This window comes from Heterocephalus glaber, unplaced genomic scaffold (genome assembly GCF_053883595.1).
Source record: "Heterocephalus glaber isolate CG9 unplaced genomic scaffold, H.glaber_assembly_v1.0 deba00001745, whole genome shotgun sequence".
NCBI lineage: Eukaryota > Metazoa > Chordata > Mammalia > Rodentia > Bathyergidae > Heterocephalus > Heterocephalus glaber.
Window position 1 is genome coordinate 3,046,264 of NW_028258451.1, and position 72,089 is coordinate 3,118,352.

The 72,089-nt window shown below is 39.1% G+C and overlaps 1 protein-coding gene, 1 long non-coding RNA gene and 1 pseudogene across 5 annotated transcripts; all 3 read right to left on the reverse strand.

Moving 5' to 3' along the window:
* Positions 1 to 1,315: 1,315 nt before the first annotated feature.
* LOC101713577 (vomeronasal type-1 receptor 4-like) lies at positions 1,316 to 4,659 on the reverse strand (annotated as a pseudogene).
* Positions 4,660 to 26,917: 22,258 nt separating this feature from the next.
* Positions 26,918 to 34,805, reverse strand: LOC101697085 (uncharacterized). 4 transcript variants are annotated; one of them, XM_087200823.1, is made up of 3 exons: positions 34,022 to 34,805; positions 31,120 to 31,243; positions 26,918 to 30,039 (listed from the first exon to the last, which is right to left on the reverse strand). In XM_087200823.1, the coding sequence occupies exons 1-3, from the start codon at positions 34,052 to 34,054 to the stop codon at positions 28,346 to 28,348; spliced, it is 1,851 nt and encodes a 616-aa protein (XP_087056949.1). In that variant the 5' UTR covers positions 34,055 to 34,805; the 3' UTR covers positions 26,918 to 28,345. The 4 variants fall into 4 exon arrangements, with proteins under 4 accessions (XP_087056949.1, XP_087056951.1, XP_087056950.1 ...); XM_087200825.1 differs by having other exon boundaries at positions 34,192 to 34,804; XM_087200824.1 differs by lacking the exon at positions 31,120 to 31,243 and having other exon boundaries at positions 34,192 to 34,804.
* Positions 34,806 to 46,036: 11,231 nt separating this feature from the next.
* Positions 46,037 to 52,059, reverse strand: LOC110346093 (uncharacterized). The gene is made up of 3 exons (XR_002389895.2): positions 47,117 to 52,059; positions 46,539 to 46,748; positions 46,037 to 46,361 (listed from the first exon to the last, which is right to left on the reverse strand). It is a non-coding gene; the product is annotated as an uncharacterized LOC110346093 (long non-coding RNA).
* Positions 52,060 to 72,089: the final 20,030 nt, after the last annotated feature.

Consider the following 72,089-nt stretch of genomic DNA (forward strand, 5'->3'; position numbering starts at 1 on the left):
GAGTATTACTCAGCCATAAAGCACAAGAAACTAGAGACATCTATAGCTAATTGGATGAATATTGAGGCCATACTCTTAAGTGAAATAAATAGGACACACGTGTGTAAATACAGAATAGTTTCTCTAGTATGAGAAACTGAAAGTGTAAATAAGGATTAAAATGATTAAAACAAATAGTTGATACTTTGAAATAGGAAAAGGTCCAAAGGTTTACGGGGGGTGGGAGGGGAAGGGGAAAGAAAAGAAGGGAAAAGGAAAACTATGAGAAAGAAAAAAAAATGGAAACAGTGTATGTAAATAGGGAAGGGTGGAGGGGTGAAGGTCACACAGGTAATGGGGAAAAGAATAAACCAAGATACATCATTTACACGTACGAGCACCCAATGATAAATGTAAACATATTGTATACCTAAAAGGTACCAATAAAAGAATTTAAGGAAAAAAATAAATAAGTACTAATAAATAATGTAAGTACTAATAAGTAATAAGTACTAATCAGTGCAGTAAAAACAGTGTATTGTAAGTTGATTTAAAATAATTTTCACTGAGTGATTATAGAAGTGTTTATTTGATGTGGTATTGATTTAGTTGCATTTCAGTTTCTATCTTAAGATATTCACATTCCAGTAACTAATGAACTGCCTAAGAAGGTACACTTGCCTAAAATATTTTTCTGGGAGGCAATCTCAGCATCTAAAGTGTATGTGGAAGCCTCCCCATACCACATATAGAGACAAGACTTTGCTGATGAGAATTTCCTCCTGTAAATAAATAACACTGCAGGATACAGTTAGGGGCATTGTGGTTGGCATTAGGTAAAATTATTACAGTCTTAACAACTTTCTCACTAGTGAATCGACAAACCCTATCCTTTTCTTTTGGTACTTATACCTCCTCTTCTTCTTTTTTCTACTCCAAAGGTTTTGCCAGAGTGTATTTCTAGGTGCTCTCTTGAGAAAGCTGACACACCTTAGCTGACTCTGATTTTTGCAAAATCCATGTGGAGGAAACACATTCCTAGAAAACAGACTTTCCATCTGTTTGTATTCAAGTCTGTGCTATTCTCAATGATTTCCCAAATCGCAAGTTGGAAAAGATAACTTTACTGAAACAGTCATTCTTCTGTGTGCATATACCCCAGGGATCCCTGTCACAAATTGAACACTTTTTTGATTGAGAAAAGAGATGCAAAAATATGGTTGGAAGAAATCTAACGAACTTGATCTGAAGTGGATTTGAAGATTAATGAAAATGTTTACATTAAAAAACTTCTAAAAATAGTCACATGACAATATAAGAAAAAGATTTGTCTTAATGTAGAGCAAAGTAAAGATAAATATAAACCTAATGTTTCACATGGGGTCAGTTCTTAAAATTTCTGACAATATTGCTCCAATCTGATTTTAAGGGCAATTTTAAATAATAGACTTCATTTCCTGATTACCTGGAAAGTATTAGGAAACACTTAGAGGTTTTCCATAATTTCCAGAGTTTTAAACATTTGTTTCATGTATATGGAAGTTGATAAATTCTTTTTTGTACATGCATATGTCCACACCAATATGACTATTTGAACAAATTAAAGTGACTTAATAATTTTACTTTTAAAGAGAAATCACATTCTTTTGTTGATTTTACCACCATATGAACATGTTTATCACATTAGTGTAGTTTATATGAATAGGATTTACTTTCTAATGAAATTGAAAAAAGTTACATTAGTTTTATCAGCTCCTTAAGTTATTACATCCACAATTTATTATATTTGCTCAGTCCCACTTCCCTGCACCAACCCTTCAGCTAGTGCATGCTCTCTCCCTCTCTCCCTCTCCCCCTCTCCGCCTCTCCCCCTCTCCTTGGAATACTCTCAACACATTTCAAATCATTGTATAATCTTCATTTCCAACATGAAAACGTATCATCAGGGGATCTGTTCCTGAGCTTCAGATGAGATCAGATACACGGGAAGTATTTTGTGGTGATCTAAACTTGATCTAGTGACACTTAACAATATTTCAAGTGCTATAATAATTTGTGGAGGAGTGTGGTTAAAATCAGTGTGCTAGCTAAAATTGCTCATTATTGCATAGGAAATGTTCAAGGAAAGATGCCAATCAAGTACCGTAATGGTAATTTTATATGATTTAGGAGTCAAACAGACTTATGTTATTTTTGTATTGCTCATATTAATAGACTTGACAACGTTCCCTACCTTCATTTACCTCATTCCACTGAAGTACTGGGAATATTGTCAAGCCTTCTAAATAGCAAAATTATGACTGCCGTTCAGGAAGGTGTAAGATTAAGATGATGTTCAGTATGTGATGCACTATAATGTCAGTGCTTTTATTTTTTATCTTTTTCTTGTATGCCTATAAATTTTATTTTTTATTGTTTATTGGTACAATTTAGATATACATAATGATCACATTCATCATATGGAATTTGTACCTGTACACGATATATATTATTTTTTCCCATTCCACTCCTCTCCCTCCTACCCCTCTTCCCCCTCTTATTAACAAGAGCTGTTTCCCTTTTATCTTTTCTCATTTTTTTCTTTTCCCTTCCTTCTTTTCCCTCTCCCCCCTCCCTTGTGCTCTTTCCCATTTGAACATTTTCTTCCTATGTCGCAGCATCTGTTATACATTAGGGTCCTTATTTACACTGCCCATGTCTCCTTACCCTGTTTGGCTCTGCATTGCTCTCCCAGTTGCTGTGTCACCCTCAGACAGAGCCAGCCGAGGTTGCTCCCAGTCCTGTGTATAGTTGGCCCCTCCTAGGTCTTGCACAGGTTGCTCTGTTCCACACTGCTGGGTCCTCTCCCACAATGCCCTCCTTGTCCCACCACCACCACACAAGGCTGCTTCTGCTGCTGATTGCAAGTCAGAGGGTGGGCTGACTTCCTGGCCCAAGGTTGTTTGCACTGCTGGTCACAGGTAAGAGGATTATCAGTTTCCCTCTCCTTTCCCTCACCAACCAAGACTGCTTGCATTGTTGGTCACAGCCTTGTCTGTGGTCCGAGTCCTTCTCTCACACCAGCTGTAGGGCAGGAGGGTTCATGTTTTTCCACTTGATGGCCTCAATGCCCCCACCAGTCCCTGCCCTTGTTGCTTGAGGTTCTAGTTAGCCACTGTATCACACAACAGAGGGAAAAAAAACCAAAAACCAAAAACTAGTGGAAGCTGGGAGCAGCTTCCTGGTCACTTGCCTGTGTATGTGCTAGCAAAATCTGTTGCCAGGCTGTAGTGTTCTCTGTTTGCAAGAAAGCAAAAGAGGTGAGAGGCCTTATATCCTAGATCTATCCTATGTAGCTTGAATTTATCAGGCATTTGCAGTCTCTCCATTGTGGGGGGCTCTCAGTGCTTTTAGAATGAGGATAAGACATCATTGGTAAGTGTTTCACCCTCCATGGTGCCTCTGTCTCATTTACGATACCACTAAGTTACCTAACAGTATGTGGTACAGCAAGGTGTTGCCTTACATAATGGTGTAGAAACATACGAATACATTAAAAAAAGAACCACGAGAACTTGTGACAAATTTAGAGAAAACTACCTTTTCCTCTAGCAGAGAAAATAGTGCTTGGAGATAGAGTTGTTATAAACAGTGGGAATAAAGGGGCAAAGAGTGGGAAAACATGTTTCTACAAAGGCAAAGATGTTGACTATTGATAGCCTTGGACTGCCAAAGTATGGTGAATAAAGTATCAGAATGGAAGAAAGGGCACAGAAGGTGACAAAGGTGCTCAGCAAGATCAGGATGGTTTGGGTGGCTCTGGCCTTAGGGGAGACTCAAGGGGAGTGATGCGCACTGTGGATGTACTGAACCTGCCTCCTGTGCCTGTAGAGGGTGCTCACCATGGAGCCACTGGCCCAAGCCATGAGACCCAAACACACAAAATCACTGAAGCAAAGCAAGAACATATACAGTGGAGTCGCAATGGTGCCAGAAACAGCCTGAGGAGTACCCATAATCCAGTGTCACAGTGACATTTCTACTGTTCCTCAGACCGGTCACTGTCACAGGAATCATGGCGTTTAGAAGCAGTTTCACAAACCAGCTGATTGAACAGGAAGGACTGATGTACTTCATGGCTCCATGTTGCAGCTTCATCCACCTGGTGTTGCTGGGCTGACTGTGAGTGCTTGGAAGGAGCTCAGGAGGCAGGTGGTATACACGGAGATTCCTCAGGCCACTCGATAGAGATAGACAATGAGTTTACATCCAGTTTCATCCAGGAAATACTACAATCCAAATTCTGCCATTGTCCAAGGGATTCCTCTTGAGATAACAGTCAAGGAGTTGGCAAAAATCAGATATTTTATTATCTGGTCTTTGGGTGCCAACGTCTTTCCAGTCAATATAGAAAGTAAATAATGAAACAAGTGTGGAATTGCCCAGGATTCCTACGCCAATCTGAGACATGAAGACTGTCTCCATTGCCAAGTTCTCAGGAATCATTTTGTCACAAAATGTTATTAATTTCTAAGGGTAAATAACCCCAAGAGAGAAAATTACCATATCATTTCTGTGAAGGTAGTTTAAATCAACTATTTCATCATCTTTATAATATTTTGCAAAAAATCACTATCTTCTAAAAGTTTGTTTATATGAATAGATATCATGTGTTGATCTCATTGTATCTTATATACCTTTGTGATGTTGAGACATTTAAATTTCAAATTTTAAATTTTGTGTCCATTATGCTAAATGGTCCTGCCATATTTAAAGCAAGTTGATTGTGGTATGTATTTAATAGTTTTTTTTTAAATCAAGCGACATTTCTTATCTCTCCTAAGAATAAAGATGGAGATATGACATGTGTAATATGAAAAAAGTGATTCTAGAATTTGTTAAATGATCATTTGATGAAAACCATCTTGCTAGGGTATATGGATTGTTTCAAATAAAGATGTTGAAGAAGGGCTCTTATCTCCATTAACGTCAGAAACAAGACTACAGTCATCATCAAAACTGCAACTGAAATCTGGATATGGTGGCCTACACTTGTAATACCAGCACCTGTTAGGCTGAGGTAGGATGATTATAATTTTTAGCCTACCCTGGGCAACTTAATGGCTTAGCAAGACTTTATATCAATAAAAATATTGCAGTTGGGAAAAATGTTATCGTGTCTTCTCCTGAGCACTTTAGGAGCCAGGAATTTCCAGTAAAGAAGTTCCCATGTCCAAGAAGCATGCCAAGCACAGCCAGTCCTGAAAAATGGCACAGAAGTTTCAACCAGGAAACCGAAATCTCGTAATGGGGCAGAACCTACTTCCCAGTGACCATACATTTTGCTAAGAAACATAAGAAAAGTCTGAAAACAGTTCAGGCCAGCAAAGCCAAGGCCATGGATACACATGCTATCAAGGTTGTCTTGAAGTTTAAGAAGGATAAGCCTGTCTTGCCCACCCCAAGCTCAGGAAATGTATTGATACCCACAGTCCCAGGGTTTCAGGCAATTGTGGACCAATAACAAGTCTCAGTCTCAAACCCAGGCTCACGCCCACACTGCTTGTCCAATTTCTTGTCAATTTTGGCTCTGTTCCCAGGCCCCCATGAAGGCTAACAGTCAAGGCCACTATTTGCTAATGTGAGGACGAAAGGCCTCCTGTGACCCCTGAAGAGCAGTCTGGATGGGCTAGTGTTCTCCTGTGTGTTTCTACAAGTAACCTTGAGCCAAAGAACAAGTCATCAGGTAGTCAATACAGTAGTAAATTTAAATATATTAAAATATTTGTAAATAAGAACTGTCATTTTTAAATATAGTTATGCAATTTGGTAATTAAATCAAGTGAATCGAAATGAGAATGTAAAAATTAACATGTTTTGCAGATATGAACAATAGGTGTAAAATGAATTATATGGAATTTAAAAATAGACAAAAGCCTGGAATATATTTTGTCCAGAAGAGAAGAAAATTGGACAAGAAGTGTATAAAGAAATAGTCAACATCACCAGTCATTAGGGAAATGCAAATTTAAAAAGCAATGAGGCATCAGCTAGGCTTGGTACCTGAAAAAAGAAATGAACAAAAATAATTACAGAAAAAAACCAGAAAAATATGTGTTCGAGACAATCCAAAAAACCTGGCCCCTGTACACATTAAGTGAAAGTAAAAAAAAAAATTGTGTAGTCACAAAAAGAACACAGAATGGAAGTTCCCAAACAAAATACTGTGTCATCCAGCAATTCTACTTCTTGTTATGAATTAAAACACATTGAAAGCAGACTCTTGAGAAGATACCTAATTACCAATTTTCAGAGCAGCTTCATTCTCAGTACTCAACAACGCAAGCAACCAAATGTCCATTAATGAACAAATTCTCTATGAACTATCTAGAATGGTCAAACTCATAAATACAGAAGCTAGGATGTTGGTTGTGAAGGGCTGGAGGAAGAAGAAAATGGGGAGTCATTTAATGAGTATAAAGATACTAGAGTGGGGGAAAAGATGGAGTGGAGCGTTATTTAACAAGTTTGAGATTTTCTGTTTAGCAATGAAAATGTTCTGGAGATTAATTATATAATACTGTGAACAGTTTTACACCACTGAACTGTACTCATAAAATGGTTAAGTATTTCTTCTGTATATTTTGTCACAATTTCAAAATATAACTTCCATTTTGATTAATAAATGAGGGGTGCATGCTCTGTTGTACAATGATAAAGTTGCAATGCTTATAGACAATTAAAATGACTCAGGCCTGGACACAAATATTAATGATGTAGAATTGAAGATCACAATGAAGAGCTTGTTTCTATCTGTAAAAAAACAGAAATGTGTTAGATCAGAGCCCAACATGAAAAGTTTCCTTGGTTAGAGACTCATTTCGTGACAGCAGTGTCTAAAGCAAGATTGTCATGCGAGAGCTGTTGAAAACATGGGACTGTGATGACATGAGGAGTGGAAGAACTCTCCACATCACAGCTGGTATATTCATGCTCTTGGACACTGCAGGTTGACATCAATGCTTTTTTTCATGAAAAACGGAGCAATAAAACGAGGCCAGATTACTGATTTTCCTTAAACTAATTGAACCATCCAGAAAGAATACACGACACAAGTCTTAGTTTTATTCATTCATTCATTTCTAAAATCAGTGTAGGTTTTGACTGAATCTTCAAGTTGTTATTTTCTAAATTGGTAACTACCTTATATATCTATCATTGGTGAAGTGAAAGTATCGGTAATAAAAATAATCCATTCCATTCCTTCCTGTAATCCAACCACTCAGACACAAGATAGAATTTAAAAGTCTGCTCAAAACTATATAAATTTATGAATGAGAAGAATGTAGAAAGTAAAGGCCTTCAGAATACTTAATGTAAGATAAAAGCTACAAAACTTTAAAAAGGAAATAATTTGAATTTTGAAACTGATGAAAATGTTCACAGCTCATTGTATCCAAAATGATTCAGTCCTCCTTTAAATTTTTTATTTCAACAAATTTAATAGGGAGAAAATATTTTCCCTCTTTTCTAGGATTTTTTTCCAGTACAGACACAATATCAAGTGTTTGAGCATGTCCTATACAGCCACTAGAGAAAGCATCTGCCTAAATGGAGAGTCTTCCACACACTGAGATATTGACTATCAGCTGCTGGAGTGCAGTATAGTGTCTATGTCCCCACAACATAAACAGACAAGAGAATGTCTACTGCACAGATGGAACATCCCATAAAAGACAGAAAGGAAGTCTATCACTGCATTATAAAGACTAGGATTCACTACTATATCCAAGCTTTCAATACTCTGGCCTTATGAATGAAGTCAACTACATACTGTGCATAAGAAAGAGACGGGGGGGGGACAGTGGAGAGAGAAGGTATGCCCTCAAGATGTTTTCATGAACTCAACAGAGGAACATTTCCTAATCATCTTGCCATGAATAAATCAACGCAAAGGTTGCAAGTGTGAGAAGCCACTCTGCATGGTTCCTCCTTCTCCTGTGTTTCTACCTATGAAAGATTCAGAGACACACACATTTAATAAATCTATGACTTGGTGTGATCATAGACTAGAAAGAGAGTGAATAAATACATGGTGTAAAGCAAAACATAGTGATGCAACACGGGAGACAGAGGAAGTACAAAAGGAAAATGGAGCAAGAGAGAGCAGGAACCACGTTATGTCACCAATAAGAACTATCAGGACACAGCACAGTTCTGGAAAATGAGACTGCCCGTGTACAGATAGTTTGTTTGAACACTGAAGGCATAAGTGACTCTTTTTTTTCTGATTAAAAATCACTTTAAGTAAATCATTTTGTTAATTTATAAAGACTGACAAGCAACTTATCCAAAAGAATGGGGAGAAGGAACCCATAAAAGGAGAAGACAAAATCTAGGTTTAATACATTTGAAATTGTGAGACAGAAGCCAAAATGGTATGTCTTCAATTACATTGAAGTAAATCTGACATAACCCTTGATGAGAAATTAAACAGTACATTTTCCAACACAATGAAAAGAAGATGGATTCTGAAGACTAATGACAACGTGGCTTTAATAAAGTTCTCTTTACTAAGACAAACAACTGTGTCTCAGCTTTGAAGTCAAGAGAGTTGGGAGGAGCAGTGACTGGAAGCAAGAGTGGATTCACAGAGAGGAAAATACCTTCCGACACAGCCAGCTCTGCTGCCATGCTCCACGTGGAGAGCTTGTCCCTCAATTCCAAGCCTTGTTCCTGTCTGAGCTTGGCTCTCGTCACCCTCAGGAAAACCTGTGTGGGTTCCACTGGGGACAGCAATATATATGCCTTTGGTGTCTGAATCTAGCCTGGACCCTCCCTCCCTTTCCTTCTAGAATCCTGATTTGATGTCCTAAAACTCGATAGATTCAGAGTACACTAGGGGTAGTTATTAGCCAATCAGCTTCCTCCTTTTGGATCTCAATTCATAATTTCTTTCAGGGTTTTGACTAGAGATATGCTAAGAATAACAAGAAGTGCCCCTGATAATCCTCATTCTAAAGGAAGAGAATGCTTAAGGCACCTAAAAGCTCCTGAACTAACAACTGAAAGACATATTCATTACGAACTTTTTTTTCACATCAATTCTCATGCGGAATTAAAAGGGTTAGAAGAGCCACTTGCATTCACTGTGTGTGCTCTGTGTTCCTAAACATGCACATTTACTTTTTAATTATGTGGAAGATTTTAAGTGAGAAAGAATTCCTTTTTAATTGAATGGTTTTTACACTTACTAGATTAAAACATTTTGAGAAGTAGGTATGTAATATCCATTTTTCTGCATATGATTTTAAGACTAGCAACTTTTAATTGAAAGAACAGGGAGAAAAATACAGGAAGAAAGAAAAGTAGGAAAGGAAGAAGGAAGGGAGGGAGGAAAATGGAAAGAAGGAAATTCAGTTTTAATAAGGGGTTATATGAAAGGTAATCTCTGGCAACTTGTGGAAGGAATCAAGTTTGCACCAGTGGAGAGGGGTGGATACAGTCCATTTTGCTCCTAAGAGGAAATATCCCCCATTTCATGTGACAGTCTTTTTGGGGTCTCACTTCCAAAGCCATCAACAGAGTCCCTTTCCCATGCCTGATCCATGTTTCTAGGCTCTGATTACTGTATCTTCATATGAAGAGGAAATAAAACTCACCGGTGTGCTCCATAACATCAATGCGATTCTTTGGTGAGAGAGTCTGTCTAGTGACTGGAAACACTGTACCCTGACTTAGAGGTTTGTTATCATACCTGGTCCCTCTCCCACCAAACTAGTAATTTTCAAATCAACTCTAGATTCATGAGACCATTTACAGGGGGAATTGAGAGCAACTTTTAGACAACTTTGCCCCAATAATCTGTCAGGAAAACAAAACAAAAGAAATTACATGAGCATTTCTGAAGACACAATCAGGGGTAACTGGGGAAGAACTCTTTAAGTCTTTGGCATGCACAGAATATCACAAGTTGGCAGATAGATGTCACAGAGGTCCAGTGTTAAGAGAGCAGAAAATATTTGTACGGCATTTTATGTGGATTTGGGCAAATCCAAGTACTTGTCCCTAACACCAATGATACTAGGGGATTTTATAAATCTGAAGACACCAGAATTAGGAAGCATGAAAGAGGCAGATGCCATGGGTCCTCTGTGACTTCCTTCTTTCAAGCCACATGTTCTGAAAGATCCATTTGTGTTGCTATAGTTCAGTCATGTTCATGTGCCGGAGAACTCTGTGGTATGCACACAAATCAACTTATATGGACAGTTGCTGGATGGCCTCCTCTTTACAGCTATTATGAAGGATGCTTCTCTTAGCTTTCTTGCAAATTTTCTCTGGTATAAACACATGCAAAATGATTACAATTTAGGTCCACAGCAATGTCTATATCCTTAAGTCTTAATGTATGAATTTTTAATTATTTCCTTCGTGTTGTATGACTTTGTCAATTCTGCTTTAATATGCAATTTCCTGATCAATGATGAAATTGAATAGCTTAGGATTTTCATCTATCCAAAATATTTATTTTTGAAAATGATCTACCAAATAATTTCCCACTTTATTCTGTAGTTGCTTGTCTTAGTAATACGGTATGTGTGTGTGTGTGTTACAGATAGCCATATTTTCTGTTACAAATTTGTTAAATGTTTTCTCTAAATCTGTAGTAATATTTACATAGGAATAAAAGTGGGAATTTTTTTCTTTTGGGCAATTGTAGCTTTTTAAAAAATGTTATCATTTGAGATAATTTCAAGGACAGAGAAAAATTGGAAAAATAATAAAGTATTCCTACATACTTTTCCAGATCCCCTAAAATGTTAGAAAAATGTCCTCTGTATTTTTAAGTTAAATATGTTGTTACACTAAAAACTTTACTGTAGATCTTCTAAAACAAGAAAATGTATAATAACTTCAGTTCGATTATCAAAACCAGGCTATGAACATCCATGAGGTAACATTATCTCATATCCAGGCACACCATTCACAGCTTTCTAGTAACTCCAATAGTGCTATTTATGGAATAAAAAATAAAAATTACAACATACTGAAGAAAATAATAGAAGATGAAAAGACCTCCCATATTCATAGTTTGGGGGAAATAATTTTTTTAAATGGCCATATTACCAACAGTGATCTACAGATTCAATGAAAGCTCATCAAAATACAAATTATATTCTTCAACATAGCTAAACAAAACAATCCTGAAACTGATATGGAAATACAAAAGTCTCCAAATATCCAAAGCAATAAAAAGCAAAAAGAGGAGAGCTGGAGGCATTACAACACTTAATTTCAAACATGCTCCACAGTCATAGTTACAAAAACATGATATTGGCATAAAAATGGACATGTAGACCAATGGAAAAGAGGAAAGAACTCATAAATAAGCATACACATTTATAGCCAATCCATTCTTGACAAATTCCCAAAAACCATACACTGGAGAAAATAAAAACCAACCTCTTTAACAAATGGCCCTGGGAAAACTGGATATCTAATGTAGATGATTGAAATTAAACCCCTATTTTTCACTCTTGTAAAAATAAGTTCAAAATCACAAAGATCTTAATGTAAAACCTGGAACTTTGAAACTGCTACAAGAGAACATAGGATAAACACTTCAAGAAATTGGCTCAGGCCTCAGTTACCTAAACAGTAATCCAATAGTTCAAGAAACAAATGGAAGAACTGAAAAAAATGAGTCATCAATTTAAAAAGCCCTGATTGAAGAGATAAACTACAGAATAAGAGTAAATCTTTGCCACTACTCATCTGACAAACTGTTGATATGAAGTATGATATAAAACAAAGCACATAACACCAAAAAACAAGTAGTCCATTCAAAATTAGAAAGGATATAAATTTATGCAACCTCCAAAATAATCTTATAAAAACAGCATAAGATATAAACATATTATCAATAAAAGACAAACACAAGACAACAAGGATGAAGGTAGACTCAACATCTCCAGTCATGATGGGAATGCAAATCACATGACAAAATACTATAAGTCTTTGCTGGGTGTGGGTGCACCCCTGTAATCTCAGCATCTTGGAGGCTGAAGCAGATGGACTGCAAGTTTGAGCTCAATTCAGACAACTCAGCAACTTAGCAAGACCCTACAACAAAATAAGAAATGAAAAAGAGTGGGGATGTAGCTCAGTGTGAAGGCCCTGCATTTAATCCCCATTACTACTGCAAAAAAACACCCAAAAACAAAAAACAAAAAACCCCCAAAATTATATCTTCAACATGAGAGATAACTAGACGTGATCTCAGAGCACAAATTGCACATGAGTTCTTTTATAACACAATTAAAAACAGATGGATTCAATAGACTAATCACAACAGAATCTTAATAAAGGGTCAATTTTCAATGCCAACACCTTTCTGAGCCCTGAAGTCAAGTGAAATGAGAGGAGGCGCAGTGTTTGGAAGCGAAGTGGATCTACAGAGAGGAAAATAACTTCAGAGGCAGCAGCTCCAGGAAGCCTTGCTGCTGGACTCCATGCAGAGAGCTACTCAGTCATCCCAGCCACACTGGGCTCTGAGCCTGGCTCCTCCCCTCCATTTCCTACCCCTCAGGGTGACCTGTGAGGCTCCATTCCTGGACAGAAAAGGGAGCAAGGCTACACCTTTGGGATCTGTCTGGGACCAGGATCCTCCCTTACTTTCCTTCTAGAATCTTTGGTTCATATACTAGAATCTTGTTAGATTATAAACACACCAGGAAGGATAGTCGATGGTCAGGTTTCTCCATTTGGATTTCAATCCTTAATTGTCTCAGTGTTCTAATTGTGAAATGCTAAGAACAAACATAACTGCTTCTTCCTCTTACATTCCTCAGCACAAAGAAGGAAGATAGTTGTGTACAAGCAAATGAAGAAACATTTGATTACAAAACTATTTTGCAGTAGTAAATACTTAACAATACATAATAAATACATTAACAGTGAAGAGTGGGTACATATACATATTGCATCTTTCATTTTCTCTTCCCTTCTCCTTCCTCCTTTCCCTCTATCCCTAGATCCACTTTTCATCTCCAAAAGGTCTACCTATTGTAACCAATTCTTTCCTTCCTCTGGGCTCTTGTTCTGAAGATGATGAAGCATGAAGTCCAAGGACACAACGGGGAGAACTAACCGAGTGTAGTTTATTAGAAAGAACAAAGAAGAGCTCTTGCTAGCTGACAGGGCCTCCAAGGGAGGATGCTGTGGAGGTGCCCACATTCAGGGGTTTATATACAGACTTTAGTGAGCTGGTGAGCTATCTTGTGGGTGCATGAAAATGAAACATAGGTTGCTGTTTTAGCTAGATCTCTTAACATTAGGGGAACAGAGTTCCCTTGCACTCCAGCTTCCCAGGGAATATCTCAGTTTGTCCAGGCCCTTGCCCTTTGAAACAATTGGTTGGCATTTTTAGCTAGGCCTCAGATATTAGGGGAGGTGGATTTCCTTGCTCCCCTGCCTGCTAGCTTCCCAGGGCATGCTTCAGTGAGCCTCTTTTCCCTTCTGTTCTAATTTTCCCAGGGCTCATCTCAGTTTACTCAGGTACCTATCCTAGCTGCCTATTGTTTGTCTCTTGGTCTCACTATTGTTTTATATTTTGATGTTCAAGTTATTTATACATTGGGTACAAATAACTCATATAAGAGAAACCATACAATATTTAACCTCTGTGTCTGATTTATTTTGCTTATTATTGTGGTATCAAGGTACATAACTTTTCCAACAACTGACACAAATGTGCCCCCTGTCATGGGAGAGTAATACTCTATTGTGTTTAAATACCATATTTTCTTTACCCATTCATCTGTTGATAAACAAATAGGTTGCTTCCAAGGTTTAGCTATTTTGAGTTGTGCTGCTATAAACTTGGGTATGCATGTATCACTGTAATATGTTGTCTTTAAATTTGGGGGGAAGATATCCAGGGAGTATATAGGTGGAATTTGTTTTTAGTTTCTGAGGAAATCTCGTACTGATTTTGACACTAGTTGTATTAATCTTAATACAGATTAAGGAAAGTGTCCCCCGCCCTGTAACCTTGCAAGTATTTGTGCTTTTTTGTTTGTGGTGCTAGGCATTCTTTCTGGAGTAAGGTGGACTCTCAATATTGTTCTCAATTGCATTTCTCTGACTACCAAAGATGTCAAACATTCTTTCATGGACTTACTGGCCATCTTTTCTTCTTCTCAGATGTGTCTATTAATTTCAGTTGCCCATTTTTTTATTGTATCTTTTTTTTGTACCGGGGATCGAACTCGGGACCTTGCACTTTCGAGGAAGGCAGCAGAACCACTGAGCTAAATCCCCAGCTCTTGATTCTATCTTTTAATGTGGGAGAGTCTAATTTGTTTGAGTTCTCTATATTTTCTAGATATTATTGTTCTGTCCAAGGAATAAATGGCAATTTTTTTTTTTTGGTACCAGGGATTGAACTCGGGACCTTGTGCTTTTGAGGCAGGTGCTGGAACCACTGAGCTAAATCCCAGCCTCGTAAATGGCAATATTTTGCATTCTGTAGGCAGTTTCTGTACTCTATTGGTTGTTTCCTTTGTTATGCCAAAGTTTTGCAATGTGATATATAGCCCTATTTTTTGATTCTTGGTATTGTATCTTTTCTGTTAATAAACTCCTTGCCTATGCCTATATCTTCAAGATTTTACCTATTTTATCTCCAAGCAGATTCAGTATTTCTGTTTTAATGTCTAGGTCTTTGATCTATTTTAATTTTATTTTAGTACATGATGAATGATATGTGTCTAGATTCATTCTCCTGCTTGTAGAAAATGAGTTTTGGGGGCACCATTTGCTCATTTCTTCAAGTATGTTTTTGGCTCTTTGTGAAAAGATCAGATGGCTGAATCTGCCTCAGGTTGTTTCTGCCTTCTGTATTCTGTTCCATTGATTTGCCTGTCTGTTTTTGTGCCAGTATCATGCAGTTTTTACCACTGTAGCTTTGTAAGATAATTTGAAGTCAGATTGTGATGCCTACTTTGCTTTTGTTGCCCAGGATTGCAATTGCCCTTGTGGGTCTCTTCTGGTTTCATATGAATTTTAAGATCTTTTAAAAATTCTGTTAAGGATGATAATGGTATTCTGACTGAAATTGTACTAAATATATGTTTGTTTTGGTAATATGGCTATTTTAAAAATATTGATTTTGCTTATACAGAAACAAGGGATGTCTTTCCATTTTCTGAGGTCCTCTTCAATCTCTCTCTCTCTCTCTCTCTCTCTCTCTCTCTCTCTCTCTCTCTCTCCCTCTCTCTCCTCTTTCTCTCTCGTTTTCATTATATAGGTCTTTTACATTTAGGGGTAGGTTAATTTCTAAGTAATTTTCTTTGAATCTATGCTGAATGTTACAGTAAATAAGGATACATTTGACCCCACCAAAGCATTACAGAAAAAATGGAATTATAATAAAACAGGAATAGTTAAAAGTCACACACATTTAGAAATGCTAGAATTATACTAACCAAAAGAAAAATGGAATAAGAGACCATAATAAAGAAAAATATTCTGCTGAATGAGGTACAAATGGAAACTTCACAGAAGAGTGGAATGGATGGGAGATGCATGTGTTGTCAAGTCACAATGAAAGTTCCTAAGTGGGAGTGTGTGCATAGCCCTTAATAAATAGTAAGAATAGTTGTCACATTGACCAGGAGAGAAGTATTAGCATCTCAGAACAGAACATGGCCTCCATGGACAATCCATAAAATGCTTCTGAGAACTTCAGTGCTCTTGTAATAGTTATTTGGGGGCAGGTGGATCTAAAAAAAGTTAATGGCATGAAAATGCTGAAAGAAATATAAATTTCACAACTAATGCAGAGGAGTTGCATCATAGTTCTCTCCATCACAGGTGGTTCACATTCAAGACAAAAAAGAAAGGTTTATAGTCATCTACACATACAGCACAATGATAAATTCTAAACAAGGATATATGGAATTTTACACTAAAAAACTTCAGCAAAATGTTTTGGAGTCTCATGGGGTTACCAGTTATGCTTATTACTGTTTTTGTGGGTTTTTTCCTAAAATAATATGGTAAGCTTCAAATTTCTTCCTAGTCTTTTTTTTTCTTAAGTTCTTTTATTGGTACATTTTAGGTATACAATACATTTACATTTATCACTGGGTGTTTGTACCTGTAAATGATGTATCTTGATTCTTATTTTTTCCCATTACCTGTGCACCCTTCACCCCCTCCACCCTTCCCTATTTACATAGATATTATTTCCATTTTTTTTCTTTTCTCATAATTTTTCCTTTCCCTTCTTTCCTTTCCCCTTCCCCTCCCTTCACCCCTAACTCTTTGGACCTTTTTTCCTATTTCAAATTATCAATTATTCATTTTAATCATTTTAACCCTTATTTACACTTTCAGTTTCTCACTTTAGAGAAACTATTCGGTATTTACACATGTGTGTCCTATTTATTTCACTTAAGAGTATGGCCTCAATATTCATCCATTTAGCTATAAATGACTAGTTTCTTGTTCTTTATGGCTGAGTAGTACTCCATTTTATTTTAAAAAAATCTTCTTTATCCAGTTTCCAGTTGATGAGCTCTTGGGCTGCTTCCAAGATTTAGCTATTACAAACTGTACCACTATAAACATGTGTGGACATATATCGCTGTGGTATGATTCTTTTAATTCTTTTGGGAAGATACCCAGCAGGGGAATAGCTGGGTCAAATGGGACCTCTAGTCCTAGTTCTTTGAGGTATCTCCATACTGACTTCCACAGTGGTTGCACCAGTCTGCACTCCCACAAGCAATGGAGAAGCATTCATTTCTCTCCACACTCCCGCCAGCATTTGTTATTGGTTGATTTCTTGATAGCAGCCATTCTTTTGGGGGTAAAGGTGGAATCTCAGTGTTGTTTTCATCTGCATCTCTCAAATGACCAGTGATGTTGAACATTTTTTCATATATTTATTTGCTGCATGTACTTCTTTATCTGAGAAATGTAGGTTCATTTCAGATGCCAATTTTTGAATTGGGTCTTTAAATTGGGGGATGTCTTATTTTTTTCAGTTCTTTACATATTCTAGATAGTAGTCCTTTGTCTGAGGTATAGCTGCTAAAAATTTTTTCCCACATTGTAGGTTGTCTCTTAGCTCTGTTGGTGGTTTCTCTTGCAGTGCAGTAGCTTTTCAATAAAATGAGGTCCCAGTTGTTGATTCTTTCTGCTAGTTCCCATGCTACTGAGGTTTTGTTCATAAAGTCTTTTCCTATGCCAATGTCTTCAAGGGTTCTACCTAACTTATCTTCCAGAAAGTTTAGTGTTTCTGTTTTAATACTTAAATCGTTAATCTATTTTAATCTTAGTTTAGTGCATGGTGATAGATAGGGGTCTAGTTTTAATCTTTGGCAGGTTGAAATCCAGTTTTTCCAACACCATTTATTAATGAGGCTATCTTTCCTCCAATGAGGGTGCTTGGCTCCTTTGTCAAAGATGAGGTGGCTGAGTATGTCTGGAGTTGTTTTTGGATCTTCTAATCTATTCCACTGATCCTTTGGTCTGTTTCTTTCCCAGTATCATGCTATTTTTATCACAGTAGCTTTGTAGTATAGTTTCAAGTTGGGTATTGTGATACCCCCTGCCATGTCTCTGTTGCCTAGAATTGCTTGTGCTATTCTAGGTCTCTTCTGGTTCCAAATGAATTTTTGGATTTTTTTCTCTAGTTCTGTGAAGTATATTGTTGGAATTTCAGTTGGGATTGCATTAAATCTATATAGCAGTTTTGGAAATATGGCCATTTTCACTATATTGGTTCTTCCTACCAAGGAACAAGGGATGTCTTTCCATTTTCTTATATCCTCTTTGATCTCTTTTTTCAGAGTACTATAGTTTGCAGTGTAGAGGTCTTTTGCTCCCTTTGTTAGATTGATTCCTAGGTATTTCATTTTTTTGGATGCTACTGTGAAAGGAATTGTTTCCCTAATTTCTCAGTGAGTCTGTTATTTGTGTGAAGAAGGCTATTGCTTTTTGAGTACTGACCTTGTATGCAGCTACTCTCCTGAATCTGCTGATTAAGTCTAGAAGTCTTTTGGCAGAGTGTTTTGGGTCTTCTATGTAGAGTATCATATCATCAGCAAATTATGACAGTTTAACTTCTTCCTTTCCTATCTTTATTCCTTTTATTTCTTTCTCTTTTCTAATTGCTGTGGCTAATGTTTCCAGACCTATATTGATCAGGAGTGGTGTTAGTGGACATCCTTGTCTTGTTCCTGATTTTAGCGTGAAAGTTTTCAGTTTTTGACCTTTAGTATGATGTTGGCTGTTGGTTTTTCATAAATAGCCTTAATTAGGTTGACAGAAAGACCTTCTATTCCAATTTTTGGTAGAGTTTTTATCATGAATGGGTGTTGGATTTTGTTGAATACTTTTTCTGCATCTATTGAGATGATCCTATGGTTTTTGTTCTTGGCTGTGTTAGTATAGTGTATTATATTTATTGATTTATGTATGTTGAACCATCCTTGCATACCTGGGATAAATCTGACTTGGTCAGGGTGTAATAATCTTCTTGACCCTCTGTATCCTGTTTGCCAGCATCTTGTTGAGGATTTTTGCATTTATGTTCATTAGGGAGATTGGCTTGTAGTTCTCCTTTTTTGGTTGGGTCTTTCCCTGGTTTTGGAATCAAAGTAACACTTGCTTCCAGGAATGAATTTGGAAGTATTGTTTTCCTTTCACTTTCATTGAAGAGTTTAAAGAGTAACGGTGATATTTCTTCTTTAAATTTCTTGTAGAGTTTAGCAGTGAAGCCATCAGGACCTGGGCTTTTCTTTGTTGGTAAATTTTTAATTACATTTTCAATTTCACTGATTGTAATTGGAGTGTTTAGAATTTTTATATCTTCTTCATTTAACTTTGGCAATTCGTATGAATCTAGGAATCTGTCCATTTCTTCTGTGTTTTCCATTTTATTAGAGTATAGGTCCTCAAAGTAGGTATTGATGATTCTCTGGATTTCTGCTGGATCTGTTGTGACTTCACCTTTTTTGATCTTAATTGCATGGATTTGAGCCTTTTCTTTCCTTTTTTTGATAAGGTTGGCTAAGGGTTTATTGATTTTATTTATTGTTTTGAAAAACCAACTCTTTGATTCATTGATTTTTTGTGTCGTTCTCTTAGTCTCTATTGCATAGATTTCTGCTCTGATCTTTATAATTTCCTCTCTTGTACGAACTTTGGGTTTGTCATGCTGTTCTTTTTCTAGGAGCTTGAGGTTCAGCATTAGGTTTTTAAATTGAGCTCTCTGTTTTCCTAATATTGGCATTCACTGCTATGAATTTACCTTGTAGAACTGCTTTCATTGTGTCCCATAGATTCCTGTATGTTATACTGGCATTATCATTTACTTGTAAAAACTGTCTAGTTTCTTCTTTAATTTCCTCTGTGACCCATTGGTTGTTCAGGAAAATGTTATTCAGTTTCCACGTGTTTGTGAGGGTTTTGCAGTTTCTTATGCTACTGATCTCCAATTTTATTGTACTATGGTCTGATAATATAAAAGGGGTAACTTCAGTTCTTTTGCATTTACTTAAACGTGCCCTATGAGCTAGCATGTGGTCTATTTTGGAGAACGACCCATGTGCAGCTGAAAAGAATGTATATTCTGATTTTGTGGGATGGAACACTCTGTAGACATCTATTAAGTCCATTTGTTCAAAAGCTTGGCTTAGTTCTACAATTTCATTGTTGATTTTTTGTCTAGATGATCTGTCTATTTGTGATAGTGGGGTATTGAGGTCCCCCAGTACAATTGCATTAGTGCTTATTTGGGTTTTCGTGTCCATTAATATTTGTTTTGTATAGTTGGGGCATTTGTATTTGGTGCATATATATTTAGGATTGTAATCTCTTCCTCTTGGATTGTTCCCTTCACAAGGATGTAGTGACCATTTTTGTCTCTCTTAATTAGTTTTGGTTTGAAATTATTTTGTGTGCAAATAAGATTGCTACCCCTACTTTTTTCCGGGTTCCTGTCATGTGGAGAACTGTTTTCCATCCTTTTACTTTCAGTCTATGAATGTCTTTTTGAATTAGGTGTGTTTCTTATATACAGCATATTGTTGGATTTTGCTTCTTAGTCCATTCTGTCAGTCTATTTCTTTTGATTTGTGAATTGAGGCTATTAACATTAATGGTTATAATCGATAAATATTGACTCATTGTTGTCATGATGTTTTGCTGTTGTTGGCTCTTTTATTTTTTACTTTTCCTCCTTCCCTTTTAGCTTCTTGCCTTGCCTGGTGGGTTCGCTCTGCTGGGCCTCATGGAGTTGTGACCGTCATCATCTTTTTCTAGGATATTGTTTAGAATTGTTTGGAGTGCTGGTTTAGTGTTCATGAAATTTCTCAGGTGTTCTTTGTCATGGAAGTATCCAATTTCCCCATCAATTTTGAAAGATAATTTTGCAGGATACAACAGTCTAGGTTGGAAGTTATTTTCTTTTAGGGCTTGAAATACTTCACTCCAGGCTCTCCTTGACTTGAGGGGTTGTGTTGAGAAGTCTGCTGTGATTCAGATGGGCTTTCCTTTGCAGGTGATTTGTTTCTTTTCTCTAACTGCCTGTAGGGTTTTGTTCTTGTTGCGTTTCTGGGATCTTGACTATTATATGTCTATGTGTAGCTTTTATTTTGATCGTGGCTAGTTGGAGTTCTATATGCCTTACTTGTCTGTATGTCCAATTCTCCACCTCTATCTGGGAAGTTTTCTACTATTACTTCTGTGAACAGTTTTTTTTAATGTCATTTGTACCTTCTTCTGTTTTTTTGTGGACTCCTATCACTCTTATGTTATTCTTCTTTGCATCATCTAGCAGCTGCTGGATTGATTTCTTGTGTTCCTTTACTATTTTTAGGAAATCTCTGTTTTCAAGGTTAGTAAGTGCAATCCTGTCTTTTCTATCTGATATTCTATCTTCATATTCACTCAGTCTGCTGTGAATACTTTCAATGGAGTTTTTAATCTCCTGGATATCTGTTTGAATGTGTTTCATGGTTTCCATTTCTTTCTTATGCTGGGCTTTCATGGCTTCCAACATGGTTCTGAGCTCATCTATTTTATCTCTTTTTGTTCTAGAGCCTCTGATCATGTCTTTCACTCTCTGCTCACCATCTCTGTAGTTATCTGGGAAATTATTTCTGTTTTGAATTTTTCTAGAGCCTCATTCATCTGTTTTATTACTTCCCATGCTATCAGTTCAGAGTGTCCAGGTGGTTGATTATCATATTTTTCCAGCTCATTTCCCTCAGAATTTGCCTTTGGTGAGCTGGAAGTCTGTGTTTGTGTCCTGCCAAAGGGTGTTCTCATTTTTAATTATCTTCTTGGTGCTGTTTTTTGCTTTAATTCCTGGGCTGATACTCCAATGTTTCTTATTTTGAGTATCTTTATTACTGTTGTTTAGAGCCCCTATGGAGTGATTGCTTCTCAGAGATATCTTCCAGGTACAGCTGGACTTTTTAGGCTTTGAGTTTCTAATGACTCTTAAGCCATCTCATTTTCAGTATACCAGGGAGGAGAACTGATTAGATCTATCACAAAACCTTAGCCCAATTGACACAATCAGCCTCAAACACAGCTTAGAAAATGACAATTTGTGGTAGCAGTTAATCTGTTACCTTTAACCGTGAGAGCTAGATCAAAATCTAGGGCCAGCCCAAAATATTTTTGTAGTAAGTAAACCCTTCAATATGGCAAATTTACCCTTTGGGATAAGGATTTAGCAGGGGTTGGGGAGGGAGGGGTAGAGAGATAGAGGGATAGGGAAAGGTTAGAGGTGAGGCTATAGGACAGGGGAAGATCATACAAATTGTGGGGATCTGTTGAAGACAGGCGGAAAAGACAGAGGGAAAGAATAGAGACAAGTACAGAACAAACTGACAACATTAGGGAAGCTAGAAATTGTATTCACCTTCCTATAAAAGTGACAGTCGAGAGGACAGAGAGAGAGAAAAAATTCAGAATGGGACAGGAAAAGGAACAAAGAGGGAGAGAAATATAGAGCCATAAGGGATAGAGAGAGAGAGAGAGAAAGAAAAAAAGAAAAAAATATATATATAATTCAAAACAAACAAACAAAAAAAGGTCTCCCTCAGGATATGTCTCTGCTGTCCTGGTAGGCAATGTGGGCAGCAGTGTTCGGACCTAAGTCAATTAGTCTCAGCAACCCAGCTGTTGTCTACTGAGATTCAGGCTGATTTCTGAGATTTACTGAGATTTCTGGCTGCAAGGTCCAAGCTGAGGTCCCTGACCTCCTGCAGGATTAAACTCTGCAAGGTTCTACTGCAGGTTCCAGCTGTCTTCCCCCGCTATGCGAGTCCAGATTTCTACGGGAGGTGCTGATCCCACTAACTTACCAACCACGATGGTCCAGTGTGCTTTTATTGAAGAGTTTTTCTTCACTTTCCCAGTGGGCTTCAATTTTCATTGAGGAGCATCAGAAAGGCCCTCTCTGCTGTTCACTTCTGCTGTGTCTTCTGGAGCTCATAACCACAGTCTTTATGTTTCCCCTGGCACCTCTGCTGTGCAGATTCATTTGCCTTGCACCGTCTGTGTGCCGTGGTCTGGCAGGGCACAGGCCACTGGGGTCTGCTGGACTGGGTTCAAGATTGATTTTTGAGCACAAAAAAGTCATCATTTGACAGATTAAAACTACCCAATATGTGCCAAGCAAGATCTGTAAAATAATTCTACAGACAGAAAAATGAAAAAATGCAGAAAAATAGCTTTCAAATCCAGTTTGAGGTAAAAGATCTTGAGAGAAACCACCTTAAATCCCTGTCCACTGCATTCACCTTAATCATTCACTGTCATTACAAAGTCATCAATATAAAAGAGTAACAATGACAAGGAAATTGTATGAAAAGGAAATATTAATGCAAAGATGTATAAAAAATTGCTCAACCTCCAGAACAATCAGAGACATAAATTGAAATTATGATTTACTCTTCAAATGTGAAAATTGTTAAGTTTCACAAAATCAAGCACTGACAGTTATGAAGAAACTAAAATAATCACAACCTTTAATGGGACTGTATATTGGTAGAACATTAGAAATAATTTGACATTGCCAATAAAGTCTTAGATGGATAGGAGCTATGTGCCAGAAAAATTTCCCCTGTAACAACTATCAATCCTTGGGTGGAAGAAAACAGGGAATTATGTTCTTTCTCTTGCCTGTAAATCAGTTATATGCTCGCATACTTTTGTGTATAAAAGGATACAACAGTGAAAGGCAAACTACAAATGAAAGAAAATATTTGTAAATTATACTGGGATAAGGGGTTACTATCTAGAATATATAAAGAAGTCCTACAACTCTCAACAATAAAAATTCAAATCACACAATTTTTAAAAATGGGCAAAGGATTTGAATAGGTATGCCTCAAAAGATGGTATGTAAATGGCCAACAGGTATATGGAAAGAAGCTCAACATCAGTAAGCATCAGAAACACAAATTAAAACCACAATTACCTATTGATCACACCCACTAAATCGCCACTATTTAAAAAATGAAAACAAGCAAATGTTGGTGAGGATGTGGAGAAACTCAAGGCCTACTGCCCAGTTGGTGGGACTATAATAGGTGTAGTTATGGAAAACAGTATGATGGTCCTTCAGTCCACTTGAGTATATACCCAAAAGAGCTGAAATAGGTCATGAAGAGATATTTACATTCTCATGTTACTAGTAGCACTTTCCACAGTAGCTGAAGTGTGAGAGGAACCCAAACATCCACCATTTGCAACAAGAGTGACCATGCATGAAGCCACCTTTCACCTGTTACACAGGTCTCAACTCCACATCTCCATTGTCCCTGGGACAGATCTGCACTGTACCTTCATCTTGCCCAGGACTAGACAGGCCACCAAAGGGTATGTCTCTTGACTCTCCATGGGGAGGAGTAGGGAACCTTGGAGAATCTGATCACCTGCCTCCATATTCCTTCTATGCCTGACACTGGGCCTCTGTTCTGCTTCCCTTCACCTCCCTTGAGGGTCCTTCTCATGCTCCCCTATTAGACAAGACACATTTTCATATGGAGTTAATATTGATCTGCACTCCTGAGAATTACATTATAGATGACCCCAAAGTGCTAAGAAATTATTATTTGTGTTTCATAAGTAATGTGCAGCTCAAAGAGGATGAGTGATCTCCATTAGGTACTATGGCTACCAAATAGATGAGGTGAAAAGGGTTAGTCTACATTGACCTGGCTTAGCTCACCTTGTTCCCTCTATTCCTCCAATGAACTGCTGGAGAATGGGCTCCAGCATACTAAGCTCAAGACCATCAAGTAACTACACTGTGACATCTCTGGCTAAGTCCCTACTCAGGCCTCCCTCATAAACTGTTTCTGTGGACAGGACTATCACCATCAGAACATCCCTGACACAGTCATCAGTATCACTACAAACACATCAACGTCCCTCACAGACACACTGAATGATCATTCTCAAGGTTTTTTTATCTTCTAAATATCTCCACAGGATACCCCCTCCACTGCACTCTCATACTGACCTGTCATTGTCATTCATATTACTGACATGGCTCTTCCTCTCACCCACTCCAGCAGGTGCCTTAGTTCTGATTGCTCCTGTCCAGTCCCCTAGGTAAAATGCAATTCAGTGACAATTACTAATCCCCAAGAACATTCCCTCTACTTCCCGGGAGTCAGACTTGACCAACCATTCTTGAAACTGGTTGAATTCAGGCTGCCTTCTCCTGTGAAGTCCATAAACACACTGAACTCCTGCCCATTTCATGTCATGCACTTTTCCAGGTACACTGAGGTATATAGCATAACCAGCTCCCTGATCTTTTTCGGCACATCATCAAACCTGCAATAATATGGGATGGTGGCACGCTCATGCTAAGCAGAGCCTGCCAAATCACATCTGGTCCCCATAGTAAGCGAAGTATGTGTGGCTCACTCACCAGATTACTCAGTATCCCTCCCACAGATCTATCCCACAAATCTGTGGAGACTACCATGGTGTCAGTACCTACATCCTGCCTCAAAACTCCCTACTGTTTCATGTTCATCACATTTTCTATTGTTAATGTGGTATACACTCATGGCTCCAGGACAAGCTGAGTGGTATCACTTCCCACTTCCCACACTGACAGTGTACCACAGATGTGTATAGAGCACAAGACAGCTGTCATGGTGCCACCACTCACCTATGACATATGCAGTGCACAGTACCTATACTATCTTTCCAGGCTGTAGGCATATCATCATGACTTGTCCATTTAGAAAAGACCTTGGTCACCCAGCTCATCAATACCTGGTATACAGGAAATATGACAGTAGTGACATACTGAACAGAGCAATCTGATACACAAAATCAAGAATGAAGGGTTCATAGAGCTCTATAAAAATATTTTATATTTATGAATGTATTTGAAAACACCTACTACAAATGTTAAAATAGATCCTTGTATTAGTAATTTTATATGTTCATAAGGATAAATTTAAGGGCAGGAAATATTTGGTTTCAGAGATGTAAGCATGTATGAAGACACTAAAACATTTAAAGTATATATTTAATTCAATTATACTTTAGACTTTAAGTACAGGTTGTCACACTCAGTTTGTTCCAAACTCGTGTTCGAATACTAAGAAGTTTGAGGACTGAACATATTTTTCCCATAAGAAATAATGGAAAAACCAAAAAATTAGTTCTGAGGCCCAAAAATTACACTGACAAATTCATTTTTCTAAGACTTTAATAAATTTTGCATTTTTTTCTTTATTGTGATTCTGTTTTTTCCTTAGCTTTACTGCTGGTGTCACTAACTTTCTTTGGGCCATGGTTGTGATATTTTATGTAAATAAAGTGCAAAAAAAAATAAAGCACAACGATGAATGTTTTAATGAACTAACACAAGCACTATGTTGTCTGGGCAACACCCTTGTGTCTGTAGTGAGATGCAATGCATGACTCACTCTCAGCCTGTGTAGTTTTCCAGTCAGATTTTCAGTTTGACTATTAAGCAAAGTTATGAACACTGAGCAGACTTATTTTGAACTTTGCTATTCGATAGTGGAAAGTTCGAGCTTGGAGCCATAAACTATATTTAAATACAACCCATATTTAAAACCTGCCATGAGTATAAGAATATGTATTATCTATATTAAGGCCATTTGCAGCCACCCATACTACATGGATGGATACAAAACATAATGGTTTCTTACTAGAAACTCTTTTCTTTCCATGCTCAGTGACATTCTGCCTGTATAAAATTGGCTATAATAAAAGTATTTATACCAAGGAAAGGCCAAAAACCGAGGCTTGATTTAATGTATTATTGAATGTTTTGACTTAAGAAAAGTGATGTTAAAATGCAGATAGTAAAAATGCAGATTAAACTTAAAACAACTTTCTTGCAGTATTCAAAGACAGCTGTTCAAAATGGCAAAGCAAGTTGCATTATTAAAGAATGAGTGAAAGACAAGCATGTATCATTTTCCCCTATCTCCTTATGTTAAATAAAAAAAATTCATCATAGAAAAATGACATGAGCGCACATTTTCCAAAGATGTATGGCTGTCAAATAAAGATGAAAAAATGCTCAATATTATGAATTCTTTTATTAAAGTGGACAAAAATTAAAAAGACTGGCTATATTATATGTCAACAAGGATGTAAAGGAACTGGAATTCTACACTGTTGGTGGGAATGCAGTAGGGAACCACATTTACAGTGTGGTGTTTACTATGTTCTTAAAACATCCCTCTATGTTGTAACTCAGGCATAACAATTTGAGTTAACACAGGGAATAAAATGCCTGGACTGGGAATTTAGCTCAGTGGTGCCATGCCTGCCTCACAAGTGCAAGGTCCTGAGTTTCATCCTGGGTACCGGAAAAAAAAATGCCTATGTACTAATAAAAAATTAAAACTAAACAATAAGACATATTCACAACAGCTTTATTAGAAATATATAAAATCTATAATGTCCCTAAATAACAGAACATTACCAAGCAACAAAAATAATTTTTCACATAAGCATTATTTCTTAATCTCAAAATAACTGTGCAGTACACATGTACACACACATACACACTTAACAATAACAACAAAGTCTAGAATATATAAACAAATCTATTCTAAAGGAAATCCACAATTTCCTAAAGTCCTCAGGAAGGTAGGGAGATTTTAACAGCATGAGGAAACATACAGGGAAAAAGTTCATTTTCTTGATTGTAATGATGGCTTCAGTGCTTTACCAAATTTTTCACTTGTTTTGTTTTGCCAGGGTCTTACTATATTGCACAGGCTGGCTTCAGACTCCTGTGTAGGTGGGACTGTAGGCACACTACCAGACCGAGGTCCAAATTGTATACTTTACTAAGTGTACTTTGGTGCATGTAAATTTTAGATTATACTTAAATAAAGCTTTAAAATGGGAGCTCAAAATAATAAGCCTAAATGCTCTGTTTGTCCTGGAAGATTAGGTTCATAACCTGATGTGGACTGCACCATTGCTTTCCTCATGCCCTGGGAAGTGCAGCTGTTTCAGTGGTAGCAAATATTGGCAAGCAATAAAAGCCTATGCCAGTTGAAACAGGAATGCTATGTCACAAAGCTACACCCTTAAACTACCAAATCATTTCTCTCTAGTCTTATTTTCCTGTCTGCACGCCTATTTGGGATTTCCCCAAAACTGGATCAATCATTCCTTCACACTTACCTCACTAGTCTGCTTATAAATCACCCCACACAATGAATGGAACTTTCAAAACTGAAAGTGCATTAACAAAATGACTTTTACTAAAGGATCATTCATTAGTTCAATGTGCAGCAAGCAGTTTCCAGGCTACTAAGTTAGATCCCAGAAAAATTCATCACAAGCATGATGTGAGATCAACAATGCCCACGAACAAGATGATTCTTCTTAGCAAGCTGACAACACAACTATGACCAAGCACTCTGGACCAAAACTGTTAAGGGCCGTGCCCTAAAGGCAGATACAAGAAAATGAGGAGCCACCAAATGCTGAGGAGTGCCAGTTTCCCCAAATAGGAGAATACAAGGTTTGCTTCTCTGTGCACTCTGGGGTAGTTAACTCACGCACACAGGGTGTGAACTTACCAGGTGGTAAAGGTGAAATGGATTATACCACAGAAATGGGCAGTGACATAAATCAGGCTATGGCCCTGAGCACATTAGAAACTCTAATCAGTCTCCTCAAAGCTTTGAGCTTCCTCAAAGTGATGGAACTCACACTGAGGAAATTCACATGAATGATGTTCACATTTAGATAGGGCTCCCTTGGTCTCCTGCCATGTTGTTAAATTTAGAAATGGAATAGAACATTTCCTACACATTGCAAGCCTTTCTTAGGCATGAACTTGCAAGTGACGAGTCAGATTAGATTTGCGACGAAAGGATTTTTCACATTCACTGCACTTATAAGGCCTTTCTCCAGCGTGAACTCTTTGATGCTGAATGAGGTCAGATTTGTGAGTAAAGGGTTTCCCACATTCACTGCACTTATAAGGCCTTTCTCCAGTGTGACCTCTCTGGTGCTGGATGAGGGTAGAGCTTTGACTGAAGGATTTTCCACATTCACCGCACTCATAAGGCTTTTCTCCAGTGTGAACTCGCTGGTGTTGAATGAGGGTCGCACTCTGACTGAAGGTTTTTCCACATTTACTGCACTTATAAGGCTTTTCTCCAGAATGAACTCTCTGGTGTTGAATGAGGCCAGAGCGTTGTCTAAAAGATTTCCCACATTCATCACACTCATGAGGTCTTATGCCAGTGTGAATTCTTTGGTGCTGAATGAGGTCAGATTTCCGGATAAAGGATTTCCCACATTCACTGCACTCATAAGGCCTTTGTCCAGTGTGAACACTCTGGTGTTGAATGAGGGTAAATTTGCGGCTAAAGGATTTTGCACATTCACCACACTCATAAGGCTTATCGCCAGTGTGAACATTCCAGTGTCTGATGAGGTTATAATACTGTCTAAAGGTTTTCCCACATTCACTGCACTCATAATGCCTTTCTCCACTATGAATTCTCTGGTGTTGAATGAGTTCAGATTTGCAGCTAAAGGCATTCCCACAATAACAGCATTCATAAGACTTTTGTCCAGTGTGGACTCTCTTGTGTCGAAAGAGGCTGGAGCTCTGTCTAAAGGATTTCCCACACTTGCTACATGTGTAAGGCCTTTCTCCTGTGTGAACTCTCTGGTGTTCAATGAGGTTAGATTTGTAGGTAAAAGATTTGCTACATTCCCCACACTCATAAGGCATTCTTCCACTGTGCTGTCTCTTGTCAGACTTGTGGATAAAGGCATTTCCACATTCGTTACATTCATGAGGGCTTGCTCTAGTGTGAAATCTTTTAGGCCCAATAAGGTGGCACTTGTTGCAAAGGGATTTTCCATACTCACATTCAGATGTTCTTTGTCCAAAATGAGTATCCTGGTGCTGGAAAAATATGAACTTGCAGGTGAAGGCTTTCTCACATTTGCTACATTCACGAAGCCCTTCTCCAGCACAGACACACTGCTCTTGAACAAGTATGTGCTTAAGAGTTGAAGCTTTTCTGCATTCATCCCACTTGCAATGTCCGTTTCCAGTCCAAAATGCTTCCCTGCACTTGATGCTGCTACTGTGTGGCTGCTCATCATTACAAATGGTCTGCTGCTGAAGGAAGTCCATGCCAGGCTCTCCACAGGGGAAAGACTTGGTCAAGACATGGAACCTGAAGCTGGCCACAAAGGAGGCCCTGTCCACATCCCTTCCCTGGGGCTGTTCTCTACCATAATGCTTTTGGTGCTGAAGATTTGTATCGAAAGAGAAGTCTCTAACACTTGTGCCACCCAAGTACGATTTCTGAACAGGGCATGTGATTTTGTGCTCAGCCTGGTACAAAGTGTCTTCCAAGGCTGGAACATATTTTTCACAGGGTTGAGTGTCCTGGGTGGATGGATTTGCCTTAGAAGTCCTGACCTGTGACATTCTTTCCATTTGTACACTGTACTCAGAAGTTATCTTCTCATCATCTGTCCCACAGTAGCAACCTGAAATCAGAGAAATGCTAATAAAATGCATGTTGATGTCACTGGAAGTTGAAAGGCCTATCATAAAAGCACGTGATACCCAAAAACAATGAGATCATGGGACTGTTCTGAGAATAAGGAAGCTGGGAGCAATTTGAGGAAGGAGTCACTGTGAAGTACAGGGCCTTTGAAAATTAAGAGATCATACCAGACAAAGGATACAGAACAAGATGAAGCAACTCATTTAGCAGAAACTTGTGCACCAAGGACATGCTTGTGTTGTAAAAAAGGTTGTTGGCATTCAATCCCAGAAAATAGAAATGAAACTAAGTGGCTGGTGATAAAGGACTAATTAAGGATGTGTCACACCTCACAACATAGTAAATGAAACCTGGAGACTGCAGCAGAAAAAGCAGTAGGAAAGACTAAGAAACATGCAGAGTCACAAAGGAAAAAGCAGTCAGAACCAGAAATCACAGATGAAATGACAAGTGAGTGAAGTATTACATAAGGGGAAGTGGAGTGGAAATTAATATTGCCAGTGCTCCTTTAACGAAGACATTGTTGTACACAATGCAGTATCCTAGAATAATGGGAATACAACCATGAGATCATGCACTTCCCTGGCTGCCTCTCTCCTCTGAGACCTTACCATATCCACCCTGAGGGGCACCAGTATTCTCCCCCAACCCCATAGTACTCCTGCTGAAACCGCATGGGACACCAATGATGCACATGTTAAAGGAAGAGAGGCAGTGACCAGCACTGGCTCATAACAACCTGGTATACAATAGTATGTAAGAGAACATTTCAAAAATACTTGAAGGAGGCTCTTACAAGAACAGCTATGGCTCATCTAAGAGTGACTATGACAATGCTTGCGATTCCTCACTAAGGTGGCCATAAGGAAATGACCCTACATGAAGGAGGTTGAAACTGGGCACAAGGGACAACTAATGTGGATAGTCATCTGACAGGGACAAGGCAATCACCATGAGACCCACCAGGCTGAGTACAGGACTCCAGAGACCAGAAGTAACTCCTGAGCAAAAAAGAAGGGCAAGGACCACTCAGGATACTGGGAGGGAGCAGGGGCCTTACCCAGGGACAACACAAGTGCAAAGATCTCCAGCATCACATCACAGTACAGGAGTCTCTGAGCCTCATCAAGGAGCTCCCATTCCTCCTGGGAGAAGTAAATGGCTACATCCTCAAAGGTCGTATCCTGTCATAAAGGAAACAGTTCATTCCACAATTAGCTTCTCTCCTAGGACCCCAAGTTCAGGTTTTTGCTCCTAAATCCACCTCCATTCACCCTATTCCACATGTCCTCATCTCAGAGGAGATACCCGGAGCAGATGCCACTGATGAAGCCCACTACGAACACTAAGGCTGTGTCCTCCCACAGAAACAAAGGCTAGACAACAAATAACACCAAATCTCTCATGTAGGCCCCACCACCTGTTGTCACTGTGATAATTACTACAAATGCTGGTTAAAAAGAGAAGAAGCCATAGAGAGAGGTTGGCCTGAAATTTATCTTGTTGGACAATACCCTTAAAGCTCTCCCAGATCATCCTTCCAGGACTCAAGCAACACAGTCACCTCTCATCTTTATGACAACAAACTTCCTTGGGGCCATCAGTTCACATTCCATCTTCACAAGCACAGCATTTTACATTCATCTTTCTCACACCACTGTACTTCTACTAAAAGTCATACAGCCCAAACATTATGGGAAGAGTTCATTCAACGATCCACTTCCTTTTGAGGATCCCAGGTTCATATGCACACTCATCCAACTCCCCATCTCCCACCTCATAGGAGAAACCAGGCCTGGATGTGACTTAGGCCCAGTCTCTCCTCATGGTCTCACTGATTTCTGTGTCCACACATAGCAACACAGGCAGGTGGGCAGATAAGCACCATCTAAGTTCCGGACCTGGCATGTAGGACCATACTGCTCTTCCCAGAAAATTGTCCTGCATTCCTCCAGATCCATCGTCCCATATATAACCAAAGATGGACTTGCCCCTCACCCCTATGTCCTCGATGCTAGGCCACTGAAGCCATCAGCTCATACTATCTTGCCATATGCACACTACCTTTTCTTTCACTCATCTCTCCCACTGGTACCCCTCTAACCACAGCCTCCCACCATGAGCAGTTCCTTGATCTACCCGCTGGATTCTCAGCAGATAGTGCCCACTGTTTGGCAAAAATCAAACAAGATTTACTACATCCCCAGGCCTCCCATTAATCCCACTACCAAGCAGCTCCCAATTCTGTTCTACTTGACTCTGTTCCTTGCTTCAGCCTTGCCCAAGAATCATTCAAATACCCATGGTGCTCTTTCACTCCTGAGCTTCACACAAACCAGTCAGTCTTCTTCTTTCCAACTAACTCTCATGCAAGGTCCAACTCCAGTGGCTTTCTAACACAGGCCCCACAATTATGCCCCCCAGCTAATCTGCTGGCCTGATATTGTCCTAGTATTGTCTTGTTTGATTTACTCCTTTGCCTCCACAGCCATGTCAAGTACATTCATCCCTGAGAAGCCTTAGGCATGTGCCAGACCATTTTTTCTTTCACCCACCTCATGGACACGTCTCTCCATGACCTGTGTTGTGACACCAACCTCCAACACCCAGGGCCCCAAGTATAAGATCCAGTATTTAGCCCAGCCCTTCCCTCTCCTTCCTGGGTACCTACTACCATAACAATCATGACTCTGCTTCCCTTCTACTAAATGTTGGCCCACAGCTTATGGTTCCAGCTGCCCATCAACTGTTCCCTGAAAGTTCTCAAAACCTGAGCAAGCCAAAAGTAAAACCCTTGACACTCCTGTAGAAATTCTTCTTACTGTGGAAGTCAATGTAACTTCCATCAGCCCAAATCAAACCTTCAAGTTATCCCTGAGTACAAACTCTCTCCACCATCCTCAAGTCAAGAAATTCAGGCAACTCTACCTAAAAAAAATTGATCCAGAATCCATCCTCTTCTTCTACCCAGAGTCACCATCTAGACCGGTGGTGGCGAACCTATGGCATGCATGTTATTTTTGTTTTTCTTTGAAGACAGAAGATGTTAATGTGAGTTTTTTCTAAACCAAAACCTCAGTATTCATGTTTAATTTCAGTGTTGGCACTTTGTGATAAATAAGTGGGTTTTGGGTTGCAGTTTGGGCACTCCTCCTTCCTGTCATCTCCCTTGACCCACTTCTGTCTCTGCAGCCACAGGGACCAACGAAAACAGGTCAGTTCACCTCCTTCTTCCGCGTCCTAACACCCTTTTCTAGTCACATGGAATGGATACTCAACTTCTCAGGGAGACATTCTACACCTGACTTCTACACTTCTACACTTCCACTGCTCCTTATTCCTATAACAAGGAAAAAAAGTAGAAGGTCCTTTAACTAGCTCAGGGTCCTCTCCAGGCCAGTACACATCCTTGTAACTCCGTGGTTGCCAACAATTTCATATGATCCTCAGCTATGCGTGTTCAAGGTCCTCGGGCCCAAGGCTAGAAAATGGCAAAGAAGAGTCCAATCCAGAGCCTACCTGGGGGAATGAGCACTAGCACCACTCTACTCAGCACGAAAAGATTCACAGGTGGTACTGAAGTTATGGGTGATCTGTACAAAGCGGAGGCTGTCCGAGCCAGGCACCTGAAGGCTCAGGTCACCTGGCGTCCCGCCTAACCGAGCCGAGCGGCCTGGCATGCCTGGACATCATCCCTGAGCTTCAGGGCCCAGGGCTGATTCTTTTTTTTTTTTTTTTTTTTTTTTTGGTACCAGGGTCAAACTCAGTACCTTGCGCTTGCGAGGCAGGCACGCTGCCACTGAGCTAAATCCCCGGCCCCCTGGGCTGATTCTTGCCAGCTGTGCGCACCTGAGCACGGACTCATCCTTCCGGTGCCAACTCCCCTAGTCCCCGCGCGCCCGGTCTGGAATACAGCCCCTCCCTGGGCTCCCGGCTCGACGGGTGGAGAACGCGGCGCTCACCTGGGCGGGGCCCCTCGGCACAGCTGCCCTCATCGATCGACCCTGTGGGCGACCGGAGCAGGGCGGGACCTGTCCAACCCGGACCCGCCACTGTGCAGAGAAAGACCGCTGCTCTCTGCCTTCTCTGTTCAGTCACTTCGGCCCCAACCCAGCGCTCTGAGACAACTAACCGGTAGATCGCCTCCAGAGCCACTGAAATGACTGCCACCAGGGGGGCGCCGGAAGTCCTGCCTCTACGCAGCTTGTCCCCTCGGAAATGCCCGCGAATTGAGCTTTCATTGGCTTAACTCGGCCACCTTTTGCCGCATGCCATGCTGGGTAATATAGTTTCCGGGGCTCCGGGGACCGCGTCTACGTGTGTCCCGCCGTCTTCGCTGTGAATTTAGTTTATGAAGAACCAAGGATGGAACTGAGAAAAGGCAAATTCACCCAACTGGCGAGGAGGAAGTATCTAAAGAGGCTGTTTTCATAATTCTAGGGAATGTTATCTGCAACTGATCCCTTAAGTGTTTGGAGACATTATATTAGATTCCATGAAGCTCACTGTGCCCCCAGAACCAAAAACTTTTATTTCAGGTACTGTACGTGTAGAAGTTACGTACAGATCCATGTGGACATATTCCATACAAAATACCTACACTCTTAACTGGAATATAATGGCCTTTTTCTTATTGGTGTTCAGGTGCCCACATGACAGTGCCTGCCTTCTCAGAAGGTGTAAATCGCTCTATAACTGCTTTACAATAAACTATGCCTGTTCTTCTGTATGGCAGTTTAAGTGTCTTGACTGAATTCTTTCATCGATGGCGCGAAGGACCAGGACACCTTTTTGATGTCAGGACCTATCTTCCCACTGACAAAAGGATTAATTAGGTATATATATATATATATATATATATATATATATATATATGTATGTATAGGTTAAAAAATGGTCTGAGTTAAGATATTAGAAGTGTGGTTTCATTTCCCTATTGGAGAAAAGTATACACAACATGAAATTTACTATTTTAATCACTCAGTGGCATGGAGTACATTTTCACTGCTGTGCAGCAATCATCACATCCACCTCTAGAACTTTTTCATATTCCCAAACTAAAGATGATAAAGATTTTTGCCCTTCCTCCCACCCAGTCACAGGAAATCACTAGTATACTTCCTGTCTCCATGGATTTGACTGTTCTAGTTATCTCAAAATAGATGGAATCATGTAATATTTGTCTTTTTTGTGTTTGGCTTATTTTAGTTAGCATAGTTCTTCAAGACTCATCTATATAGTAGCATGTGTGAAATTTTTAGTTTTTCTTAGGGTTAAATAATGACTCATTATAGGTTTATAATACATTTTGTTAACTGATCTTTCAATGCACATTTGAGTTGTTTCTGTACATTGACTCTTGTGAACAATGATATTAAGAATATGGTGAACATATACATGTTTGAGTCCCTGCTAAGATTTTAAAGATTTTTGCAGCAAACCAAGCAACACAGGAGGCAGCAACTCAATTAGAACAGCAGCCAAGCTTTGACATATTTGAATTTGATGAATGAAAAAATGTCATACACACAATAGAGAAGTCAGTATCAGTGTACTACCCAGTTTATGTTTAATGCAGATATTTGTGTCCACCTAAAATTTTTGGTGTATTTGATGCCCATTACTCAGTGAATTCTAAATCTAATCAAACTAAATATAGTAAAAACACTCCCATAAATACTATCCCATAAATAAGAATTAAGAATTCTCATAGAGCTGGAGGTAAACCTTAGTATTACAGGAATTTCCTACCAAGAGGTAGGCCTTGCTTCAATCCTCAGTACAATAAATATAACAAATGTGTGCCTCACACTTTATATTTATATTTATATGAAATTAAATGTGGAACAAATAAAAAGGAATGTGATATTTTGGAACTCAACCAAGTTTAAAATTCCAGTGTGTGTGTGTGTGTGTGTGTGTGTGTGTGTGTGTGTGTGTAATGTATATGGGATAGGAGCATTATAAGAAATGAATTATATTATCCCATTTTTATACAAATAAAATACAAAGAATTGCCTAAGATACTTAGGAATTTTAGATTATAAAATAATACATTAAAATCAATATGCATGGGAATATTGTCCATTTTTGAGAGGAAAGTCTCTTAGTAGTATATGCTGCAAACATTCATTTTGGCGAATTGGTCCATGTACATATTACATTTTGATCATTTTTACTTCCTTTCTCCTTTCCCCTCTCCCCCTTTATCAGAGCTCCTTTCAATCTACATGAAGTCTAGCTCTCTGTTTTCTACCATCTTGCCTGTATTTTTCTCTGCATATAGCTTGTATTTTGTGTTTCTCATACAGGAAAACCATGAGTTATTTAACTTTCTGTATCTGATTTAGTTCTCCTAGATTTTTTTTTTTTTGTACCGGGGATTGAACTCGGGTCCTTGTGCTTGCGTGGCAGACACTGGAACCACTGGGCTAAATCCCTGGCCCCCTCTCCCAGATTTTTGATCTAAAAATACATCCATTTTTTCTACAAATGACTCAAATCTATCCTTCTTCATGGCTGAATAGTACTCCATTGTGTATATGTACCACACTCACTTTATCTATTTATCTATTGATGGCTTATAGGGCACTTTCATAATTTGGCTATTGTGAATTGTGCTGCTATAAACATGGGTATGCATGGATCACTGTAATATGATCACTTTAACTTGTTTGGAAGATACATAGGAGAAGTATATTTAGGTTAAATGTAATTTCTATTTTTCAGAGAATCTTATACTGATTTTCCACAGTGGTTGTACTAGTTTACATTCCTACCAATGATGTGAAAAGGTTCAGTTTTCCCTCACAATCTCACCAGCCTTTGTTGTTTTTTGAGTCCTTGATGAAAACCACTCTTAATGGAGTAGGAGGAAATCTCAGGATTGTTACAATTAGCATTACTCTAATGACCAGAGATGTTGAACATTTTTAATTAATTTAATTCACTGGCCATGTGTACCTCCTGTTTTGGGAAGTCTCTAGGCACTTTAACTGCCCATTTTTAAAAAATTGGGTTTTTCTTTGAAGGCGTCTAATTTTTTGATTGTTTGTTTTGTGAGGCGGGGTCTCCCTCTGTGGTTCAGGCTGTCTCTGAACTCACCATGTAGCCCGGCTGGCCTCCAACTCAGTGATCCTCCTGCCTCAGCCTTCTGAGTGCTGGGATTATAGGCTTGTGTCACCATGCCCGGATCATTGAGTTCTTTATATATTCTAGATACTAGTCCTCTATTTAAGAGGAAAGGAAAAAGAAAGGAAACAAAATATTTCAGAAAGAAGGAAAGGAGAAAGAAGAGACAACAGTAAATGAAAGAAAAGAAATAGGGCTTTAGTAATATTATTTTTATATGTGGAATGGAAGTAGGGTGGAAAGGAGTCAGGAATAAGGAACCTTACTCCTGGGGCAGGAACAAGGAAGAAGAGGGGGAGAAGTAAAGATGGAGATTGAGAAAAGCTATAAGAAAGTTGGAACCAGTTAATTGCTGATAGAAGTCTATGTTTGAATCTTTCATGCACTGTACTTGGTCAGGTTAAACCTGACGTCACCATGAAATATACTACTTAAACTAAAACAATAATTTTATCCTCCAACTCATACTTCACATATATATTCATGCACACACACATTTCACATATATATTCTAAATCTGGAAGAAAGGAGACATAAAGAAGTAAACAGATAAAAGAAAAAGCCTAAATAAATCAACAAATACATAGGTAAAAAATTTAAAATACATTTGCTGATAGAGTTTGTGGCATGCAAGGGTGAGGGAGGATTTGAGAGGATGTGAGAGGGAAAGTAACTAGGAAGGAAGGAGGATTTTAAATGGAGTGTGGTAGAGGGTGCAGTGGATTGTGCCGTTTATAACTAACCCAGAAAACTAATTTAGCTAATTCTCTCTTCAGGTTCAGATGTTTTTAGCCTTTCCTCCATGTCTGCCTAGAATTAACCATGTTCTTCCTGTCAAGCTTGCTTGGGCTGCACTCTCTATCTTTCTCTATATATTTCAAACACACACAAAGCTCCTCCACCTCCTAAAGATGCACCTGCCATTCTAACATGGGTTCTTTCCAGGTCCCTGTGCTGTGCACTATTCAGTTGAGATCACCGATGTTTGAATATTAATACCTTTAGAAAATATTTATATGAGCCATAAAATCTTTAAGGAATATTCATAGTAAAGTGAGACATTTCTGACATATCCAATCCCATAAAATTTCCTCCATTATATGACCACAGTGTTTCCTTCATTTTTCCACTAAAGAAACTAACACAGATGGAGAGAACTTTGTAAAATTATTGCAGATAGTCCACTTTTACACCTGCATTTTTGCCCTCACTGAACATGGCATTACAGATACATGGCAGAGTATATCATGCACAGTAATTCTCTGAATATTATTATGAAATAAATGATTAAATGTCTTCAAAAGTTAGATTCATAGTAGTGTAATAAGAGTAAGGGGGAAATGTTCTGTTTTCACACTGGCAAAAGGAAATCTGAAAGCCTGGGGTGTCAGTGCTGATGAGCAAAAAGGGACTGAAAGCTGAAAGACAGGATGCTACTCACAGAAAGGTGTTCTCCATCCACTAGCCTGGATTTAAAACCATGGGCATCCAAATAGTGGAGAACATGAAGACAGAGGAAAAGGAAGCAACAGAATTTGCCACGAACAGGATGTTGTGTGTGGCTGTGGTCTCCTGTAAGGTAAAGGTGATTGTGAGTGTGTTAGACTCATAGTTCATGTCTGTGCAGGAGCACCTAGGAGATGCTTGCTAAGAACTGTGAAACACAAAGTAATAATTTCAGGGGAGAATTGTAATCATACATACTATATAATCTCACAGAATCTCAAAGTATTTGGTCAAATATAAAGAGTTAAAACTATTTGCTATAATCCTGGAACGGTACCTCTAACTGTTTTTCAACTGCTATTTGATGAGCCACTCTCTATGATAGGAAGAATAGCCCTAGAGCAAGGAACTCCATCTTGTTTGGGCACCTGGTTAGCTGTCCAGGGGCCCCCACCATGTGCCAAGGCTGTGTCCAGGCTCTGGCACAACAGAGTCACCCACCACCACAGGTAGATGCAGCTTGCTGAGTCCAGTAGGGTTTCTGACAAGGTTGGGATGGGAGTGGAGTACATAACACTTTCCCCAAGGATCCTTCTTTCTTCAGATCCCGCTTTTCCTGCTTTAATTAGACTTAGAAAACCAGTGCCTTAAAAAAAGGATGTGGCAACTTTGCTAATGTTACAGTCCGCAAGTCATTCACTGCTTTGCGAGTAACCCTTAATAAAGTCCTTTAACGGCTAAGCTGAACTGGTCTGGGTCATTCAGGACTGCAGGAGTCTGCTCCATTCAGAGACAGATAGTACTTTTATGTTTCTCTGGAAAACTTATGCAACATCTGTCCAAGATAGGTGGCAATTTAAGGACACATTAGAGGCATCTTTGCTTCCTTTAAAGATGGTTACAATAAAATTTGAGACCCATATAAGATTAAGACCTACATAAGCTAGAGGAAAAGGTTTAGGAGACTGTACTCAAGGAGCTACTTTACCCAGTGTAATTATCCAACATGAGCCATGAGAAGATGATCTCTAGAGTTATTCAAAGAGGTCAATATAAAATATCAATACATAGTCCCTGAATTTGAAAAGCAAAATTGGAAAAAGTCTGGCTGCACCCTTCATTCAGATAACCTCTGGGCTATCAAGAGGGCTTCATGGCTGCTCCTGGCAATTTCAAGAAAATATAACCCTGAGTTCTCTGAGAAGATACTGGAATACACAACTTGTTTGATGTCTCCAGTCAACACATGTAAAAATATATCCGATGCCGATCCCCTTTCTAGATCAAGTGTTGCGTGTCCACAACCTAATTCTAGAAAAATGGAAAAGGTGAGATGCTGCTGGGAAACAAAGCTTCAAGTTTGCTTTGGACACTTGCAGATGGATTTTATCCAGTGTCCATCCTCACTGTGCAATTCAGGGTCCTCAGCACACACAGAACACCCAGGGAGAACCCACAACCCTGAGCTTGTCACTGAAAGCCAAAAGAACCAGGAAGTGCCCTCCATTCCACTCTGCTCCTGGAAATCTAATTGTTACCCTATGTGCTCTCAGATGCCAGCTATTAGGATGGCCGATATCAGGCACCTCCTGGAGCTGTGGGCAAATACCTTCAAGGAGAAATGAAAACAGAATTTCATCCCTTTCTCTTCACCGATCCTGAGGGTGATGCATAAGTGTGCTTGCAGGCCTCATTAACACCACCTCTTTGTTTACCGACCTGTAGAGGTTCTTGAAAGCCCAATCCCATGCTAAGCAGAGCTAGGCAAATTACGAGCCAAATACTCAGGGGATATAAGATCAGCACTCTATGAGTGGTTCCAATACTCTTCCCAGGAAAAACCTGAGGGTTAAGAACTTCTTTTCATAGTCTGGTCCAGTGCTAAGGGTAGGGTTTGCACCTCATTTCTCCCTAACCATTTTGTTGTTGTTTTTGAGACAGGGTCTGTGTATTTATCCCAGGCTGGCCTCAAACTCCTGGCAATCCTCCTGCCTCAGCCTCTTGCATCAGCCTCCTGAGTGCTGGTATTACAGGTGTGCACCACCATACCAGGCTTTTCTTTGATGTAGACATTTTTTCTCAGTCAGGAGGATAAAGTCAAATACTATACTGAAGAAACTAGTGCCAGTAGAAATTCAAATACATAGCACAGCCAAGGTTATGCCGGCTTGTGACCCCCTGTAATGTAAAACTGCCTTCTTGCCCAATCTCTATGTACTCCTAACAGATATTATTTCTTTTCTTACTAGCAAAATACAACTATCAGACAGCAAATTATGAATGTATTGGAGTAGTTGTTTGTACAATGACCAACATTTCTATAGATCACCAAACTTAAAAATTACAATTGCGACTGGAGCTTCAAAGTCAGGCCACTTTTAATTCTTCAGGCACACTGCTCAGAAGACTTACTGGACCATGCTCATGCACAAATTTAATAATATATCAATCCATCCAAATTATAAAAATACCAAGATTGTAACAAACCTATCACTAATTTTTTCAGAAGTTAACAACATCACCTCTGCTCTAGATGAATACAGGTAAGTTTAACTCACTCTCACAAGTAGCGAAGGACAAACATATTTCTCCAGAGGGATTGTTGTATAGTCAAATTCATTTCTATGTAATTGCTGATACTTCATACTGTTCTTGGATCTATGAAACTAGCAAGTTGGACACAATACGTGTCACCTTTGAACAAACAGTATTTGTCTAGCTAAGGTTGACCCTCATGGCCTATAGGATTTACTCTGTTTCCAGGATTGGCGAACTAGTTGAGAACAGACATTTTTCTGTTTGTCACAGTGGTCATAATGCACGTTAGTCAAATCCTACCCATGGGATTGGCTTCTTAAATGCTTCTACAAAGTTCCTCTTCTAGTACCTCATCTGGCTGATCCTTACATGGTCTCCATGGTGTTACAAGAAAAAGCCAGAAGGCTCTTGCAATACAGTTGACAAAGAAGATGCCTGGACAGTCTTTGAGCAGTGAAGGTCTGAATACTGATAGTAGATTTCTCTGAATTTGTTTATCACTGAGAAGCCAAAAAATGACCAAAACTGGGGACTGAGAGGTGGAATATATAAACAGAAAATAGACAAACCATATGTAATAAAAAACTCACCAAAATCTGTGTACTCTAGGCCAGAAAATCTATGTACCATCTATAATAAGAAGACCAGTTAAGCCAGATATCTGTAAGTCAGGCTCTTAGCATGTCAGACCACTGTGCCTTGCAACAAAGTAGAAAGGGATACAATAACCTCTAACAATTGACCCCAAACATCCAGGACATGACTGGCAGTGAAGAGTTTCCTAATTGTCATCCAGATTTCTAATTTAGCACCAATGACTAATACATGCCCCTAACCAATAACTTGAAGGTGCTCTGATTCTCACTGGGCACCTACAGCTCTCAGTGAAGGCATCACTGATGCCTTCCTCCATTTCACTGTGACTTAGCACAGCTCTGCTGGTCTGATTGTCAGTAGGACACTTGCTTAGCTTTGTTCTAGAGTCCAGGGCTCATATGAGGGAAAGATCCATATGTTCAGCATGCACCAGGATGACTGTATTTCAGTCAATAACTACTCCCAGGATCCCAATTGTGAGGTGCTAGGTAATTAGCAACTACTTTTCTCCCTGAAATCTTCTAAAGCAGGAGGATGGAAATAGGGCCTAAAAGTAGTCTCAAGTATATAATAGGAAGAAATCAAACTGTTCTAATACATATATTCTGCTGGAAACTTTTATTTCATTATTCAAAGTTTTTAGAAATACCTGTACAAATGTTTTATTTGTGCAAATGAATTTAAGACCAGTGAATTACAAACCACAAAAGGAGGAAGAGTATGGGGAAGAAATAAATAAGAATTCAGTCTTTAAAAGTGATTATATAAAGAAGCTGCTGTGTTTGCACAGGATGAGGCGGACAGATCCATTCTGTACCTGAGAGGAAATGATGCCTCTTTTGTTTGGTCTTTTCACAGTATTATCTCTAAATTTAGGATCCAAGTCACTTTCCTCTACCCCCTCATCCCTCCAGTCTCTAATGTCCTGTGTCTTGCCAAGAAAGTAAAATTGACTGTCCTGTGTGCTCTGTGATAACATGATGCCAAGGCCCCAGTGGAATTTCATGTCTGCCCTGTGACTTGGAAGACACATTGAGCCCTGACGTATAGGTGTGTTATTTCTTGGTCCTTTTTCCCAGAGCTACTGTGATTTTCAACTCAACCCTCGATCCATGACAGTATCTATCTACACAAGGGATGGAGAGTAACTTTTAAATAGATTTGCCACAATTACATGCCAGTAAAAACTATTAATTACAATTGCATGAATAATTCCAAAGAAACAATTGGGAAGAATTGGGATGAGAAAACTTAACCCTAAGTTTTCTATGAGCCCTTGGAGAGCACGGGATAACACAGGGTGGGGTGCAAAAGGCACAGAAGTTCCATGCTAAGAAAGACAAAGAGAAAGCATTTGGGGCAGCCAGAATTTGGGCCAGCCTCAGCAACTTTCCTTAACAGTTAATGTCTTGAGAGATTCCACAAGTCTGAAAAACATGAGTATTAAGTGACATGAATGAGGGAGGTGCCCTGGTTCTTGGGTATCTCTCTTCTTTTAAGCTTCATTTTCTAAAATATTAATTTATATTTTGTGTGTTGCTATACTTCATTCATTTCCAGGTACTACATAATTCCATTGACTGCTCATAAAGCAATCTTCATAAATCGTTAATGGATGGTCTCCTATTTGGCTAGAATGAAGGAAGCTGCCCTGACCTTTCTTGTAAATGGATCCTTGAACTCATATGCATGCATTTGAGGTTATAACTATAAAAACAGAATTGCTTTGTGTTGAGATACGTTTTACCCAAGAAAAACCAACTTTCTAAAATGATTACTCAATTTATACTTTCAGCAGCAATGTGTGTGGGCTGCCTTTGATCTATATCCTCATTAACGCTTAATAATCTCAGAATTGGTAATTATTCCTGGATTGGGTTGTGTAAATTCATCTCATTCTCTTAATTTGCATTTTCAACAGTGATGGAATAGGATAACTTCCTTTTGATTTTGTTCATCCAAAATATTTACTTTGTCCCTAATCTATATATTGAGAGATGGGAGAAAAAAAACAGGATAAAGATGGAATAAACATAGGAGAATCCAGGCTTAAGAAGGGCTGATATCGAGGAGAACCTCTGGTAGCTCATGGAATAGTGTGAAGTAGGGTGGGCACAGTCTACTCTGCCCCTAACAGGAAATGGCGCCCACTTGGTATCAAAGGCTTTCCAGGGTCTCACTTCCAAACATAGCAATGGTGTCCCTTCTCCTCAGCTAGGTCTCCAGTCTCTGATCGACTGTATCGTGGTGTGAGAGGAATAGAAGCTCACCTCTGTGCTCTGCGATGCCAGATGGTGAGCGGCACAGAGAGGTTGAGTGTGGGAAGAGACGCTGGACCCGGACTCGTAGGCTCATTATTCCTTGGTCCTCGTACCCAATGCACCTGTAATTTTCAACTCTAGATGCCTGAGAGAATCCACATGCGGGATTGAGAATAACTTTCAAACAACGTTGCTTCTTTGCCTGCCTACGAAAACAACTACAATTACATAAGCACATCCAAAGAAACAATTGGGAGAACTTTCCTATGAGCCCCTGGAGTGCATGAAATATCACGGGGAGGGCACAGGCTGCACAGGGGTCAAACGCTAAGTAAGTGAAGTCAGTTGCATGGATGTGTGTGGATGTGGGCCAGCCCAAGGCCCCTTCCTAGCCCCTAACATCCTGGGAAATATCACACTCTGAAGAACACCAGCACTCAGGCACAGTGACTGAAATGAGATAGCGATTTCGTGCCTCCACTTTTTTTTTTTTACATTTTCCCAAAGGTTCATTCCTGCACCGTGCATAGCCCTATTTCATTCATGTACACACAGTAGAGAACTCCACTGAATTTATCCAGCAATATGTATGAACAGGCGATGTGTGACTTCCTGAATATAGCTGTGCCCAGTGAACCTGCTCTGTCCTCTGCTGTCACGGACTCTGGTGCACACAGGTTTTGTATTGGAAGTGCTGGCATAAGGCATGTCTTTCCCAAGATAGTAGCAAGGTGTTATAGAAATGATCACTATTTATACTTTAAAATCTAAAGATCTCCACTGCTTTGTATTAACTCTTGGTAATGTCAACATTTTTACTTAGTGGAAAATTTGTGTTGGACAAATGTATCTCATTCTCTTTTAATGTGCATGCTCCAGGAGAATCATGAAGAATCATGATTTTTTGTCCATCTAAAATATTTGTTTTTGTTGAATGACCTATGGAATGTTTTCCTGTTAGCCTCTGCTGTGTGCCTTAATGATTTGTAGAATGTGTGCGAAGTTTTCAGGTGACAATATTTTTCACTGAAATATTGAATAAAAGCTTCCCTGTAAGCTGTGGCAATGTTTCCATAGGAATAAAAGTGGCAATTATTGTTTTCAGTTTGAAAAATTTTGCATTTTTGAAGTGCCATACTTTGACAGAATTTCAAGCATATAAAAAAATTGCAAAAGAGTACAAATTGTTCCCATGCACTTGAATCTATACTCCACAAATATTTATAGAAAATTTTGTGCATTATTTAAGTCATATATGTCATGCTTAAGACTTTAGTGCACATTTCATAAGATGAATAGAATTATATCACTTTAGCTCAGTGCTCAAAACCAGGACATAACACCCACGCAACAATATTATCTCAGCTCTACCCATCAATACACCATTGACATTCTGCCCATAATCCCTAGAATGCTGTTCACAGAATAAAAAAGAATGCAGTCCAAGATCTAAACCAAGATCGCATACTGCATTTATCTGTAATGTGCCTTTGCACAGCTAATCATCCACATCACATTGGATGGCAAAATAAGAAAATAAGACATTACTGACCATAGTAAAGCTAAAGCAAAGATCAAAAATGCTAGATGAGTTCCAGTTGAAGGCCAAAGTGGTCATTTGTATAATATGGAAAGAGCTCTGAAGAACAGTTCAATAAAAGGCATGAAGACAAATCAGAAATGGTAAACTTAATGGAAACAAAAAGATAATGAAAAGTAACCAGTTTTATGAAATATTCAAATGGAAATAGAACTCTTTAGGAGATGCCTGACTTTCAAAATATAAAATTGTTGTGGTATATTTTCTTTCTTTTTAAATTTTAATTTTTTTTAGTGTATGGTTGCAGTTCACCATGAGGACATTCTTCATAAGGAGTTGGTACATGTCTATAACACATCTTAATTCTCTCTTCATCCCCTTTCTTCCCATTCCTCCCTCTCCCCTTCCTCCATCCCTAGGCCCCATTTCTTTTGCAAAAGATCTATTTCCTATTTCCTGTTACCTATCATGTATTTTACTCTTTATTTATATTTGAGTGACACCAGGCAATAAGCTTCTAGCCTAAATGGAATAAAAGGGGGGAAGAAGAAGAACGTCTCACTTCAGCTTCTTTGGAGGAGCACTAGTCTTTGCCATCACCTTGGGATGTGTCTCTCAGCTTCCAGCTCAGACTTCAGCATTCCAGCATAGACCCTTTGGCTGCCAGTGGAGCTCTGCAGTGAGCTCCATTCCAGGTCTTCCATCGTCGAATGGATTATGCTGCTCTCCAGCGTGCAGGCAGCCCTTTTGCACTCCTCTACACCTGACTCTACAGGTGACCATTGTGAGCTTACATTAGAAAATAAAAATATAAATGTTCTGTTACTCTAGTGAGCCCTGAATGATCCATCATGAAACCTGAGATACTTTGTTATGGCTACCTGAATGGAGTGAGAAACTAGTTTTTCAATATTTTTATCATACATGTCAGAATGGAATTGCTGGGTCTTATGGAAATTCCCATACCTGTATTTTTGCTGTGTCCATGTGTGGTGGAAAGACTGAGGGATCTCTCTGGTGTCTCTTACAAGGGCATCATCCCGACTCTGTCCATTGTCAACAGTGCAGGAGTCCAACATGGTGTTCTTACCTATGGTAGTACTGTTAAATGATTGCCATATTCAAGCTGTTGTATTCACCTAATATATTCATCTCTTTACATAGTTATCTTTTTACCTGGAGAAAACAATAAAAGTCCAGCCTCAGTAAATGTCAAATATACATAACAATACTATTAACTGTGTACATAGTGGGCTTATTTTATGTAGCACAGTGACCAGGGGTTCATGGATATTGCCAATGACAAATTCCCTTGACTTGTAGGACTGAATAACATTCCGTTATAAAAATACATCCTATTTTCTTTATGCATTGTTCAAAAACAACCACTTAGGTTGTGTTCCTATCTCACCATCTCTGAGTAGATGAAGGTGGATGGCAGAAGGGAAAGCAGGTGAGGCTCCCAACAAGCAGGTGTTAGACTTAAGCATGAAGCATGGTTTCCACAAACCATCTCACAGACTGCTCCAAGAGGCCTGACGCACCTGTGGCCCCCTCCAACCGCCGGCATGGACGTGTCCCTGGCCCTTGGCCTAGGCGTCCTTCTGGGGCTGGTGCCCTGGCCATGTCTCCACACACAGCCGAGCCTTTGTGGATTGCACGTGAGAGCCCAATGCCTCCTTGGAAAGAGGTGACAGAAAGCCGGGTAAAGGAGATTCCTGAAGGGAGCACAGAGAGGGCACTGAGCTGGCTGTTTATTCTCTCCTCCAGCAGATACACATGGACACTTCCTGGGTGGCCGGCTGTGTCACAGGGATCTGGACAAATCAGGAAATAGAAAGTACGCGAAAAGAGTGCTGCCTGACTGGAAATGTACTCTACTCAAGAAACCGGGATAGATAACATGAAATTATATATATGCAATTATTTATATATAAATTATAAAGTGTGCTAGCTTGTGGTAGGCACAACAGAAGGGAGAAAATGAGAAGCGGCAAGATAGTGTAAACGTTCCGCAACGGGGTAAGAAAATCCTACGTTAGTTAGCAACACAGTAAACAATCGCAGGAGGTAAGGGACTGAGATGTATTTCTTGTAATACATTCTAACCAGAAAAAAACTTGGTGGACAAGGGGATAACTCAGAGACCTGACCCAGCATAAACACGGGCTTGGGTTTGGTGCCTAGTACTGCACATATGAAAGGAAGGAAAAATGGAAGGAAAAAAGGAAGGCACACAAGAAGGAAGAAAGAGAGAAAGAAAAAAGAAAGGAAAGAAAGAAAACAAAGTTCTAAAAGGAAGTAAAAAAGACAGAAAAAAGACATTTAGATGACTTTAGTAACCTTGATGTCCGGCTACCGATGTTTCTCCAACTTCTGGCCACTTCCTGTAACCTCTTTAAATTCAGGGCTCTGGGGACAGACCAGATGTTCATGCATCTGCTGTCCTCAGGGTGTTTTGTGAGGTCTGTGGTGTCCATGCATAAGAGCCCGTGAATCCCCAGCTCCTTGATCTGGGCCCTCAAACAACAGTCTTCCTTTCCTCAAATTTTAGTTCTTGTAGTTGATGATTTCCATAGCAACAACAGTGATTCCAGGAGACCTTTAGAAGCACAAATTCTCAGTCCAGAACCAGAACTATAGAATTAGGTAGTCTGGGGTTCAGACAGAAAGACCTATGTTATTAATAGATTCCAGGTGATTTTGATGCCAAGACAAAGAGTATTCCACCCCTCTGCTGTGACTCTGGTTAGACCAGTTGCCTGGGATTCTTGTGATTAACACAAATCCTGTATAAAATTTTGGTGTGTGTGTGTGTGTGTGTGTGTGTGTGTGTGCAGGCACGCTTATAAGTATGCTAAAATATATTTCTGTACAATATGTTTTTCTATAAATACAAGTAAATCCCTGGATTGTACACAGATAGGAATTTTGTCTTTACGCTAGAATATTAATCGGACAGACTGAAGTTCCCTTTCCCTGCATATCTGATTCTTCTTGTCAGCTCCAGGTAATCCCAGAGCTGCCCTCTCCCCTCCCCATCCTCCTCATCCTCCTCCCCTTTCTCTTTTTCCTTCTCCTTCTCCAAAGACTGCACAGCACTTAGCTTCCAGTATTCACCAAGAAATCTATCAGGGCTGTGGAATTCCAGCTCAGGACATGGATATTCCTTCCAACCACGAAGGGCCTTATCCAAGGCCATAGAAAACTCACCTGAAGTCCACTGGTCCTCAGGCCACTTTCTGGCCCAAATCAAAGCCCACAAAGCATCTTGACAGAGTTAGTGCTGTTCGAATGTTGCTCTAGACCCAGATCCATTCCATCTTCATGAGGAGATTCCTGTATATTAGCTCCCGAAGGAATCCATCACTAGATATCCTGGACACCAGCCCAACAATGATTGAGTACCTGAGCTCCAAGCCACTGCTGGCCTGGGGACATTGTGCCTGCTCTTCCTCCTCCATGGAACACTTTACTCATGACCCTGGATGGGAGGTTTAGGGTTGGGTTAGAACTGGAAAAATTGTTTCCAAAATCTTTGTGTCTTGAATAAAGCACTGAGTAGGACACTGAAAAAAGAGTAACAAGTGATATTTATTAAAAGCAAAAGAAGCAAAGACAACTCCACATGGAGAGAACAGGCCAGTGAGAAGAGCCCAGGGCCCTAACAGGGCCAGGTACGAGGTCTCTTAAGGTCCTGGGATTGTATGAGGATCGAGAGCTGGGGACTGACTGGACTCATGGCCCAACTGGCTCCTGACTTGGCCCAGCTATGAGGAGGGGGTTTGTAAACACAGGAGGCTTTAGAGGAAGGGTCACAGCATCCAAAGCTCACTGGAAGCAGAGTCAAACTGCAATGCAAATGTGGCTGGGATGGAACTGGGCATGTAATTCTGGTTCTGCCTCTGCCTGGGGTTTTGAAGGCACAGGGTGACTCTATCTAGTGGTGTTTGGATGATTGGCCATAGTCCTCCTCCTCATTGTGCCTGTCCTTTCATCCTTCCACATGGCACCCTGCTGCTTTTGTCATGTGCTGGCTCTACCTCCTCCCTCACTCATGTACCCAAACCACTCCCTCTCTCCTCGAACGGTATTGCGGATGTCACCTCCAGCACCCTCCCACTCCACGATCACCCTCACTCCTTGATGCTCTTCTTTTCCATTTCTGCAACAACTGTGAACCCAGAATTTGCCATATAATGTGTATATTCCCCATTCCATATTGGGGAATCCCATCCCTATCCCTGCAACAGCAAGGAAGGTGACACAGAGACACATCCAGAGGAGTCTGGGCGCCACCAGAAGCTTCAGGAAATGTTTGCAGAAGCAGTGAGAGGTGACCCCAAGCCTTCCCTTCCACCTATCAAGGTTTCCCTGCTCCACTTCCGATCACTTCAGAGTGATCCTCTTCTCCATGTTTATGTTTTTCCTGAATGAAAAGATGTCACACTTTCTATTCAAAACAGTTTCGTGCCAGCCAAGTGTCTGTCACATCCATGAGCTCTGTTGAATTCTCAGGTGTCTTACAGTTCAGCACTCTCTGCTTAGCACCACTGAGACTCATCTGCTGACAGGATTGGCAGAAACTCTACTCTAACTTTTGATCTCATTCCAATACTTCATTAAAATTTAACTCTCCATAATTTGCTTACTTCACTGCTGTTTTCCAACGGTAATCTCCAGTCCCCACACAGACACTGTCACTGAGCCTTCAAGATAAAGGATAGTCACTTTCCAGAAGCAGATGAGCTCATGGAATCTGAATGCTTCATCTCAGGCTTTAAAGGCCTTCTTTCCACACCTGCAGGGTGCTTCCACAGCAGCCACCATCCTGGAAGCCAGTGCCGATTTGGTAAGTAACTGCTATTCCCTGATGAGTGAGATATTTTTCCCAGAATAGACCATTTCTGATAACAGTCAATGAGCAATTTTATATGAAGAAACAATTCTGCTATCTGGGGTTGGAGCACATATATTGACAAGGAGAGGCTCCCAAGGCATGGTGACCCTTCATCTTCCTGCTTCAGCACTGCCTGGAATCTCTGCTTGAAGTTTCTTTTTGTCTAGATGGCTCCTCTCTCTCACTGCTGGTGAAACCTCACAATATCTACTCTGAGAGCTTCAGTCCATGGGTTTTATTAATGGACTTTGAGTGGGCAGATACTGTTGTCATAGCAATGTTGGACAAATGATTTTGATGTTATGTGAGTGTGATGTGCAAATGGAATTTGTAGCAGATTTTATTAACCTGTATGAAGAGCATAGAATTTGAACTTATTGTACCATTTAGTGAAAGAAAAGTAAAACTCAAGGAATATGTGAGTGCAAATTACAAAAGTATACAATGAGAGAGTATCAAAACTTCTTGCAAAACATAATTTTATGTACACAGTATTGCTGTTATCAGAAATATTTTGCTCTCTTCTCTTTGGAAAGATCACAGATAATTATGAATCAGTATAGCTTTGTAGGTGTCATCTAGAAGATATGACTTGTTCTAACAAACCATGTTATGACTACACACCATCTGATGGATGCATTTTTATCTCTTTTGTGGAGACTGAAATTTTCCTATTTACATTCTGATTATGCTCCCAGAAAACTTTTGTAGTCTAGGGACATTTAAGAATATTTATTTTTTTCTTGGAAAATCCAGTTTGTAAAGGAGCGTGTTTAGGAATGACAGTAATTTTAACAATTTGGAGGTCTTCTTTCAAAGAAATAGTACTTTATTAAAACTTATGCAAAATCAATTGCCTCTTGAATATGACATAAATGTATTTCAAAAATTTAAGTAAAATATTTTGTATCTTTACAATTCAAAGTTTTCTCGCTGTGCTTCATGGAGTGTTCTCTGAAAAGTAGCCAGTTTTGAAATTGGTTTAATGTTTTTTGAGTTATCTCAGTATGATTTGTACGAATACTAAAATATTGTGAGTAATTCCTTTGACATCATTTTAGAATCATTTCTTAGTTTTCATCTCCACTGTATTGTGCAACTATTTAATTTGCAAAGATCCATGAAAAGTATATTTTTACTTTAAACTCAGACCTTAATTTTTAATGACTTACTCCAATTTACTTAAAAAGAAAATAAACTTTTTTACATAGGTATATTTTGTTCTCATCTGCAGACTGTATTAACTTTTTTGTCAATTAGACATAGGAATAAATTGTTTTTATTTGAAATCCATAGAATATTTAATGCCTTATCTATTTTCTTCCCAATCAGCTGAAGTTTAATGAATATATTTGCTTATAAATTTATTCCATATGAACACATCAAGAGGTGTTTCTAGGATCCCTTCTATGTGTCATTAACTCTATTATTATCATCTGCACTGAATTAACCATTGGATACATATGTAAGTTCTTCTTAGTAAAATTATTATTATTCTTTCCTATTTCTTAATATTTGTAATTTATATTTAAGGATGTGGATTATATATAGTTATTTATGAGTTATGTTTATATTTTCCAATAAATTATAGATTATATTTCATTGTTTGAGTTTTCCCAAAATATATTTTAATATTTCAGTAAAACAGTTCCTGTAAATTTTAAAATGGGAGCAAACTACTTACAATACTATTGATTTTTATTTGACTGCAGTTATGTATATTCATATATTTTAATTTATTATAAGATTTCATAACATTCTTATATGATTCTCAGCTCTACAGTCGTCAACTTTCAATACAAATTTGTAGTTGTTAATTAAAATAAAATTCATGTATATTTCTAGTCTCATATTGAATGGGAGACACAATCTCACTCAAAATTCATTTCAATATCTCTAAATACAAGGTCTCTTTCATTATGACAGCATTTTTTCTATCAAAAATATCAGTACCTCAAATAAGAATTTCATGTTGCCACTTTATGAAGACTGAATTTTTCAGAATCAGTGTTTTGATCAGGAATAAGCACTGTGCTCCTTTTCAATAAAATGTCACACATCTCAATTCACTTGTATTTCTAAAGCTTCTACTAGCATCTCATGTCAGTTGTGTTTGTCATTTCTCTGGTGGTATGACTGGGTCATTTGTCGGGTTTACTTCCCCACGTTCTCCCACATCATTGCTTCTCCTTGATGCCTTGTAACATGCTCTCCCACACTTCCCACCCATGTCCAATACGAGCCAGAGGCACTGGATCAAATCCAGGTTCACTCTTGGGCTCTGTGCTCCAGGTGCCAGACTGTGACTTCCAGCTGCATCCAGTCCAGATGCTCTGAGCTCTGGCTTTCTCCTTCCTGCTGTCGAGCTTCATTGTGTCCTCCAGTTTGATCAGCTCTTCACTCAGCATCATTTCCTCCACTGGCATTTCACCCATGTGTCAGCAGTCACTGGGTGAAATCATTAAATGAAGATTGACTTGAAAATAACAGGTTCTATCCATTATTTTATGAGTATGGACTTGCTTGTGGCTTGGCTAGTTTTGTCAGGACTGCTGCACTTAGCTAGAAATAATCTATGTAGCAGCTCTCCTGGTCTTCTATTTGGTTACCCTACAGTGCCATTGGTATTCTGAAGGAAAGTACTTGATTGATATATATATATTTATTATTATTATTATTATTATTATTTGGTACTGGGGATCAAACTCAGGTCCTTGTGCTTGCAGGGCAGGCAGCAGAACCACTGAGCTAAATCCCCAGCCTAGGACTTGATATTTCTGCTATCTTTAGCAATTGGTGAAAAAATGAATTGCAACATTAATCCTCTGAAAAACATGTGTTTCTTTTCATATTATTAGCAGCATATAGGTTTCAGAACTCATTTCATATGATTCAGTCATTTCTAATTACCAGTTTGAATGCTTGATCTGTGCCATTATTTTTAAATTGGGGCTAATTCAGTTTGAATCTTTTGCTCCCTAAACTGACCTCCGCAGCCTTTAACAGCTTGCCTATTTTCTTGTTTACAAATCATATATCAAATAGTCATCTTGACAGTGCTGTGTCCCAGACATGAATCCACAGCTTTAAAAGGAAATTCTGCATTTGTTCAATGAGAAGTTGTATGTAGGCCTTGCACCTGTGCCTGAGGGCTGCACCCTGGACTGGGGTGTGGTGTGATGCTGACACACGAGATGAGGACATTTCCTACATACCAGTTGCACAACATGGGACTTCCTGTAATCTCCTTACCATGGTCATTTTGGTTTCTTGAGTAGATATGGGATATGAAATAAGAAAATTGCTGCACCTCAGGACGATATGGAAAGTGCAGGTCTTTATTAGTCAGCTGTCCATCATGGTGACAAAATACCTTTGGAAATCATCATAAAGTGGGAAAGATTTATTTTACCTCATGGTATCAGAGGTTACAGATCATGGCCAGCTGACTCTATTGCTTTTAGATCAAAAATGCAAAATTAATTACACTTTACAGACAAGATCTTCAGAGTCATCATTCTTGTCATGAACTCTACCAATTTCTATTCCTTCTCATACATCACTGCCAAAACTTCTCCAAGGTCTTACTTTCTTTCATTAGCAACTGATATTTCCTGAGAATTTGTATTATTTGTTTTTCAGGTCATGCTTTGGTTGTATAGCTGAGTTGGCCTCAACTCATGATCCTTCTGCTCAGCCTTCAGAGATTGGGGTTATGCATGCCCTCCACCACACAGGGCCCCTCCCAGCTATTTATGTCACCACTGTGTAACTCCTGTGTAGTCATCTTTAACAGCTTACTTCACTTTGAAATGGACAAGTTAATGTCACTTCTCCACCAAGAAAGGAAAGATATTCACTTCCCAAGAATTAGATGAGATTATGGATTCTTTTAGTCCACTTTGAGCTGTTATAACTGAACACCTGGGACTAGCTAATTTATAATGAATGGACATTTATTTCTTAAACTTTTAGAGGCTGAGGAGGTAAGTTCCTTGCATCTGGGCAGATCCTTTTACCATGTCATCCCATAGCAAAAGGCTTAAGGGCAAGAGGCAATGATGAGAGAAAGCAAGCAAGCAAGGGGTCATACTTATGGCTGCAAGTACTTATATAATTAATCCATTATTGTCATTAATTAATCTTGATGGTAAAGCCCTCATGACCCAAACCTCATTCATGAGGCCCTATGTCTCAACACTAACACATTAGGAATTAAGTTTGCAACACATGATTTTTGGGGGATAGTGTTCAAACCATAGAGAATCAATACCCTTGGTTGGAGAGCCTCCTTTCCATAATCTCCACCTTTGAACACTGCAGGCATTTCCACTCACAAATAAATTACTTTCATTGTTGTCTTTTCAAAACTGATGCACTGAATTATCCTTTTAGGATAAGAATCCTAAAGGATTTTGAATATATGTCAGCAAATCAACTTAAATGTCCTAAATGGATGAAAGCTTTGCTCAATAAATTGGACAAAATAATGCAGGCATGGGAGATGTTTTGTCTGTAACTCACAATTTCATAGTGGCCTACTCTCCCTCCATGACCTTTCTTGATTGCCTATTCTGAAATATTTTTTTCTGTGGCCCCTGCCCCAAAATACACAGGTGACAAAGTCACTGTACCACTCATTATCTATGCATTTGAATTATATAAACATAATGCTTTTTGCATTGTCCTACATGTAGACACATTATGTTTCTGCATGACTTTATGGAATGATATGGTCATTTGAGTCTGTAGCCTTTTACAGACACTGAAACATTACAGTTATGGCATCTTTTGGAGGATTCCAAGTTTCAGAGTTTGGAATATCATTTAGGTACTCCTTTGTAGACAGCACACAAAAAATATGAGTAACCTGTATGTCAAGTAGTGACCTGCGCCAGCCACAGACCTGGGGCCACCATTTCCCAGCATCCCTCATGGTAGTTCTGGGCCTTTTCCAGTGGAGGCAACGGGAGTGCAGATTACCCAGTGCCTGCGGGAGCCACAGTTCCCACAGTGACCAGTTCGGAGGACATTTCCTGGTGAGGCATGTGGCTTTGGAGTGGGACTTCGGTTTTCTTCCTTCCAGGTATAATTTTGCCATGTGGAATGCTGTGACAGGACTGACAAGGTGAAGAGCGTCTCTTGTCGCCCAGCACAGAAGTGTGTTGAGGTACAGTGAAGCTGCCTGTGGTTACCTCTGCCAAGCCTGGGACAGGGTCCTCTGGGCCCTGTAAACCTGGGAGGTGCTTCTCCCATCTAGTGTCCCTGGCAGTGTACAGGAGAGGAGGATATCATGGGCGGGGTCTCTGACTCTGATATTTTTTTATCAGTGAGAACAGGTACTGGTCCTGCTAATGCTCTGCTAATGGGTCTTAGTTCCATATACAGTTCTGCCATAATTTGGAGATGCCAGCTTATCATCCCCCAGGAACTAGGGGTCACTTCGCCCTCTACCTGTTACAAAGCACACATCCCACAGTACCTTGTTCACTCTCATCCATAGTGCAGCCACATATCAGTCTTCCTCTCCCAGGTTGTGAAATATGTGGTTAATAAACTGCTGTCAGTCTCATCTGTTTAGTGTTAAGGGTCGTTTTTGGCCATTCCCATAATGCCAATGACAGTATCCTATCCTCAGCAGTGGCCTATAGATAGGATGATTAATATATACTCTTCTAGGGAAGAGGCCATGGAAGTGCACCTGTGGGGCAGTGAGGTAGTTGTGATGAGCATGTGCATGTGGTGTGCAGGTGTGAGTGGTGTGCAAGACTACAGAATGCTGTGATGGCCCCAGGCCACGAGTGAGACTTCTCTGACCTTAGACATTGTGAAGGGCTGCCCAAGATGGGCAGGCAGATGGCTCTGTACAAGGCCTACAGCTTAGATGTATGCTTGTCCATTTGCATTTCTTCCAAATGGCTGGATCTAGTGATCACTGGGAACATGAGGAGACAGCAACACTGGAAGAACCAAAGCCTGCTTTCTCTTCTGACTTATAGAGATTGAAAAGCCCAGGGTAGATATTTGGGGGAGATGGGCTGTTGACCCATAGGAGAGGTGCTGTTCATGGTGTCATTGTCCTCATCCTGGAAGGACACTGAGACTTTTGAGGACTTGGCTGTGTACTTTTGGAAGTAATGGGTGCCCCTTCATGAACCTCAGAGACGCATGCATTTGGAAGGAATTTTGGAGAACTTGACACTTAAACTACTTTGGTTAAGGTTCTCACACCCACTTCTGCACCCTAAGACAGTCTTCCACTTTTCCTTGTGGTCACGGTGTCTACTTCACACCCCCCTAGGTAGTACTATCACCAGTAGGGCTAAGGCATGTGCAATGCCCTGTCCCCAAGTGGCCCCAGCATCTGCTGTTCATGCCATGCATGGGAGGATACAGGGGTCTACACATAGCCAGTGGATCCAAGCTACTTCCCTTCTCCCTGGGTGGGTGGCTTTCCCACATCTAAGGCACTTTGTCTCTCAAGCACTACTTGGGATAGTGTCATTCCTGCTGCTGCAAGAAATACCATGGCTTAGTTGTTACTTAGTGAATCCATGGACTCTTCTTCACAATCCTCCTATACAGTTCTTCTTAAATATGAGCAAAGAGCTCAACATCAAGTAAGTAAAGCCGGCAGAACACCAACAATGATGCAAAAAGATGCTCCCCAAGACACAACATAATTGAAATGCCAGACGTTCAACAAAATAACAGAATTTTAAAAGGAGTTAGAGAAAAACAACAAAAAAACAGTATCACTGTAAATCTATTAGCATTACAGCACACCTCTAAACACAAACTTTAAAGGCCAGAAGAGCTTGGAGAGAAGTATTTCAAAACTTAAGAGTGGGCCAGGGATTTAGCTCAGTGGTTCTGGTGCCTGCCTCGAAAGCGCAAGGTCCCAAGTTTAATCCCCAGTACCAAAAAAACCCAAAAAAACAAAAAACAACCCCCTCCAAAAAACCTAAGAGTAAACTTTCAACCCAGATTAAAATATCTGGCAAAACTTTCATTTAAAATAGAGAAAAACAGGTCCTGCCACTCCCAGCCCAGAGGAAAGGGCTTTTGGGTCGCCATCTGTCCTGCCACTCCCAGCCCAGAGGTAGGGGCTTCCGGGCCACCATTGCTACCGCCACTCTCGGCCCCTGTCCCAACTCTCCCACCTCAGAGGAGGTGAGCCACACGGGTGCCAACAGCACCCCCTTGGCCCCCCAGTCAAAATGAGAAAACACGTAATAAGTCTCAAAACCAGGCTTCCAGATCACCTACAGCAACCCCAAAGGGAAATGACATGGAACAATCTGATACTCAACCACCTAAACCCACTGAACTGGCAACAAAAGGGGATCTGGAAAAAATGAAATCAGAAATAATTTATCAGATAACAGGAGAAATTGTGCTCCTAGTGCAAGACATGATTAATAAATACAGAGAAGTGCTGAGGAACATGATGGAATCCCAACATAGGAAACAAATGGAATCCATAAAACAGATGCAAATAGATTTCCAGGAGATGAAAAACTCCATTGAAAGTCTACACAGCAGAATGAGCCAATGTGAGGACAAAATTTCAATATAGAAGATAAGATTGCAATTAATCACCGGGAAAAGAAAAATTGCTTCAAAATTATAAGGGAACATGAGAAATCAATCCAGCAGCTGCTAGATGATGCAAAGAAGAATAACATAAGACTGATTGGAGTCAATGAAGAAACAGGAGAGAGTGCAGATGACATAAAAAAACTCTTCACAGAAGTAATGGCAGAAAACTTCCCAAGCAGGGGAAAAGAACTTGACATATAGTGAGGCATATAGGACTGCAAATAGCCTTGATTAAAAAAAAAAACTACACATAGACATATAATTGTTAAGATTCCAGAAACTCAATGGAAGAACAAAGTTCTACAAGCAGTGAGAGAAAAGAAACAAATCAATACAAAGGAAAGCCCATCAGAATCACAGTAGACTTCTCAACACAAACCATCAAGGCAAGAAGAGCTTGCAGTGACATATTCCAACCCCTAAAAGAAAACAGCCTCCAACCCAGATTGATGTACCCTGCAAAACTATCTTTCAAAATGGATGGAGAAATAAGATACTTTCATGACAAAGAACACTTTAGGAACTTTATGAATACCAAACCAGCACTTCAAAGAATTTTACACAATATCCTAGGAACAGACATGAGGATCACAACTCCAGGAAGCAAAGCAGAATGAACCCATCTGGCATGACAAGAAATTAAATGGAAAGGGGGAGAACCCAACAAAAAGAAAAAGTCATGGCAATGATAAGTCAATATGTTTCAGTTATAACCATCAATGTTAATGGTCTCAATTCACCAATCAAAAAAATAGACTGGCAGAATGGGTCAAGAAGCAAAATTCAACAATATGCTGCATATAAGAAACACACTTAATTCAAAAGGAAACTCATAGACTGAAAGTTAAAGGGTGGAAAACAATACTGCATGGGACAGGAACCTGAAAAAAAGCAGGAGTAGCTATCCTCTTGGCAGATCAAGTAGATTTCAAACCAACACTGATTAAGGGAGACAAAGAAGGACACTACATCCTTGTAAAGGGAACAATCCAAGAGGAAGAGATGACAATCATAAATATCTATGCACCAAACACTAGTGTGCCCAACTATATAAAACAAATACTAACAGACATGAAAAGTCATACATGCACTAATACAATTGTAGTGGGGGACCTCAATAACCCACTGTCACAAATAGATCAACTAGACAAAAAATAAGTAATGAAATACTAGAACTCAATCAAACTCTTGAACAAATGAACTTAACAGATGTTTACAGAGTCTTCCACCCCACAAAATCAGAAAACACATTCTTCTCAGCTGCACATGGGTCATTCTCCAAAATAGACCACATACTCACACATAGAACATGTTTAAATAAGTGCAAAGGAATTGAAGTTATCCTCTGTATATTAACAGACCATAGTGCAATGAAATTGGAGATCCATAGCAAAAGAAACTGGAAAAATTTCATAAACATATGGAAACTGAACAACACACTGCTGAATAACCAATGGATCACAGAGGAAATTAAAGAAAAAATCAGACAGTTCCTTCAATTAAATGACAATGAGAATACAACATATCGGAATCTATGGGACACAAAGGAAGCAGTCTTATGAGGGAAATTCATAGCAGTGAATATGCATATTAGGAAAACAGAACAAGCCCAATTAAATAACCTGATGCTGAACCTCAAGCTTCTAGAAAAAAAAGAGCAGGACAACCCCAAAGCTCATACAAGGGAGGAAATTATAAAGATCAGAGGAGAAATCAATGCAATGGAGACTAAGAGAATGATACAAAAAAATCAATGAAGCCAAGAGTTGGTTCTTTGAAAGAATCAACAAAATTGACAAACCCTTAGCGAACCTTATCAGAAAAAGGAAAGAAAAGGCCCAAATCCATGTAATTAGGAATGAAAAGGGTGAAATTACAACAGACCCAGCAGAAATCCAGAGGATCATCAATGCCTACTTCCAGAACCGATATGCCAATAAGATGGACAACACAGAAGAAATGGACAGATTCCTGGATACATATGAATTACCAAAGTTGAATGAAGAAGACCTAAAAATTCTAAACAACCCAATATCAGCCAATGGAATTGAAAATATAATAAAAAACTTATCAGCTAAGAAAAGCCCGGGCCCTGATGGTTTCACTGCTGAATTCTACAAGACATTTAGAGAGGAACTGCTGCCACTACTGTTTAAACCCTTCAATGAAATTGAAAGGGAAGCAATACTCCCAAATTCATTCCTGGAAGCAAGCATCACCTTGATCCCCAAAGCAGAGAAAGACCCAACCAAAAAAGAGAACTATAGGCCAATCTCACTAATGAACACAGATGCAAAAATCCTTAATAAGATCCTGGCAAATAGAATGCAGAAGATCATCAAGAAGATCATACACCCTGATCAAGTGGGATTCATCCCAGGGATGCAGGGAAGGTTCAACATACGCAAATCAATGTAATACACTATATCAATAGAGCCAAGGACAAAAACCATATGATTATCTCCACAGATGCAGAAAAAGCATTTGACAAAATCCAACATGCATTTATGATAAAAACCCTACAAAAAATTAGAATACATGGCCTCTACCTCAAACTGATAGAAGCCATCTATGAAAAACCAACAGCCAGGATCACACTAAATGGTCAAAAACTGAAATCCTTCACACTAAAATCAGGAACAAGACAAGGATGTCCACTATCACCACTCTTGTTCAATATAGTTTTGGAAACATTAGCCATGGCAATTAGACAAGAGAAAGAAATAAAAGGAATAAAGATAGGAAATGAAGAAGTCAAATTGTCATTATATGCAGATGACATGATACTCTATATAGAAGACCCCAAGAACTCCACCAAAAGTCTTCTAGACTTAATAACCAAATTCAGTCAAGTAGCTGGTTACAAGGTCAACACACAAAAAATCAATAGCTTTCCTTTACACGAATGACAGACTCACTGAGGGAGAAATAGGGCAAACAATTCCTTTCACAATAGCATCCAAAAAACTGAAATACCTAGGAATCAACCTTACGAAAGAAATCAAAGACCTCTTCTCTGGAAACTATAGCACTCTGAAAAGAGAGATTGAAGATGATAACAGAAAATGGACAGACATCCCCTGCTCCTGGGTAGGAAGGATTAATATAGTGAAAATGGCCATACTTCCAAAACTGCTATATAGATTCAATGCAATTCCAATTGAGATCCCAGCAGCATACCTCATGGACCTTGAGAAAACAATCCAAAAATTCATTTGGAACAAGAAGAGACCCAGAATAGCAAAAGCAATTCTAGGTAACAGAGACATGGTAGGGGGTATCACAATCCCCAACTTGCAACTATACTACAAAGCTACTATGATAAAAGCAGCATGGTACTGGCAAAGAAACAGACCTGCGGACCATTGGAACAGATTAGAAGATGCAAAAACAACACCAGACACACTCAGCCATCTTATCTTCGATAAAGGAGCCATGGAGGAATGATAGCCTCTTTAATAAATGGTGCTAGAAAAATTGGGTTTCAACTTGTCAAAGATTAAAACTAGACATATATCTCTTGCCATGCACTAAACTAAAATTGAAATGGATTAAAGATCTAAATATTAAAATAGAAACGCTGAACCAGTTGGAACAGATGTTAGGTAGAACTCTTGAAGACATCGGTGTAGGAAAAGATTTTACGAACAAAACCTCAGTTGCCCATGAACTACCACAAACAATCAACAAGTGGGATCTCTTCTTATTAAAAAGCTTCTGTACAGCAAGAGAAACCACCAGCAGTGTGAAGAGACAACCCACAATGTGGGGAAAAATCTTCACCTGCTTTTCCTCAGACAAAGGTCTACTATCTCCAATCTATAAAGAACTTAAAAAGATCAGACTTCCCAAATTTAAAGACCCCATCCAAAAATGGGCATCTGAAATGAACAGATATTTCTCAGACGAAGAAGTGGAAATAGCAAACAAATACATGAAAAAATGTTCAACATGACTGGTCATTCAAGAGACGCAAATGAAAACAATGCTGAGATTCCACCTCACACCAGAAAGAATGGCTGCTATCATGAAATCAACCAATAACAAATGGTGGTGGGGCTATGGGGAAAGAGGAACCCTGCTCCACTGCTGGTGGGAGTGTAGATTGGTGCAAGCACTGTGGAAATCAGTATGGAGATACCTCAAAGAACTAGGACTGGAAGTCCCATTTGACCTCGCTATTCCCCTGCTGGGATTCTTCCCCAAAGAATTAAAAGAATCATACCACAGAGATATATGTGCACCCATGTTCATAGCAGCACAGTTTGTGATAGCTAAAACTTGGAAACAGCCCAAATGCCCATCAACTGTAGACTGGATAAAGAAAATGTGTTTTTTTTAATAAAATGGAGTACTACTCAGCCATAAAAATGAAAAATTAGAGACATTTATTGGTAAATGGATGCACATTGAGGAGATACTCTTAAGTGAAATAAATAGGACACACATGTATAAATACTGAATAGTTTCTCTGATTTGAGAAACTAAAAGTGTAAATAAGGACTAAATGTATAATAGGTAATGTGAAATAGGAAGAAAAGGGGCAAAGGGGAAGGAAGTGAGCGCGCTAGGGGAAAGGATAGACGGGAATGGGATTAATATGAGAAAATGGAAAAATAGGAACAAAGTCTTTGTAAATAGGCAAGGGTGGAGGGGGTGAAGGGAGGGCTAGGAATGGGGAAAAAATAAGAACCAAGATGCATCATGTAAAAGTACAAGTTCCCAGTTAGAAATGTAAATGTGTTGTGTACCTAAAATGTACCAATAAAAGAATTTAAATACAAACAAACAAACAAACAAAATGCCCAAGGAAGTGAAAGACTTCTACATTGAAATCTATTGTACCTGATAAAGGAGATTGAAAAAGATATTGTAAAATAGAAATATACTCCCTGTTCCTGAATAGGCAGAACAAACATTGTAAAAAGGCCATGTTTCCAAAACTGATACATACATTGAATGAAATCTCAATCAAAATAGCAATATTCCACCCAGAACTCAAGAAAAGAATCCTAAAATTAACATGGAACCAGAGACCCAGAATAGCAAAAGTGATCCTCATAATAAGAGCACTACAGTATACATTAAAATCCCAGATTTCAAACTGAATTTCAATGTTACAATGATAAAAACACAAAAAAGCACAAAAGCATCTATGTGAACCAATAGAATAGAATACAGGGTACAAAAACAAGCCCAGACACATTCAGTCACTCGATTTGGACAAAGTGGCCAAAAGCTTGTGCTGAAGGACAGAGAGCCTCCTTGGCAAAAGGTTCTTGGAAAGCTTGTGAAAAATTAAATACTTAGGAACTAACCTATCCAAGGAAGTGAAAAACTTCTGCAATAAAAACTATAGTACTTGAAATAAAAGACTGAAGAAGACGTCAGGAAATGGAAAGATATTCCCTATTCCTCAACAAGCAGAACAAATATTGTCAAAATGGCTGTGCTTCCAATATTGATATAAAGATTTAGTGACATGCCAATCAAAATCCCAATACATCTTGAGAAAAGAATTCTAAAATTCACATAGAATCAGAAGAGACCCAGAATAGCAAAAAACAATCATTTAAACAAATACAATGTAGGACACAATTCAATCCAAGATTTCAAATTATATTATAAAGCTACAATGATAAAAAAAAACCCAGCAGGCTACTGGCACAAAAGCAGAATAGAATACAATAGAGGGTGAGGAAATCCCCTAGACATATTCAGTCACCTAATGTTGACAAAGTCTAAAGCATAGAGAAGATTAAAGCTCACTATATATATATATATATATATATACACACACACACACACACACACACACTAATATAGTAAATAAACAATACTGTAACCATATACTAATATATTATATATTACTATTATATATTATTATAATATATATTATAGTAACATATACTATAAGTATATATTACCATAGTATATATATACTAAACTATACTATAACAATGTCCTAAACTAAAATCAAAATGTTTCAAATATCTAAATATTAAAACACAAACACTTAATCTTCTGTAATATAAATAATAAGTAAAACTCTCAAAGTCAAAGGTGTAGGTAGGAACTTTCTGAACAGAATCCCAATTGCACACACACACACACACAATCAAGAATCAATAAATGGGATTACACCAAACTACAAAGCTTCTACATAGCAAAGGAGAGAATAAACAGAGTGAAGAGACAAAGTACAGAATAGAAAAATATTTTTATCAGATACCTGAGATGAATGATTAATACCTAGAATGTACAAAGAAAAAAAATAGAATCCTAAGAGAATAAAACCCAAAAATGCACAAGAAAAATAAATAGACCCTTCTCATAAATAACACAAATGTCCAATAACTACATAAAAAAATGTTCAGCATCACTGGCCATTAGAGAACTGCAAATTAAACCAACACTGAGATTCCATCTTACTCTTCCATTTCATCTTTACTCTGGAAAAAATGGCCATCATCAAGAAATCGTGTAATCAATGCTGGTGAGGGTGCAGGGAAAAGGAACACTTCTACACTATTGGTGGGAATGTAAACTACTACAACCACTATGAAAAATCAGTGTAGAGATTCCTCATAAAAGTAAACCCAGCAATACCATGGGACCTAGCTATGCCTCTTGTAAGCACCCTCCTGAGAGTTAAAGCCATCATGTAACAGTAATATACACACACCCATGTTTACAGCAGCACAACTCATAATAGCTAAATCTTGGAACCCACCTATATATGTATGAACAGGTGAATGGATGAAGAAAATGTGGTATTTATGCACAATGGAGTACAACTCTCCCCTAAGGAAAGATAAAAGAGTCATTTGTAGATAAATGGATGCATCTCAAGACCATAATTTTAAGTGAAATAAAACACACAAGATTAGATATTATAAGGTTTCACTTACATGAGAAATCCAAAATATAAATATATTACAGAGCAAAGTGAAAGATAGTAGGACACAGGAAGACAGATCTTTTGCAAATGGGAAGGCGACCAAGTGACGGGGGAGAGCAGAAAGAGGGAAGTGATTAAAAACAAGAAATAAGATTTGTTATCTCCATGTGCTAACTCCCCACAATGAATGCAATCATGGCACTGCAAACAGGCACTAACGGAATAAGAAAGAGAGAACAAGAGCCATGTTACTGCTGACTGTGTGGGGCTTTGGGTGACAGAGGTGGCCTGCGCTGCATGCGTCCCTGTGTGCAGCACTCTGTGGTGGCCCATACAGTCTCTGCTGGGTCACCAGGCCATTGAATCATTAAAAATATTTCTAAAATCACAAAAATGTGAAAAGTTTATGACCACTGGGGCCACATTATTAGCTGTCCAGGGCTGCACATGGCCCAGGGCCATCGGCTGGACACTCATGCCTCACAGTATGGACCGGACATTGGTGGCTACAGGGAGATTCTCTCTGTGAAGTTGTATATGGGTCGAGAAGTGGGGCGTCCTACTCAATTGTTTAAAGGAAGATGAGCATATTTGGTATCTGTTATTGATACTAGAATCAAAATGAGGACAATTTAGTGACGCTGACCATAATTGACCACGTCTAGAATATGGGGGACAAATTGTTATAGAGGTTATTTTCACTGTAGTCCGCCATGCTGCCAGCTTGACTTACCTATATCTAGCTTCTGTCTGGGGCAGTTACTGTAGTTAATGATTAGATTCTCCAGTACAGATTATGCAGACTGGGGGTCAGAGTTCCATCACTGTATACAGTTTAGGCACTTTCTCTTTGTATATTTTGTCTCTCAATTTCCCCCTTTCTTTATTCTCTGTCTTACCAAAGATTAAGAAATTCAGAGAACATACCTCACAGTAAACTGTATTAAAGATCTTGCTTTTTTTCCTGGTTGTACCATAATGAAAGTTAAAACGGGATCAACTACTATATATGAGTCACTGAAAGAGCAGCTGAAGTTAAGCATTTAAGATCGTAGATAAGATGCAACTAATCAGTACCATGACCACTCTAACAAAGAAAAAAAACAATTAACTGACCCTGAAGGGTCTGTCAAAAACATAAAATAGAATTTCTCAACTCTGGACAAGAGATCAAAATATTGGGTAAGGATCAATCTTTGGGTACAAATAGTTTTTTTTCTTAAAGTGATATGTAGCCTGTTCACCATTACGGCTTCATAGATAGAAGTATAACAGAACATTATCAGTGGGACAGACAAAACCACCACTAACCAAGAAATATTCTGGAGCAATGTGCTGCCCATCATTTCTTATACCAGTGAATTCAAAATGACCTGTATTCCATTTAGGATAGAGGAAGTGTCATTAATACATTCTGCTAAATGTAGTGGTAGCTTTATTACACGGATTTTATTTGCATCATTCCAATGAATGGAAATACCAATTAAACTATCTGCATATACACTGTGTCAGTATTTCACCATGCTTTGTAACTGAATAATCAAAACCATCCTCATCTTGGTGCCCAATACAGAGGCATAATTTGCAATGTTGGTGTTCTTTACAGTGTGAGTCGTTGAATGGAGACAAGTCTCAACATCTTACCCAAATGTGCAAGATTTCTGTGAGGTCTGAGGTGTCCTGAACTCTAAGAAAATAGTATCCCAAGAGACACTAGAGATCTGTGATTAAAATGAAAACAGTCACCAAATACCTGAGGTCAGAATGAAAGTCTAACATTAGCTGGGTAAACACCTGGAGATTCATTAGTTTCTGCTATGTAGTGCGTATTGGGCCGGTTTATGGTTTGGATCTCCAGTGCTCCCCAAACCCCTGTGGTGCTGCTGGCTTTGCTGGCCTGTGCTGGTCTTGGTGGAAAGTCTCCGTCTTGGGGGCCTCCTTCCCTCTTCCTCTGATTCCTGGATGCCAGGATGTGAGCAGCTTTCTAACACCATGCCCCTCCGCCATGAGGTTTCTGCCTCAAAAGCACCTAAAAGCACTGTAGCTGCTCAACCATAAACTAAAATCTCTGAAACCATGAGCTGAAAAACTGCTTTCCTCTTTTAAGTTGTTTCTGCCAGGTGCTTTCTCACAGCATTGAACAGCTGACCACGTAACTCATGAAAGTTGTTGAATTCAAATTCCTAATTACCTCAGATCCGATGAATAGACTGGATTAATCTATTCACTTCTCTGGGAGAGATGTGTCTAACAGAGGAGCAGGTTCACTCGTTCAGAGTCCAGTTTGCATGGGGTGGATGCAGTGGGAATGTCATTGTACTGATGTTTGCTGGCAGTCACTAGGTTTTCATCAGGTCTTCTCACTGGTCTGAAATCTTCTGGGAATGAGACTCACACGAGCCTCTCAGGCACACACCTTGCCTTGTGGAAGATGACAACCTTCAACTGTGTAGAAGGAAAAGAAATAAACCTGCCCATGTGTGAGATGTAAGGAGAGTCTGAGGGGAATTTTGGCACCTCTGGCTAAATTCCAAAAAGTGGACTGAGTGCAGCTTGTGGAATAAAGAGATAGAGGGGCTGCTAAGGTGAGAAATATTTCAATTAAATTGCGGAACACAGAAAAGGACTGAATTGGTTTTATGAAATTCGCAGTACAGTAAAATATGTGACTTACAAGGACAGTAATCATTTTCATAAGTATTTGTGTAAGTGAATACAGAAAAGTTCTCCTGCCAAAGACTAGTAATTGATTGGATTTGCTTGTGTCATTTGCAATAGTTTTTACAGACAGATAATTGGGATAAAGCTATTAAGAGTTACTCTCAGTCCCCCATGTAGATATTGTCATGGTTCAAGAATTGAGTTGGAAATCACAGGAGTGTTGGGAAAGGGGATTAAGAATTAAAAATAACTGGAGACTGGATAAAGAAGATGTGGTTTCTTTATAAAGTGGAGTACTACTCAGCCATAAAGAATGAGAAACTAGAGACATTTATAACTAAATGGATGCACATTGAGGCGATACTCTTAAAGTGAAATAAATAGGACACACATGTGTAAATATTAAATAGTTTCTCTGGTGTGAGAAACTGAAAGTGTAAATAAGGACTAAAAGGTATAATGGATAATGTGAAACAGGAAGAAAAGGGAAAAGGGGAAGGGGAAGTGGAAGGGGAAGGGGAAGGGGAAAGGAAAGAAGGGGAAGGAAAAATTATGAGGAAAAAAAAACATGGAACCAAAGTCTATGTAAATGGGGAAGGGTGGAGGGGATGAAGGGTGCTCAGGGAATGGGGAAAAAATAAGAACCAAGATACATCACGTACAGGTACAAGCACCCAGTGATGAATGTAAATGTACTGTGTACCTAAAATGTACCAATAAAGAATTTAAGCAAAAAAAAGAATTAAAAAATATAAGACTCATCTCCACATCTCTTCCAGTCACAGGACACACTCAAACTTCTCCTGTCTCTCAGCATTGCGACACCAGAGCGCACACAGGTGAGTCAGTTTCCCTTTGCTAATAAGACACAGGGTATCAGAGCCTGAGACATTGATGGTGTGGAGGAAAGTGACCTGGCCCTGGATTTAGAGGTCACACCCTGAATAGGCCACCAGATGCAAAAAGGACCTTCCCCTCCCCTGTAAAATGGGCTGAGTCTGCTGGACACTGCCATGTGCAAATAGAATTTCTTCTTTGTATGACTTCTTGTGAAGCCTGAATTCTTCTGCATTTCTTCCTCCTTATCTTATTTTTCCCCTTTCACTCTAAATGTAATTTTAATATTATTAACATTTTAAACAAAACATGTATTTACACTGGGCAGTGTTTCACTCATGCTACTTTAGAAGATTCCAGGGACAATAGTAGTTATTAATTACTTAACACTTCAAAATTAGAGTCCTGAAACTAACTACTGATTGAAATCCAATGATACTGATGTCCTCTGAAAGCCAGGATCTTTCTATTCTGTGAATTCCTCATTCTAGGGCAAAGGTATGAGAGGGTCCTAGTGACAGTCAGACCCCAAAGTCACCTTGGCCACTTGTTCCCTCAGCAGTGGACCTCACAGAACACCGTGAGGGAAGAAGCAGGGGAGGGGAAGGGCCAGACTCAGAGCCGCACCTGGCTGGGCCTGGGTGTGGAGCTCTGCACAGGGCGCCCTGGAGCTGCCATGTCTAGAGGTCTCCGCCTCTCCCTGGGAATACTCACTACTGCAAACACTGCTCCTTCCACTCTCATGACATCAAGGCTCGGAGACAGGTTTCAGGTTAGCAAAACGAACTGTACAAGAAATCTGTTGTGGTGTTCTCCAAGTCTGTCTGTTTTCAGATGTAATAGAAAAAGCACTGTTGCTTAATTTCTGATTTTCCCTGATGTCAGCTTTTCTCCCACGTCGCTGAATCCTCATGGCCTTTTAACATTTATCTCAGAAGCTGGATCTTATTGAGTATAGTTTACACTATCACTTCAGAGCTTTCTTTTCCCTATCAATATTCATCAACTACTTCTCATTCCCTATCATTGAGGAAATAACTGACTTCAAATATGATTTTTTTAGGAAACATAATCCAAGCTTGCTTTCTGTGTTTGAAAACTGTGGCTATAAATGGTAGCCTCTCATTTTGGCGAATTGTGCCACATGCTGACAACTTTTAGCTGTTGATTTCACATCTGATCCTTTTTCTTCTCAGAGCCCCATGACCCCTCTTTCCTCTCCCCCAGGGGTCTGTGTCTGCCTGTCTGGCTTTTGCTATGGATTTGCTCATTTCCTAATCTACATCCTTGTAAAGGGAACAATCTAAGAGACAACCTACAATGTGGGAAAAAATTTTCAGCAGCTGTACCTTAGACAAAGGACTACTATCTAGAATATGTAAAGAAGTGAAAAAAATCAGACCCCTCAAATTCAAAGACCCAATTCAAAAATGGGCACCTGAAATGAACAGACATTTCTCAGACAAAGAAGTAAAAGCAGCAAATAAGTACATGAAAAAATGTTCAACATCACTGGTTATTTGAGAGATGCAGATGAAAACAACACTGAGATTTCACCTCACCCCAGAAAAAAATGGTCATTATCAAGGAATCATCCAATAACAAATGCTGGCGGGGATGTGGGGAGAAAGGACCCCTTCTCCATTGTTGGTGGGAGTGTAGACTGGTGGAACCACTGTGGAAATCAGCATGGAGATACCTCAAAGAACTAGGCTTAGAGGTCCCATTTGACCCAGTTATTCCCCTGCTAGGTATCTTCCCAAAAGAATTAAAAGAATCATACCACAGCAATATATGTGCACCCATGTTTATAGTGGCAGTTTGTAATAGGTAAAACTTGGAAACAGCCCAAGTGCCCATCGACTGGAGACTGGATAAAGAAGATATGTTTTTTATAAGAGTACTATTCAGCCATAAAGAATGAGAAACTAGAGATATTTATAGCTAAATGGATGCACATTGAGGCCATCCTCTTAAGTGAAATAAACAGGACACGTGTAAATATCGAATAGTTTCTCTAGTGTGAGAAACTGAAAGTGTAATTAAGGATTAAAGTGATTAAAATGAATAATTGATAATTTGAAATATGAAGAAAAGGCTCAAAAGAGTAGGGGTGGCAGGAGGGGAAAGAATCCATATATAGATTGTGTTTAAAACTATAGAAAGAGATGTAGATAGAGACTAGGCTGGAGCTCATCAGTGGGTTGGGAAGAAAGAGTCACTGGGATCAAAGGAAAGGAGGGTATGTTTCCATAAGAAGCACATACAACTATCTACGGTACATAGTACTCAATAGTGTGATAAATAACTGTTACTGTTTTAGGTACTTATCATAACATGCTGTGCTTTTCATCCTTTAGAACATAATCCTACTTACATAAAAGAGTTTACTATAAAACACTGTGCTGCTATGCCAGTGGTAGTCTCAGGTATCCCGTGTCTAATTGCATATTTGGATAATATCAAGGGGCCATCGCAGGTGATTGACATATACCTTCTCAGTTTGCACTTAGAAGTTGGCACTGTGTGGTACTTTGTGATACACATGGATGAAATTGCCTAATAACGTATTTCTCAGACTATATTTCCATCACATGTCACATGACTGTATTGAAATTTAAATTTTAAAAATTTGGCCTATGTGGACTCTACTAGCTAATTAGAATTTTTTTCAGACCACTATTTCAATATTAGTTCAATATTAGTTCTGAAAATCTTTCTAAAACAAATCACATCCTTTGATGTCTTGTTAATGCTTGAGATGTTTTTTAAATTATATGGGAAAATGTTTAACTATTTTTCAGTTTTGCTTTGGTTGAGTTCTATTATATTTGAATATTATTATAGTTTTTTCCCTTGCATTGCTTTTCTTTGAATAATTTTAATTTTTGTATATGTGTGTGTTTAGTGAATGATAATAAAGTTATACATTTAAAATAAAAGAGGGACAAAGAAGGACACTACATCCTCACAAAGGGAAAAATCCAAGAGGAAGAGATGACGATCATAAATATATATGCACCAAATACTAGTGTAACAAACTATATAAAACAAATACTAATGGACATGAAAAATCAAATAAGCACTAATACAATAGTAGTGGGGGTCCTCAATAACTCCCTGACACAAATAGATAGATCAACTAGATAGAAAAAAAACAACAAAATACTAGAACTCAATGAAACTCTTGAACAAATGAACATAACATGTTTACAGAGTATTCCACCCCACAAAATCAGAATACACATTCTTTTCAGCTGCACATGGGTCATTCTCCAAAATAGACCACATACTTGCTCACAGAACATGTTTAAGTAAGTGCAAAGGAATTGAAGTTATCCCCTGTTTATTATCAGACCATAGTGCAATGAATATATATCTATATATAAAAACAAAACAAACACACTAAACAAACAAAACAAACAAAAACACTAAACTGGCTGGAAGAGAGTTTAGGTAGAACTCTTGAAGATAGATATTGGCGTAGGAAAAGATGTCATGAACAAAACCTCAGTTGCCTATGAACTAGCACAAAGAATCAACAAGTGGGATTTCTTCTATTAAAAGCTTCATCACAGCAAGAGAAACCACCAACGGAGTGAAGAGACAACCCAAA

Coding starts and splice junctions, on each gene's coding strand:
- LOC101697085 (XM_087200823.1), bottom strand. CDS start 34,054: ATGAGGGCAGCTGTGCCGAGGGGCCCCGCCCAG. Junction 31,244..34,021: donor TGCCGAGGGGCCCCGCCCAG/GTGAGCGCCGCG, acceptor CCTTTATGACAG/GATACGACCTTTGAGGATGT. Junction 30,040..31,119: donor TGCACTTGTGTTGTCCCTGG/GTAAGGCCCCTG, acceptor CTCTGATTTCAG/GTTGCTACTGTGGGACAGAT.